Source organism: Antechinus flavipes, chromosome 3, assembly GCF_016432865.1.
Source record: "Antechinus flavipes isolate AdamAnt ecotype Samford, QLD, Australia chromosome 3, AdamAnt_v2, whole genome shotgun sequence".
Classification (NCBI taxonomy): domain Eukaryota; kingdom Metazoa; phylum Chordata; class Mammalia; order Dasyuromorphia; family Dasyuridae; genus Antechinus; species Antechinus flavipes.
Genome location: NC_067400.1, coordinates 300,702,679 through 300,774,767, shown reverse-complemented (window position 1 = coordinate 300,774,767; position 72,089 = coordinate 300,702,679). Strand labels below are relative to the sequence as shown.

The window sequence follows — 72,089 nt, the reverse complement described above, 5'->3', positions numbered from 1 at the left end:
AATTTGTATGTATCCTATTTTTAAGATATGTATGTATGTTTGTAGGCATAAAAGTGTGGTGTTCTAGTTTTTAAAGAATTCTGCAATTCTCTTAATGAATATGAATTAGTTTAGTCCATTAACATTCAAATAACTGTTAGACTTGAGTTCACTCCATCAAATCCTCTTATAGATTTATGAATTAAAATCCTTCATAAAAATCAAGAAAATGGATGCCAAAAAAAATCATGACATATAATTGGGGAAAATTAAATACCATAAAAATAAAAATCAATAAAAAATATTAGATGTTATTTTTCGTGAAACTATCAGGTTCTAATCCTCACATTCATAAACATTTATTAGATCTGCTCCTGCCTAGCCCAAACCCAGATTTCTACATTCTAGTTTTACTGACATGATTGTTTTCATATTTCCCTTTTATACTCCAGATAAAAATATACATTAGGAATCACTTTTCTATTACCTTATTTCTTTTATTTAAATGTGTAATGTTCTCTTGTTTGGCTTTCTTGGGGTCTCTGAGAGCAGCCTTCATTTCAGTTCAGTAATCACCACACAAATAGTCAAAGGTTAAAGTCCAAAATCCAAATCCTTTATTATTGTTTTATATATTTGTTATATATATATATATGTATAATGTATTTCTTGTTGGATTAAATCAATCATACTGAACCATGCTAAATTAGATAACCATTGTCTCTATCAATTCCACTGACTTAGTACCTTGTAAGAATCATTTGTTTCAAGTTCAGAGTTCTAGCCCATAACATAAATGTAATTTTGATTTTAGGAAATAACAACTATTTTTTTCTTTCATTTCCCTTCTTTTATTCTCCAGATAATTGATTTCTGCCTAATCTTCAGGGAGGCAAAAGGATGGTACATATATAGGTATATCTTGAAGGGGATATTTTTTGAGGAAACCACAAATATCAGTCATTCATTTTATGTGAGTATTTTACTGAAAATTCTCTCTTAAACTTTTTCCCCTGAAGTTAATAGGAAGCCCAACTTGGAAAAAAGAAAGGAAAAGATTTTACATCTTAAAAACTTCATCACTAAGGATCCTGAGAATTATGGAGTTTTTTTATTCTTAAAATCATCTGCCAATTTTATTGACATCCTCAAAATTTCAAGGTTAAGCTCTAACTACATATGTTTTTTTTTCTTTTTGAGTAAATTTCATTGACATTATTTCTATTAGTTTCTCTTATTTCATTTCCGTTAAAAAGGCCTTATAATTTATACTTGCTAGTTATAAAAATGATATATAAGTTAATCTCCTTCATGTTTGAAATTTTCATTAATTTTAACTTTTATATATCAAGATGCCTCCTTTAGAAGCTTGAGAATAAAAAAAAAAGTTTTCTAAGACCAAATGAAATTAACTTCCTTTCAGATATACCTATTTTATAAGTGAGTATGATATCTTTATTTGTCACTCAACAATATTCCAGCTATAGATATGATGTATCTGAAAGGAAAACATATCTGCTGAATTATTTTATCCCAAATACCATATAACTTGATTACATTCTGTTTTAGAATTACTGTACATACCCTTTGATTCAACAGTTTCTCTATTGGGTCTGTATCTCAAAGAGATCATAAAACAAGGAAAAGAACCCATGTGTGAAAAAATGTCTATGGCAGCCCTTTTTGTTATGACAAGGAACTGGAAACTGAGTGGATGCCCATCATTTGGAAAAGAAATTATGGTATATGAATGTTATGGAATATTATTGTTGTATAAGAAACCATCAATAGGATGATTTCAGAAAGACTTGGAGAGACCTGACCTGATAATGAGTGAGGTGAGTAGAACCAAGAGAACATTGTACACAGCAACAACAAAATTATGTAATGATCAGTTTTGATGGATTTGGCTCTTTTCAACAATGAGGTGATTCTGGCTAATTCCAATAGACTTATGATGAGGAGAGCCATCTGCACCCAGAAATAGCATTGTAGGAACTGAATGTAAATCACAAGATAGCATTTTCACCTTTTTTGTTGTTTTTTGCTTGCTTTTTTCCCTTCTCATATTTTTTTTTCCTTTTTGATCTAACTTTTTTGTGCTGCATGATAAATATGGAAAAATGTGTAGAATAATTGCACATGTTTGGCATATGTTTAATAACTTGCTGTCTGGAGGAGAGGAGTAGAGGGAAGGGAGGGAGAAAGATTTGGAACACAAGGTTTTGCAGGGGTGAATGTTGAAAATTATCTTTGCATGTATTTTAAAAATAAAAAGCTATTATTTAAAAAATATGCAAAATTTTTAAAAAGAAGTTTTAGAATTAATGTATCATGACAGAGAGAATTTTAAAGCAATGATGTTTTAATTCAAGAGTTTTATGTAGTTAGTCATGTGTACTGCCCTATTTGTTGTTGATAAGTTGTTTTCAATTGTGTCTGACTTTCTGTGATCCCATTTTGGTTTCTTGGCAAAGATACTGAATGGTTTGCCATTTCCTTCTCCAGGTCATTTTAAAGATGAGGAAACTGAAACAAACAGAGCTAAATGACTTATCCAGGGTCACACAGCTAGTAAATGTCTGAGGACAGATTTGAAGTCAGGAAGATGAGTCTTCCTGATTCCAGGCCCAGCACTCTCAGCCACCTAGTTGCCTCATTAATTAAGTAAATCATCTTAAATGTTCTCCATATAAAAAAGGATCACCAGTGTCTTACCAAAAGCAGTATTATCCAGTAACAAATCCTTATTCATCATTGAGCAATGATATATATACTCATATATACATGTCTTAGGCATTCAATTAATGGTGAGAAAAAAAAAAAAGACTTTTAAGCCACCTAAGAAAATTTGCTCAGTAAGGCAAAAAGAAAAAAGAAAAGTAGGGGGGAGTATACAAAGAGATTTCTGCTAGAATCAAAAGAATGATAGAAACATCAAGCCTCCCTATTACAACTTATGGTAAGCAAGGGAAAATGCTACATTTGGAAAACAAAATAATGATCATTCTTTAAAATATTATGAACTAAACAAGAAATAACAGATAGATAGATAGACAGACAGACAGACAAACAGATAGCTAATCAAGCAGATAAATAGATAAGACAGACAAAAATAGATAAATAGCTATTACATGCATTTTAATTGTTCACACAAGACTGTATACTAAAATTCTATCAGTCTTTTAAACTATGTAGTAGGAATATCAAAACGGTCCTTGGGAAGCTGAACATTCTGATGTCACAATTATCCAAGACTTTGGTGTATTCTAGAGCTAATTTTTGAACCATGTAAGATAATAATCTCATTATTGTATGGCCAAACTTTAATTTTCACCAACTTATCTCTCCTGTTCCCCAATATTAATTTGGTTGTCAGTGCTGCATAGGATATTGAGAACTGATCCTAAAGTCACAGAGATCTAGATTCCAGTCCTATCTGTGACATATATTGACTATGTTCCCTGAGCTAATCATAAATGACCTCTAACTGTTCTAGGGAACAGTTGCTGACTTGCATTCTTTAAGGAAGTTTACTCATCTGCTATACTGATAAAACTCTGGCATTATCTCTATTGTCAGCCTTGAATGACTTTTGCCTATAAAAAAAAAAATCAAGTTAAACCTCTGAGGATAGAAGTTTAATTCTGGAAAAGTTTGAGGATATTATAAAGAAAATGATTAGGAGAAAAGAATCCTTGCCTCAGTTTCTGCATTATAATAAATGTTTGATGTCTTCTTCAGTTTCAGATTTACCTCTTTAAGATTATAAATTTAAAATAAGTCATTGAAATGTATATAAGTAGCAACTGAAAGAAAACTTAGTCTGATTCTTGTTCATAGAATCAACAATTAATGATATAGAATATGGAGGATCTTTTCCCAAGTGGGAAGGATTTGTGGCTTCTTATAAGTAATTACTCAGTGTAGTTCTAAATACATGTTACATAATAATGATAACAGCTGACTTTATATAGATTTATGTAGGTTTATATAAATTTACAAAGTATATTACATTATCTCATTTGATTCTCACAACAATCCTAAGACATCCTTATTCTTTGTTTTTAAGTCGTGTATTTTTTCTGACCCTGTCTGACTCTTTATGACCCCATTTAGGATTTTCTTATCAAAAGTGCTGGAATGGTTTGCCATTTCCTTCTCCAGGTCATTTTATAGATGAGGAAACAAAGGCAAACAAGGTTAAGTGATTTGCCCAGTCACACAGCTAGCAAGTGACTGAGGCTAGATTTAAATTCAGGAAGATGTCTTCTTGACCCCCAAACTGATGCTCTAACCCTTTTGCTATCTAGCTGTCCACAAAAAAAGATAAAAACAATAAAAAGAAGTTTTAATTTTTTTTCTTCTTTTTAAAAAATGCTTTAAAGGCAAGGACAAAGAAGAAATAGGCCTGCTGCTTGAGGTAGATAAAGCAATGTTAAGATATGACAGACAAAGAGAAATTATTCACTTCTTGTGGGGTGTTCTTTATTTTCATTTTGAAAAGAATAAAAACTCTGACTTAGAAGGTAAGAATTCTTATCTCAAATCTACCACTAATTATGTAACCTTAAACTAGTCATTTTACCTTTTCAATACTGATTTTAATTATCTTCATGTTGAAGTTTTTTGACTTAGATGCTATGTTATGTATTTTCTGTCTCTGAATACAAAAATTTACCTTTTGAATCATATAATATGAAACAAATTTAATTATTATGCAAATATTCATGCAGAATTTCAGGTTTATATGACTAAGATTTTATATAGCTTGTACTATTAAAATGATTCCTTTCTAATTTAATTATTTCTGATTAAATATTGTAAGAAAAAAGAAAATGGTTGAGATAAAAGAAAACCAAAATAAATATGAAGATAATAAAACATATTATTACTCTAAATACTCTAAAACTTGACCAGATGACTTACATCCCAAAGTATTCCTTCTATGTCGACATATTAATCTAATACTCCTATTAACTAAAGAAATGAAGTTATATTGTCATGTCTTTTCATTAGTAAATAAACATTGGCTCCTAGAGATCGCAGATCACCTCTATTTCTAATGCTCACATCCATTATTAATCAATATGTTTTGGAAGTTTACCAAGGATGAATTTCAAACTCACTCATTTATATTATAAAAAAATTCATTTTCTTTCTCTTGTGAAAACTGAGACCACTGTCAAACTCTTGTTATTCAATATCTCTCTATTTCTCTATAATTCTTTAAAAATTGATGATTATATTTCAATAACCATTGCCAATTCATTTGTAATCTAAAAATTCTTTTGGGAAATTGTAGAAGTACTGCTAACTCAGTATCTGACCTTTAATAGAAACAATAAATTTTAATAAATATAAAATATATTTATACATGCATTTAGATATATAAAATAATGTTAGAATATAAATACATAATTTAAATGTTTCTTAACTAACTTATTAACTATATAATTATGGATAAGATGATGAGAATTTGACTGAATGGTTGACTGAATGATAGTATAGTTAGGTAAATTATGAATTCATTGAATGACCCAAACCAAGAATCAGGAAGTAGTTAAAGAGGTTAAATACTTCATCCAGACTGGAATTGAAAGAAATAGTGATAGGCACCAGGATTTGTTATTTCATACATTTAGGAAGTTCATAGGCAAGGAAAGTCCTTCTATCAACTCAAATAGCAACCTCCTCTACAACTTACAACCTGAGAGAATTGCATAGAACACTGAGAGGTTTGGTAACTGTCCTATAATTAGTATGTGCCAGAAATGAGTTTTAAGAGATAGAGCCAAAATGAACCTCTGTGCCAACAGAATTAGGATGGGACATATATTTTTATTTTCTCACTCTTTTCTAGATTATAACTTTTATCCATTTCCTTCACTCCTTTTCTTTCTCCTTCGCTCTTAATCTTTTCCTTCATTCTCTCTTCTCTGTATATCCTCCCTCTGTACCCTTAAAAAAGCTATCTGCTATGATAAGAATTTAGTATCTATTTTTTTGGCCCTGGAAAAAATAAATGAACTCTAGTGACATTGAATCCATGAAACTAGACCATACCACTTCAAAGTAAATCTCTGAAAAGGAAGTTTTTTTCTTGATGGGGAAGTTGAACCAGGTCAATAGAATTTAGAGGGGAAAGGTACAATTTTGACTCCCAAGCCCACTCCACTCATTTGATTGAAAACGGAAATCCAAAGATCAAATAACTTTTCCAAATCTATACAAGAAGACATAGCAAAAAAAGGCTGTAAAACTAACTCCTGTAGCAATGAATTTATTGTCCGTCAGTCCCATGTCAATAAATGTAAAAGGAGCAAGCCTTCTGTCTATGGGCTCGGTAAACTACACATAGGAAATTATTAGTAATCAGTACAGCGGCAACATTATAAGGTATCTTGTGCTTGTGTCATGCTCCTATCTTTATGAATTACTTACCTGGGAACCCAGGGTGATGATAATATGAAGACAGGACTGGAAGAACATAAATGATATTTTGTCTTCCAGCACTTCCTCAGCTTCCCCCACTCGAGTTTCAGGAGACAATAATAAGCAGGACAATAATTATTATTAATATAGAACAATAAGCATAGAATACAAGAAACTATACAAAAAGTGTAAAGGAACAATATCTTGATGCTATTGTATAGAATTGGGTACCTCATCCATCCTTTCTCCTTTGCCATTAAAAGAAATCTCCTATTTAACTCCCAGGGTTCAGACGGCTGCTACAGCCAAACTGAGGTTCTGGGCCCACTATATAGGAATCAGAATCCTGAGATATTGTTTATCACAGACCTAACTTCTGATTTCCAGTGTTTGGAATCAGAAACTGGGTAGGTTAAAATGAGATAGTAGGCAATCCCAAGCACTATGACCCAAGCTTGTGGTTCTGACAACCGGAACTAGTGCTGTGAAAATAAGTATACTGGGAGGAGAATTGGAATAAGTAGAGCAAGGAAAGTCCTCTGAATGTCAGCTATTATGAAACATATGGAAGGGATACTGACTTATCTCCCCATTCTTTCATTTCTTTCTTTGTCCTTCAGAGTCCTGATATAGAATCCTGGACACATACATAGATTTCCATCTTTATTCCTTTTCAGTGGATAAATATTGTCCTGGAAATCTCAAATGCTGTGTGTAGAGAGGATAATCTAGAGTTTATGAAGGTAGTTGCTCAGAGAGTGCCATATAGAGAATGCTTAACAAGCTGGTTTTACATTCCCATTATTTCTAATAAATTCTGTGATCATGGTATTTGATTACTAATATTCTGTGATAGAAGGAATTGTTGTGAAAGGAATTTTAGCTGCAAGATGATGTATGGCCATGGCTTTCCTCTTTTTAAAATAATTTTCACCAACATTTCAGCTTCTATTAATCTAAATTCAAAATCTAACTAGAACAGGTCTTAGTCACTTGAAGCTTGAAGCTGTGGAACCTTGTCATGAATGCATGTGATGGACGTGCTGGAGATACCACTTGGCTGGTGACTTGAGTGTACCACCACCTGGTGGACAGCTCAGATATTATAGTCAATCACTGAATAGCTAACAGACTGACTCGTTACCTTTCTATAGGAGAAGGCAGAACATAATTCTAGTTGGAACTGTGTACTCCATTGCCATGGCCCATGTATGATGAGGGGACCTACAAATTTCATATCTATTCTACATGAGAGCACTAATAGAATTTCCTATTGGATTAGTGTTGCCATAAACAGAGCTCTCAGAGCCCCAGGGCTCTGTACTTAGTTTTATTCCATTCAGTATATTTATCAGTCAAACAGTGTGATGAATTAACTATATATAGTTAATATATATAATATATATGGCTAATCTATACCTAGAGAGATAGATATAAATTAACTATATCAAAAAACTAACTAGCCTATAACTAGTATAGGCTAAGAAGTAGAAAAGAGATCAATGGAATAGAGTAGATGTACATTATACAGCAGCAAATAAAACAGTAATTTTGTATTCAACAAGAGTAAAGACTTAAGTTTTGAGGATAAGAATTCATTATTTGTTGGGAATTCATTATATGTTGGGAAAACTGGAAAGTAGTCTGGCAGAAAATGAGCATAAACCAATATCTTATGCAGTTTACCAAGATAAGGTCAAACTGGATACATGACCTAGATATAAAAAGGGATATTACAAGAAAATTTGAAGAACATGGAATATATTACCTATTAGAATTTGGATACATGAAGTTTATGAATAAACAAGACATAAAGAGCATTATGAAGTATAAATGTATAATTTTGATTATATTAAATTAAAAAGGTTTCATATAAATAAAACAAATATAGCCAAGATTGGAAGAAAAGCAGAAAACTGGGGAGAAGGAGAGAAATTTATAGACAATTTCTCAGATAAAGACCTCGGATGTTTATTTAATTGCATTTCTTGGGAAAGATATTCCTTCTTTCTGTACATGCCACCTTATCTGTAATTTAGATGATTTATAAAGTTCAATAAGTCAATGATATCAAACTCTAAATGAAAGGATCCCTTTGGGCTGCAAAATGACTTTTAAAAATACAAATTAACATCTATATTGAGTTATATTTTTGTTTATTTTGTTAAACCTTTCCCAATTACATTTTAATCTAGTTAGGACCTTAAAGCTCTCTATTAAGAGAGTTTTGTGGTTTACATCAAATTTGATACTTCTGCTATAAAAGACCAATAAGAAGTAGCAAAAGGCAGCAATTTGGAACCCATTGTATAATAATGAAAAATAGTTTATCAGATGGAAAACAAAAAGGCTGAGAGGCTCAATAAAATGAAAGCTATCATTAAGGAATGATAGAATATAAAGGAGAAATAATTTTAACAGTAGCAAAGACGATGGAAGGTGAAAGAAAGGCATCCTACCAATTGGAAGTAATCATTTCTCTTGACAGGAGCACAATGAAAACAGCAATATGTGACAGCATTTGGATGTATATAGAGAGGTATACTAGAAAGCAGGCTGACAGATCCAACAGTGGATAGCCAAAATCTAGGAGCAACTCTTTGTAATTACTCCCCAGAATTACACATTAGACTCAGAATTCAATTGGAAAAAAGAAGGTGACTAGATTCCATTTGGAAAATTGTGCACTTTCCATGATATTCAAGTTTTTTCTCCAATATAAAAATTATCTTTTTAATGGCGATATTTTCTTGGTGATGCAATGTAACTGTAAAGCATGTGATACAACAGTCTCCAAGGAATCAAAACGGCATTTGGCTCATAGGGAAGACACATGAATATAAGATTAAATGTATTTCAAGGTGAAGTGAAGGTGGTAGAGAAAAGGCAGTCACTTGCCTGAGCTCTCTGCCAAATCCCTCTTAACATCTTTAAATAATGGTATAAAACAGTTCTTGGAGTAGTAGAACCCACAAAGAGACAGGGTGAAATAAATTTCCAAAGACAATTTTAAAGGTCAGTAAAAAACGTATTATCATACCTGTGTGAGAGTAGAGCACAATCCAGGGCAGACCCCAGTAAACCAGAAGCAGGCCTTGGGAGCTCTCAGACATCAGGAAGTAAGAGGATCAAACCATCAATCAGAAGGGGATTACAGGAGTCTTCTTGATGGCACTGGTAGCAGGACTCTGTAGCTTTGCCCATACTCAGATCTGGTTTGCAGTCCCAGGGCAAGGAAGACCACCAGCACAACAGAGCTTGAAGGCCCCAGTGGATCAGGGACCTTCCTTATAATTCCATACTAGAAAAGAGTGCTTATGGGCACTCACAGACCACAGAACAGATCAAGAGAATAGCTAGTATACCTTAGATCTCCTTAGATCCTCAGACCAAAAACTGAAAACTCATAGGTGCCTAGAAGTATCTCTGAAAACAAGTGCAGAAAATTCCTGAAGCTTGGGATAGTAAACTCTTTCTATTTTAACAAAGAGCTAAAAGTCAAAAAATAAGCTGTAGAAATAAGCAAAGAAAAAAATCTGAACATAAAAAATTACTATGGTAACAAGGAAGATCAAATGCATGTTCAGAAAAAGAAAACAAAGTCAAATCTCCTACATTCAGATCCTGTACGAAAAATATGAATTAGTCTCAGGCCAAGAAAGAGCTCAAAAAGGATTTTGAAAATCAACGAGGGGAGGTAGAGGAAAAGTTGGGGAAAGAAATGAAATCGATGCAAGAAAATCATGAAAAATGATTTTAGTAAAGAAGACAAAAAATACTGAAGAAAATAACACCTTAAAAAACAGTCTAGACCAAATGGTAAAAGAAGTACCAAAAAACCCAATGAAAGTAAAAAATGCTTTAAAAATAGTATTGGCCAAATGGAGAGAAAGGCACAGAAATTCATTAAAGAAAAAAACTTAAAAAATAGAATTGGCCAAATGGGAAAAGCTCATTAATAAAAATCACTCTTTATAAAGTATAATTGAGCAAATGAAAACCAAAAATGTATAAGAAATCAAGGAAATATAAAACAAATCTAAAAGACTTTAAATTTAGAAGACAATGTGAAATTAATCATAGAAAAAATAGTTGAATTACAAAATACATCTGGGGAAATAATTTTAAATTGGTCATAATCAATAAGAGATTCAGTGTATTTCTAATGGCAACTTTGTATGTAAAATGGCATAAAATATAAGTATGTTTATAAAAAATAAACATATATAAATACAAAGGGAAGTGGACCAGTCAAGAAATGAAGCTGAGGAATAATGGATGGCCATCCATTCAAGATACAAATAGAGTCATAGAAAATAGTCAAAGGCCTAAAATAAAGTATTCTTCTTGGTCCAGCCTATATCAGCTCAGTTCAATGTGTCAGGCAATATTTTGGAATAACATACAAAATCTAATTTAAAAATTTTTTCTTAAGCTAAAGCAAAAAAGGATGCAATTCCAATGTAGTAAAATAGAATTCCATTGCCTTTCGTATTCACATTCATCATATCCCTCTTTCAACTGTTGTGAGCAAGTAGATGTGATCTCAATTATGATTAAAGGACTTGAATTTGCGAGACTTGTGTTCAAATTCTGCTTAAGATTCTTACACATTATGTGACCCTGAGCAAGTTATCATCCCTCTGGGATTCAATTTAATCATTTGTAAAATGAAATTACCCTGGCATAGGTTCTGTCAATAAAAAGTTATTAAAAAATAAAAAAAATAAAAAATCATTTGTAAAATGAAAAGACGGGTTTAACATTCCTTTTAACTCTAGATTTGTGATCAATTCCTTGGACCAGAAGAGTGTTGTGTAGAATGATCACTTAACACGAAACCAGGGGATTTGGATTCAAATTGAGATTCTTCCATCTGCTAATTGGTAAACCTCCCAAGAGAGGCTCAAATGAGATAATCTTTGTAAAAAGTGCTTAATTCAGTGCTTAGCACATGGTAGGCACTCTCCCATTTCCTTCCCATTTAATTATGCACAAATCACACCAGTTCATCCATGCCTTTGTTTCTTCATCTGTAAAATAGTTAATAATATTTGCCCTACCAAATGAGGTTATTATAAATTAAAGTATGGTATGTATAATTGACATTACATTTCCTGTCTTCTTAATGAGGAGGGTGTAGAAAGAGAAGATAGTAACATATATAGGACTGTTTGCTATCTAGGAGACGGGGTGAAGGGAGGGAGGGGAAAAATCGAAACAGAAGCGAGTGCAAGGGATAATGTAAAAAATTACCCTGGCATGGATTCTGTCAATATAAAGTTATTATTAAATAAAATAAAATTAAAAAAAAAGAAAGAGAAGATAGAATTTAGAACTCATTTTTTTAAATGAATGTTAAGAAAGAAGAAAATTAATTGAGCTTCTGCTTGGCAAAAAAATATATAAGAAAGTGCTATAGATATGTAATTTTTGCTCAAAACCATTTTAAATTCTGAAATATGGAAGGAAACCCAAAATTCAATCATTTTTAATTGCTAGATCTACATGACAATTTTTCACAACTGGAAGTGGTGATAAAGCATTAAAGGGTGGAATCTCAATGGTCCAATTAGTTCCACTGATTGCTGTGTAATTGAGTCACTAATTTAGTTAATAGAGGAAAAGGATAATCTAACAAAAGTAGTGAATCTATCATGCAAGAAAAAAAAAATACAGGTAAAACAAGTAAAGAAGATTGAGTTGATACTCTCCTCAAATGTCATCAGTTGAAAGAGAAACAGTGACCAGAGTAGATAATAAGATATTTTATTTATTTTTCCACCTCAGTCAGTTAAATAAATGAGCCTTTATTGACTACTATATGCCAGGCACTGTGCTCCACAATGGACTTTCAAAGAAAAATAAAGACAGTCCCTAACCCCATTTATATTTTAATGAAGAAATAACAAACAAATATAAGCAAACTCTATACAGGATAAATAAGAGATAATTAACAGAGGTAAGGTAATGTTATAAAAAAAATATCATCACCCTGAGTTCATGTGGTAGGTTAATTGTTGCTAAAAGTCTATTTATTTCAATGCAGAAATGATAGATATTTTATTTTCTATTATTTTTATGTTCAAGCATAGGGTTCAGGTCTCAGAAAGAACCTGAGGATTCTGACAAGACTGCTCATAGGCAAAATTACATCTGAAAAAAAACCAACTCTTCTACATATTGCAACCTTGTTCATTCCTCTTAGATCATGAAAGCTAAAGAGAAGATAACTCCATAATCCTATATTTCTTTCAGTGCCATGAAAGTTGAACAGTTAAAGAGAATGATAATTTAATATATCCCCTAAGGAAAGAAATTTTGTCAAACAAATTCTATAGGTAAACTAAGGTTACAGATTAAGCTACATTTGGAGATTTATAAATAACCTAATTCAGGAGGATTTATGTGTGGCCAAAGAATTAGAGACAGTTGAGATTCTTCCTCTGACTTCTTATCTAAGGAATATTTAATGCTCTTAAATAAATTTTTATATCCTTTGCAATACATTTTGATCAATTAAGGTTAATATTCATCAAAAGATGCAAGAGAAGGAAAAAGAAATAAAAAATTCCTGAAACCTTACCAGGATTAAGAGGGATCAGAAAAGGTTTCCAGTAAAAGGTAAGATTTTAGTTAAGATTTGGAGGGGAGAAGAGAATTGGGGGACAGTCTGTGAAAATGTCCAGAGTTGAAAAATAAAGCATACTATAAGAAGGTGAGAAAGGAGGCCAGTGTAACTGGATGGAGCATATGTGGTAGAGAGGATACAGTATAAGGTATAAGACTAGAAAGGGAAGGGGGAAGTATCAGAGTTAGGTTATGAAGGCTCTGTATGTTAAACAGAGGATTTATATTTAACCCTCGAGTTGCTAGGGAGTCATCGGATTTCATTGAGTATAGAGAATGATATCATTCGATCTCTAGCAAAAAAAAAGTTCCCATATTCTGTTTTCTACTGCAATGTTATCAAGGGGTCGTAGATATTCCATAGTATTTATTTATTAGAAGAAGGTTTTTATTGGTTTCCTATCCTTATGTAAGGAACTTCTCTTTTATATGGAGTATTTTAGTGTTGAATGAGGCAGAAAAATTGCTCTTGTATAATTAAATTAAAAAAAATAAATCAACTGAAATAAAGATATAAGATCTTAATAGGTGAACAGTTTGATACCTGAAAATAGTCTGAAAAAACCTTTGGTTTAAAAATCCATATGTGATGAAATTATCTACAGATGTATATAATCAGTTTAGGACAGAATATAAATTGCAGCATAAAGTCTTACATGATTTTGCAAAGGATGTAGATTGATGACTTTTTTATATGTGAACAATTTGACTGGCTAATGACGCAGAGAAAGAACTTTTCTTACAAAATTTTAGAAAATGTTAGTTTTCAAAGAGAGACTCTGGAAAAGTCACTACTGATAAATAATTGGAGCTGCAGGATATTATAATCCCTCAAATCATTTGAATATAACTCTTTTCAGAGTTAGGAAGATAAAGCTTACATAATAAAAAAAAATACCATATAAGTGTTTGAAAACTAAGTGAATATTAAACAAGGAATGTTCATCTCATGGAGGTATGTGAGTTTGCTGTTTTTTTCTTTTTGTTTTACTATATAAAATTAAATTTGAGTCAACAAATTTTGGAAAGTTCTGATGACTGACATGAAGAGTCACAGGAAATTGAAGAAACCTGATAGGAGTAGTATATAATCATCAGGAGAGGGAAAGCTCATCATCATCAAGGCTGTTTTGTTACAGCAGTATGAAAAAAGCAGGAGCAATTAATTAGCTGACAAGAAGGTTTCAGTGACTATTTCCTGAAGGACTGGATAAAACTAGAGTTCATTGGAAGAGAGTTTCACTTATGGTTATTGCCATTCTGAAGTTCCTCAGCATGACTTTTTGTTCTTTGTTGCTTTATTTAGCTTAAGATAGATAAGCAGAAAGGGGAAGAACAGGTGAGACAGCTCTACTTGAGAACAATGAGTTCTTTTTGCCACAAATTTGTATAATCCTTTAGTATTTTGGAGAGTGAACACTTCAGTGGGTTTATCTGCCTTTTCTAGAAAGAAGAAATCTTATGATGGACTTTGCTGTTTGGTGTAAAGGATATTGTTAGCCAAATCAATATTATACCTTTTTCCTAACCCCCTTTTCAGTGACTAACTAAAAAATTTGCAAATGCTTTGCTAATTCAAGAGTGGGAAAAAGAAGAATTTGATCAACTAGAGAGCAATGGGGATCAGAAAGGGAGCACATAGCAAAAAAAGATTTTGTGTGATATTGATATTCCTGGCTAGATTAATTATATCAAAGTCTTTAGTCTAGAATTCTTCAATACCCTGAGCATATGGTTTTTTCTCACTTGTATTCCCTTACTAGATTTTTGTATGTATGACCAGTCTTCCCCCACAGGTATTGAGTGGATTACTGAGAGAGTAGGATTCACTCAGATGTCTTGAGTCTAGTGCTGTTTCTTCCATGTCATGCTGTTTTCTGAAATACTGATTCATTAAAGCACAAGAAAAGAGGGCATTTTTCCACTCCATAGTCAAACTGTATCTAAAGTATTTCATTCAGTTCTGTCTGCCACAGTTTACGAATATATATTTTTATTATTCCTGCATTTACTTTACTGTATGAATGTGGTATATTTATTATGTAGTGGTGTGATGTGTTCATTATTCCTGCATTTGTTTTATTATATGAGTACCTCTTATGATTTCTTTTTTATTACTAAGTAATAACTCTATTGGGGTCCTAGAGATATTATTTTTTGGTGGGCATGAAGGTGGGGAATATATTCCCCCTACTTACTATTTTAACTATTCATCCCTAATAGATGCACTTTTACTTACACATATAATCACATACAAAGATGATATTTTTAGAACTTAAAAGTAGTTATTAAGGAGAGTGTTTCTCACACCCTCCTATCTACCCACCAAAATGGATTACTTCCAGGATATTGACAGAATTCAAATGTAATCACATGATGTTGACATTTCTGGGAACCTAGACCTGCCAGTATGAGATTTGGGATGAATGAGCCGGCCCAGAATGTCCATGACTTTTCTCAGAGGTGTGAGACACTTCAATGTCGATAGTCACTTCACATACTCATTATACTTAAAAAGACTAATTTAATGCAAATTTAATACAATTCCTTATCAAAGATCTAAACTATTGAATATGGATGGTTATGGAACATAATAAGCCAAGGCTAAATAAGAGCTAAGAAACTGAAAGAAAGGATTGGAATTCTTTCCAGGTATAAAATATCTTCTCATGGAATCTTAAAGTTGGGAAGTTCTTTAAAGCTCATCCAACTTAAATCTATTATTTAGTGAAGGAACATATCCTATAATACTTATAAGAGATGGCCATCTAGGTTTTATTAGAAAAAGGAAGTCTGTTTCCTGTTTGGGTGGCTTCCAAAGTTAGAAAATTCTTATTTATTTGAACTGAAATCTGTCTCTGCATCTTCCATCCACTGATCCTAGTTCTGCCCTCTGGAGTAATCAAACAGAAGTCAACTTCTTTTTTCTATTTGCCAGGTACATTTTATTTTTGTTTTTTCTGATCTTAAAGGCTAGCTCCTTCAATTTTTTTCTCATGTGCTTTAGTTTCTCTAAAATGATGAAGATATAAAACTATAATTATAATTGTTATTCACACAAATGAAATAAATCCTGAAGACAACATGTTCTTAAATCATAGCTATAAGACCAAAAGAGACCTCAGTGACCTCTATATTCAAACCATTCCTTCAAATCTATTCATTTGTTGTTTAGTCATTTTTCAGTTATGTCCAACTGTGTGTGAGCCCATTTTAGGGTTTTCTTAGCAAAGATACTAGAATAGTCTTTCATTTCTTTTTTTTTAATAGATGAGGAAACTAGGCAAACAAGGTTAATTGATTTGCCTAGGATCACACAGCTACTAAGTATTTGAGGCACCCTTTGAATTCAGGAAGATGAGTCTTCTTTATTCAGACCCAGAACTCTATCCAATCTTTCTCCCAGCTACTCTTAAAGTTGCATACCTCCCTTAAAAAATCTTCCAAGACACTATCCTATACACCTTCCCTTATATTTCTCATGTCTCCAAACTAAACCAGTGGGACATTTGAGGGATATAGGGAGAAAAGCACCAGAGAAATGAAATGACCTGTCCAAAGTACAATGATATGGTAGAACAGTTGTTTAAGTGTCCAGTGTATAATTCTATTATGCCATGTTCCCTGAAATCTGGTTTTATAAAGATAGAAGAAAAGAAGGCAATTCCCCACTGTGTACTCTAACTTTATCAGAGTATTTTGTTTAGCTCTGTCTGCCACAATTTAAGAAGGATGCTGACTGATAAGTTGAATAGCATCTAGAGGAGTGCAACCAAGATGGCAAAGGGCTTTATGCCTATGTCATGTTAAGATCATTTAAAGAAACTGGTGATATTTATCCTAGTGAAGAAAAAAACTAGAGGAATGAGAGAAGTGAGAAATGGTAACTGTGTTTAAGTATATGAAGAACTCTTGCATAGAAGAGGCATTGGACATGTCCTATTTGGCCCCAGAGAAGGGAACGAGCTGGGAGCTCTTAGATGGAAATTGCAAAGTCATATTTAGACTATATGTAAGGAAAAACAATCTCCTAACAATTACAGTTATCCACAATTGGAAGGGGCTACCTTGAGAGATGGTAGTCTTTGTCTATCTTTATATAAAAGCTGAATGACTATTTATTGGGTCTATTATAATAGGTATTCCTTTAGGAGAAGGATTGAACTAGATGGCCACTGAAGTTCTTTCAATTCTAAAGTTGTGTAATTCTGTGATTTTATTAAAAAAAAAACCCTAAGTACTGAGTAAAGGTAGGTGAATCATCCCTATAGGAATGGAGTTGTGATTATTTTTCTTCAATATTTTTAAAATCTGCTCATGAAGTTTGAAGAGTTGATTTTTTTTGTTTTGTTTTTGAAGATGAAGATTAATTATGAGTAGTTTGATTAGGACAGAAAGAATGGGTCACCCATTCATTCTGATAATTATGTTTTTATTTAATGTACATTTTCATTATTTCATTATTGTAAGCAATATCTATGTCATGTGTTAACACAGATTTTTTTTTTACTAATATCAGCCAGAATGCCAAATTGGTGTCTGAACCAGAGAGAAATTGAACTTCTAGTAAACACCTCATCAACAACAGCTGATCTCTTAAGTTATTCCCTTGCTTTAAAGTTGTATCATGACATGATATAAGTATTTTGGTTGGTTTTTACAAAAATCATCCATTCCCTAAGCTGGATCATTGTCTTGCATACTTATTTGCTCTCTCTTTGCATGAATCAAACCAAATAGTCTAATGGGATCATCGTGAATGTTTTCTTCTGACACATCTATTTCTTCTCTGAAATTCTGGATCGAATTGTTTTTAGGTAGTTCAGTATCCACTGCATGTAATTTCTCATTTTCATCCTTGTCTGAAAAGTAGACTTCTGGCTTTCTGCATTTCACCTTGAAGCTGTGATCCAATATCGCATAGCACATCTGTGTGTCAGCTTCTGCCTGAAGGGAGGGGAAAAGCAGGTTAATTTTTTCATTGTTTAGCATATGCTTTTACTTCAATGGCTCCCACTAGTATTTCTTTACACTTGGCCCCTATCAGATTATTTTCTAATGCTAAGCTTTTCAAATCAGGGTATTAAGGGATAAAGAATAAGCCAAGTCCTTTGAGACAGGATACATATATTTTGCCTTTTAGCAAGGATGGAAACTAGATTGAACTCAGATCAACTCATTGTATGTTAATATATATATAATATATGTTAAATCCAATATATGTATACATATCCATATTGGATTTAACATATATTTTAACATGTTTTGGAATATAGTTTAACATGTTTCCTGTCATTTAGGGGAGGGAGTGGGGGGGAAGGAGAGAAAAATTTGTAATAGAAGGCTTTGCAAGGGTCAGTGCTGAAAAATTACCCATGCATATGTTTTGTAAGCCAAAAGCTATAATAATAAAAATAAAATAAAATAAATAAAAGTTTTCTTTATAATATAGTAGAATTGAGATGTAACTAGTATGGCTCAACCATAGGTTTGTCTCAAACCAACAAGATGGAATGTCTTCTTCTAGTCCTTCACTTTCTATCTCTGGACCATTACCCCTAGGTATTTTTGCTCTGCTGCTCTTCTCCCATTTGCTATTGCTGCTACCTCTTCCCCAGAGTGGCTAGAACTTTATAAATCATGGAACAGAGGGGCCTCCTTGAACTTTTAGAGGGGATTGTATCTCTTCTCCTTCTGTCCTTTTGTCATCTTCAACTCTCCCTTTATTATTTGCAGCTCAATTTTCTTTGAATGCAACAATTCTTAGCTAGAGCTCCAAAGTAAGTCCCATATTAATAATATAACTAATATAATATTAATAACTAACAGTTAATAGATGTCACATTTTAGGAAACTCCCTCTATCTACATGGATTGGAAATTATTCTGCCTGGGACATTAAGATGATAAATAACTTACTTAGGGTCCTACAGCCAGTATGGGTCACAAGTAGGATCAAAATCCTGGTTTTCCTGCTTATGTAGTTGCTAACAACCCACTCCATTATCTATCAATAAGCAGATTACATGGTAACAGATATGACAACTTTAAATGTTGCGACCATTTTAATCAAATAGAACTGAGAGACTCTAAAACAATTATTTTAAATCAGTATTGCTACATTTATGGGAAGAGTACAATGCGAAGACTAAAAATACTAATACCATTTCTGAAAAGCTATTATGTAAAGTGATACTTTTTTTCCCTTTAATGCCTCGAGGTTTTATGCAAGCTTCACTTGAGTAAAAATGAGATGCTATCTGAAATACACTGGCCTTTTATGTTTACATATGTTGTGTACCAAAGACTTCATTAACTGCCATTCAAAACCCCCAGCTTATGCACCACTCAAGCATTACTGATCTGTAGTTCTAGTTCATTTGTTGCGGTCCTTCTTGTATATTGTCAGAAAGGTGCTTTGGAGGAAAAAAAAGGCTATTTGACCTCCCAGGATGAAACAATTGATAGGAAACAACTGTGCAGCTGAAAAGCATGTACTTTTTTTTTTCAAGCCCAAATATACATGCTGAATGGACATGAGATCAAATAATACATCTATTAGTCATAAGGCAATTTCACACTTTGCATAGGTTTAACCACATATTTATGATTTGAGCTGCAGTTTGGTGGATAACATTATGAGAAACTAATGTCTTTAGATCACTGCTAATGTATCTGGGATTCTTAATAAAAATTCCAGGAAAGCCTATCAATTTCTGAAGAATATGAGAAACTCGTGAGGAGAGGAGAATCCTACATCTTGGGAAATTCCTAGGTTGTAATTAATGTTTTTAGGATGGCTAAATTGCAAACCATTGAATTATTCATACTTTGAGTTTTCATCAAAATCTTTCCTGTCTAATTCCAGAAAGTAGAAGAAATTAAAAACAGAATGATCTTAGTCACTTCTCTAATTGGGTTTTATTGTTTTGCCAAAGTTGCTGTTTCTCTCTAGCCAAGTCTGTCCTATCCAAGTGCATGTCATAGGTATTTTTTTCCCCAAGAAAAAAAATGCAGAAAATGGAACCTCATTTACCTTAATATAAAGTAGGGGCATGGAAGTGTTATCCACTGTCTTTTTTCTTAATGTATTCTTGACATTAATGTAAACACTTGTATATATATTGTTCCGATAATAAAAGAAAAAAGTCAAACTGACTATTCAGAGATGGAATATTTTTTGTTCTCTAGATTATTCTTTTTTTCTCATTCTGAGACTAAAAGTTGAAATCATTTTGTCTGGATAGTGAATCTGTACATAGAAGACATTGAGATGCATGTAATACAAGAAATGCCTAATAAAAAGCATGGATTAAATGGGTAGGCATTTTGTATGTGACCAGAATCTCCTATTTATTTGGTTATTAATACTTAGCAATGACGTAGAATATTCAAAGCATTTTACAAATATTACCTCATTTGATTCTCACTTACACTCCAGGAGTGGTGTTATTATTATCCCCATTTTATAGATGAGGAAACTGAATCAAATAGAAGGTAAATGATTTTTCCAGAGCAGACATTTACCAAGTACCAAAGTAAGATCTTCCTGACTCCATGACCAGCACTCTATCTATCTGCTGTATCATCTAATTGCCTTATTAGGCCTCGCTTTCCCCTTAAATTTGTCTATGAGCCCCAAAGGAAAAATCACCTGCATAGGACAGAGTTCCTGCTTTTCATTTACAACTCTCTCTGGCCGGGCTTTCATTTGTTCATAGCAGCTTTCTTCCGCTGGTCCTTGTGAGTTAAAAAGAATATGGTTAGAATGGAGACAAATGGAAAATTTGTAGCTCAAATTAAAATGTGGGCTGAAAACAGCATTTACAAGTAAGTCTGAAGCTGTGAATAACACATGGCTTTTTGAGTCACTCTCTCTCTCTACTGGAAAAAAGAAGTGGTTCAATTTATGTAGTTCCTTCTGTAGTAAGTATCTACAATGTCTGCCTCATCACAAACTTAATGGTGAGCAGAAAATTAATCAGCTAGAGGACAGAATCATATTAATCCATTTTCCACCCTCAATGGAAACTCCAGTGGGAAAGTAATTATAATATAGAAACCCAAAGCATGTTATGGACATGCAAGGAGAATAATGTTTAAATATTATGGTTTCTAGAAAACTCATAGGATCAAAGGATAATAGATTTAGAACAGCAAGAGACCTTGGGAGTCATTAAGTCCAACTTCCTCATTTATGGGTGAAGAAAATGAGGTCCAGAGAAAATAAATCACTCATCCAGGATCTTATAACAGATAAATGTGTGAGTCAGGCTTAGGGCCTCAGTCTTTTTGCCTTGTAAGGCTTATCCATTACTAAAGATTAGGAAGGTATAACAATTTAGTTGAAATGCAAATTAGTATTTGGTTGAGTGGGTATGAATAAGAAATAAAATGAAATTTGCTGGGCTAAAAGATAAACAATGCCTTTAAGTAGTGGAAATCTATAAGCTTGAGAAAGTGAGTTTACTTTAAGGAATATATCCAGAAAACACTGATAAAAAGTCCCTGTTTTTCTTGAGTTTTGTTCTAAATAACCTCTCTGTATAGCTTTGATAAGCCAGCAAAATTTCATTATTTCTTATTAAGGAGACAAAGATATGAGAGCCTTTGCTTTACCCCTTTTTCCTCTTCATGCCTCAGCTTTCAGACAATATGTACCTGACTGCAGGCCTGCCACTCTATCCAATGTGCCACCTGACTGCCCTAGACAATATATACACTTAGTTTTTTAGGTTTTCCTAACTCATAAGAGAAAAAAGCATAGAAAGGAAAATGCAGGAGGTGGGGAAGAAGCCTTTAAAAATAATCTAGGCATATTCTAGAAATCTTTGGAAACACAGTTATATAAAGGAGACGACCACATGTTAAAAATTAGCATGGTGTCTGAAATCAAAGATGCTAGGATGGAGAGATTAAAAAAAGAAATGAAGTCTCCTGTAATTTAGCAAGTTAAAAAAAAAATCTAGAACTCCGTAGGTGACAAGGAAAATTCCATGCATGTGTTACCAACTCTTTTCCTCCCAATTTTGGTTAATGGTAAAGAGATATTGGTGCATTCTACTTAAGTAGTTGGGATATGTCAATTAGGAAAGGATGATGGTAATTGTATCAAGATTGCCGTTCCATACCAGCTTAAAAGAATTATAAAGAGCTCTGCTGCAGTTAAGTTCTTCTTACCTCTTTCCTAAAATTAAACAGCACAAATCCTTTAATTAGAATAACCAGGAACCAAAAGAAAACTTTTACTGTTCTGGGTTATACTTTTTAGAAAATTTGTTGTAACCAGGGCAACAGAGCATGATTTCTATTTCTGTACTAGAAATAGCTTTGCTATAAAGAAAACTTTTCTTTGTATCAGTATTCACTATAACAGAATTTTTGCCTGCATTGTTATCATTATTAAAGTCAAATGTAAGCAACCTTGAAGTAGCTGGAGACTTAGCTAAAATGTTACAATAGTGGTATTATAGGTAATATAGAAATAAATAATCCACACAATAAGATAATATTAAAATCTCCCATTCCTATAACATTTACGGCAAAACCATTTTAACATAATTAAAATAAAATACAACTTACCAGAAAGCACATTATCAAGGTTACCATAAATTGGTGCTTCTTCAATGTAATACTCATCATCCCTGTAATAATGAAAATGAAATTACTACATGGAATTACTATATAGAATGAATACATTTTTTAGGCTGTTTATGACAAAGAGAAAAAAAATCTCATTCATACAAATATGGTTTTGTCACAAATTTTATTACTTGCCATTCAGGCTTTTAAAAAAATGAAGTAAGGGAAAGAAGATCAAGAAAAATGAAACATTTCTACTATTAACCACTTGGTATTTTATGATAGTAAAAGTACTTGAGAAATAGAAATGAGTTGTCTTCCCAAATCTCTATAGAGGTTGATTACTATCACTTAATATTTTATGGTTATGAAAACTGAGGCTGAGGAGAATTATTTATAGTAATATCTTATAGCAAATTGCAGTGACCTGAGAGTCTGAGTTTCTAATCCATTGTCTAACTCAAGTTTCATTAAGGATTATTAGCCTATTCAAAGACAAAGTAGAGATACTTAATTTCAGTGTTTCAAACAGTTATGCATTTATTAATGAGGGTCTATTCTCTCCAAAAAAGGTTCTAATTTCTTATTACTATGTAGCCTTTTCTTCTTTATCCCTACCTTGTACTGAGCATTTGCTATTGTTCAGTCAATTTTAGTCATTATTTTAGTTAGAATTTAGTCCAATTCTTTGTGACACCATTTGTTTTTGTTGTTGTTGTTTGTTTGTTTCTTGGTTTGGTTTTTGCTTTTTGGCAAAGACACTGGAGTGAATTGTCATTCCATTGTCCAGCTCATTTTACAAATTTACAAACTGAGACAGAGTTAATGAGGATGATCTATTCTCTCCCAAAAAAAGGTTCTGATTTCTTATTACTATGTAGCCTTTTCTTCTTTATCCCTACCTTGTACTGAACTATTTGCTAAGTCATTTTTAGTTATGTCCAATTCTTTGTGACTCCATTTTGTTGTTGTTGTTGTTGTTTGTTTGTTTGTTTCTTGGTTTGTTTTTTGTTTTTTGGCAAAGACACTGGAGTGGATTGTTATTCCATTGTCCAGCTCATTTTGCAGATTTACAAACTGAGACGGAGTTAAGCAACTTTCTAAGGGTCACACATCTAGTACATATCTCGGGCCACATTTGAACTCAGAAAGATGAGTCTTCCTGACTCTAGGACCACCCCGCTTATCTGCCACACCACCCAGTTGCCCAAGGATGCATACTTTAATTATCCTAAGCAGGCATCCTTTAATTCTACCTTTTACTTTCCATTCACAAATCATGCCCAATACATGGGTTGTCATTATTTCTCTTGTTTATCATCCATTTGACAAACATTTATTTAGCACTTACTTCCTTAAATGCACCATGATAGGGAAGCAATGTAGTATATTAGAAAGATCACTATATCTGGAATTAGAAGACCTGGGTTCAATTGCTCACTGACATTTAACCTGTCTGAGTCTCAGATTGTTCATCTATAAAATAAGTGTGTTGGACCAGATGACTTGTAGATGATCAAATAGCTCTGAATCTGTGATCTTACTTTCTATTTCTTGTACTCTTTAACTCAAACACCTGGGCTCCTATCCCATGAGGAATGGAAAGGGAATAAGCATTTATATAGTGCCTGTTAGTGCAGCTAGAAGGCACAATAGAGAAAGCTCTGGGCCTGGAATCAGGATATTCTTTTTAAATTCAAATCTGGCTTCAGACCTTGTGTGGACAAGTCAATCCTGTTTGCCTCAGTTTCTTCATCTGTAAAATGAGGTGGAGAAAGAAATGGCAAGCCATACCAATATCTTTGCTAAGAAAACTCCAAATGGGGTTACAACTCAACATCAACAAAAATAGCAACTATTATAGTGCCAGGCACTATAGGAAGCACTTTTTACAAATATTATCTCATTTCTTAGAGGAGCATACAATGTTGGAGCTAGAATGGACTTAGATACTATCTAATTCAATGCCATTATTTTACTTTTGAGAACCCTTACATGGAGAAGAGGTGAGGATTCACACATCATTACACAGATAATTAGTGAAATACTTCTAAGAGAAAAATCTGTATCTCCTATTTTAAGTCTGATATTCTTTTATCTATATCATAGCCTATACCTTATTGCAAAATAACTAATCAATTTATCACTCTTTCCAAGAGCAAAGAGAAGACTTTTGAAAACTGAAATGGCTTTAGGTTCAAATAAAAATTTCAGCCTCTGATAGGAAGGTAAAGAACATATTTTGGAAAAAGGATCTGTGTGAGCTTCCTGACAACTCTTTATTTATACCATGTGAAACCAATTACTTAGGGTTCTCAGGAGCTATGGACTAAACTATGATGTATAATGCTTGTCTGGTATTGGCAATTTGGGCTAATACAACCAAGTGTATTGATTCTAGGTAGAGGTAATCAAAAAAGATAAAACAGATCACTTCAATTTCATAAAACTGAATTGTTTTTATACTAACAATTAGTATAACTAGGATAAGAAAGTGAGCTATCATTTGGAAAGCAACTATATATCATATATTGTCATGCAAGTCATGTCTTAATTTTCTAATAGGTAAGTAGCCAACTGATTTAAACAATTTTTAAAAGAATAAAAAATTTGAAACAAGATGAACAATTTGCATTAAGGGTGAGATTTTACTACAATAATACAGACACACTCATAAAATGTCAGAACTATGAACTGTCCAACCATAAGAGAAAACAATTACTTGCAAAGCACTGAAACAAAGCAAATTCCAATGGTGAGTGAATATATAAATTGTGATACATGAATGTAATGGAATATTTCATTGTTATAAGAAATTGAAAGTGAAATAAATTCAGATAAACATGAAAAGACATATAAACTGACCCAAAATGAAAAACTAAGAAATGAAATCAATATGTACTATTTCAATAATATAAACAGAGAAAAATAACAATGACAATAGAAATGCACACTATTATTATAATGACCAGGTTTATTATCATTAGAAAGAAAATGAACCTTTTCCCATCTCTGCAGAGATTGTGTGTGAAATATTCCATATATTATCAGATTTAGTTGGTATATTCATTACTTTTGCTGAAGTGATTTTTTTCTATTTTTAAAAAATTATTTATTTTAAAGATGATCTGTTGATAGTGAAAAGGAAAAGAATACTCAAAAATGAAATATGTAAAAATAAAAATTATCAATAAAATATTTTAAGAAAATCATTCTTTTTAAGTCAGACATTTATTTATATATCATATTTTTAGACTTCAATTGTCATTGAAAATAAATGCTTAAATATTACTCGATGAAATATTACTGAGTGAAATATTACTTTATTAAGAGGAGTATTTTTTTGGTAGGAGCTTAAGAAGAACAGTAGAATAAGCAAAAGCATAAAACAGATAAGGCCTTGAGTATAAGAATAAACTGACCTCAAAATATTCATGAAGTACAAACCATCTAACTCTAAGGACAGATCTCTTAGGATCTGAGGAACAGTCAGTCGCTACCTCCTTTTTGGAATTAATAAACTAATTACTTTAGTATTTGTTTACAATCTCATCTCTCCTTTATAGGGAAAACATAGCACTAGAAATTCCCATTCTCTTAAAGCAGGGATGGAGAAACATTTTTTCTGCCAAGGGCCATTTGGATATTTATAATATCATTCTCTATACATACAAAATTATCAACTTATAGAACTCAAACGATGGAAGATTGTTGCATCTGGCTTTCAGCTTATTATAACATGAGATTGATTACATCAATGATTTTGAGAACTTGTCTGAGAGTTCCCCACCCCAGCCTTAGAGGAATGAATGGAGGTGATAAAATGAATGACTGGCCATCACTCATGACCAATTTAACAAAAGAAAATTTCAGATTGATTATAATATTGTGTGATAAATAGCAGCAAATGGTGCTGCTATTTAGAAGAAGAAAAAACTTATGTGATAAAGGAAAGGAAAATGCCAAAAAAAAATAGAAGGAAGTATAAGAATATTGATATGATTTTGCCAGATCTATAAAGTTAAAGTAGATGTGCAAATATTTTTGAACCTTAAAAGAATTGGTATTTCTATAAGATGTCACCTATGGAATAATGCTTGAGTTTTTCAACTCTGATTTAGGAAATATAACGAATCTAATAAGTTTGTCATGAGAATAAAGTGAAATTATATGAGTAAACATGTTTTGTAAACTGTAATGTTTACAAAAGTAGTGTTTAAATATAAAATGTTTTAATTAATGTGGAATTATTACATATAATATACAATTTTCATATATTTTGGTCTGTTTGTGAAATAGATGAATCAGAATAATGGATTCAGATCTGATGATACATCTATAGTCATCTATTTCAATCCATTCATTTTACATTAAAGGAAATTGAGGCACAATGTGGTTAGGCAACATGATCAAAATTATTTATGTTGGCAAAGAAAGGTTTTTAATTTAGGTCCTCTGACTCTAAAAATAAGGATTTTTCTATTGTGCTATATTGAACAACCTAAGTGATTTGGTGATATCCTTGAGATCCTAAAAGAAAAACAAGAAAGTGCTATTCATTGGTCAGATCTTTTAGGGAGGATTTTATAGGAAAATATGAATAAAAGTCACAGGAGATAAAAAGATGTGGAATTATTTCAATCTATATACCCGGTAGGAATGTCTATGCTGGCAAATTCATAGTACTTATTATACATAGATTATAAGAATAATATAATGAAGGAATAATTGAGCTTAATAGAACCTCTCCAACATGGGTTTAGATCCACAAACACTCATTCGCGAACAGCTCTTTTTAGTTTGTTTGGTTTTTTAAATTAATTTTTTTCAATTAACAAAAAATCTGGTTTCTTTTTCTTCTACCTCTCCCCTAGAGAAAAAGAAAACTCTTATAGCCAATATGCAAAATCAAGGAACAATTTTTCACACAGAATCATTTCTCATTCTGTATGAATGAATAAAGTATTTATTAAGCATTTACTATATGCAAAACATTGTGCACTGGAGATACTGCTTGAATCTCCCATAACTGTAGGAGGTAGGGAAATCATTATCAGTCCTTTCAAATCTTGGCTGTTTGTTTGCATTGATCAGAGAGGTCTTAAGACTTTCAAAATTATTTGTTTATTTTATTTAATTTATAATTCCCCAGATTTGTCAATTTTGCCAATCTGATGGCTCAGAGGCAAAACTCCTGATTTGCTTTAAATTTCATTTATCTTAATATTAGTAATTTGGACCATGTTTTTTTTTTTTTTTTCATAAAGTAAGTCAAAAATAAGATAAAAATGGCTTGCATTTCCTCTTTTTAAAACTCCCTTTTCATATCCTTTGGTCATTTATCAGTTTGGGAATGGCTCTTAGTCCTATGAATTTGATTAAATATATTATATTTTGGAAATGATATTTTTGTCAAAGAAACTTACTTCAAGGGTTGTTTTTATAGTTACCTATTTCAACTTTAATTTTAACTGCATTTAGTTTTGCACAGAAACTTATTAATTTTATGCAATTAAAAGAGTTCATTTTATCTTCTCTGACTGAGTGACTTGGTGGTACAGTGGATACAGTATCTGACTTGGAATAAAAAAACACTTATCTTAGGGCAGCTAGGTGGCACAGTGGATAGAGCACCAGCCCTTAAATCAAGAGTTCAAATGAGTTCAGATCTGATCTCAGACACTTAACACTTCCTAGCTGTATGACTCTGGGCAAGTCACTTAATCCCAATTGCCTCAGCACACACACACAAAAAATACTTATCTTCTTGAGTCTAAATCTGACCTCGGACACTTAGTCGCTGTGTTACTCTGGGCAAGCCATTTGACTCTATTTACCTCAATTTTCTCATCTATAAATTAAGCTGGAGAAAGAAATGGCAAACCACTTCAATATCTTTGCCAAAATCCCAAATGAGATCATAAAGATTCATACATGACTAAATTGACTGAACAACAAGAAATTTTGTTCCTCTTTTCCCTTTGGTGGTCATGAAATGGTCTTCTATAAATATATATGAAAGGTGATTCATTTTTCAGTCATTTGTTTATGGTTTCATCCTTCATGTCTACATGATGCCCCTATTTGGAATTTATTTTGGTGTCTAATGTGAGATGTTAATTTATACCTGGTTTTTCCTAGACCACTTTCTAATTTTCTTAGCAGTTTTTATTGAAGAGTAAGTTCTTGCCACAGTAGCTGGCATCTTTGAGTTTACCAAACACTAAACTATTTTGTTAATATATTTCTGTATGTTGTATATTTGAATTGTTTCACTGATTGACTTTGTCATATAGTTTGAGATATAGTGCTGCTAAGTCCCTTTTCTTCCTATTTTTAATAATTATTTCCCATGAAACTCTTGGTCTTTTGTTCCTCCAGAATAATTTCATAGTTATTTTTCCTAATTTTATAAGATAATTGTTGGTAGACTGAGTAGTATGCCACTAAATAAGTAAACTAATTTATATAATATTGTCATTTTATTATTATTATTATTATTATTATTATTATTATTATTATTATAGCATGGCTTATCCACGAGCAATTAATGTTTCTCCAATTACTTAGGTCTGCTTTTATTTTTGTAAATAATATTTTGTAGTTGCAGTCACATATTTCCTTATTATATCTTATGTCCAAAGCATTTGGGATACAGATCTTGTATCTTTTTTGTATCACAAATATTTTCTACAATTTGTAGTTATTTTAAATAAATTTATAATTCTCTTTCTGATTGATTTTGTTGGTATTCCAGAAAAGGTCATTTATATCTATTTTTTTTAATATTCATCAACTTTGCTAAATTGCTTCCATTAATTTTTAGTTGACTTTCTATTGTTCTTTAAATAAACTATCTTACTACCAACAAAAGGTAACAATTCTGTTTTCTCTTTGCATATAAATGTTCTATCAATTTTTTTGTTCTTATCTCATTACTATGGCTAGCATTTCTAGCTCTATCATTGATAATAAATATCTCTGCTTTACTCTTAAGCTTAGTAGAATGGTCTTTAATTTATTCTCATTACATATAATACTGGCTCATTTTTAGATCGATACTATGTATTTGTCCTATTAAGGAAAGTTCTATTTGTTCATGTTTTTAGCAGGAACAGATGTTGTATTCTGTCAAAGGTTTTTTCTGCTATGAATGTAGTCATCTGACTTTTATTGTTCCTATTATTTTGGTCTACCAACCATATGTTCCTGGTATAAATCCTACATGGTCTTCATATAAAGTCTGTAATATGTTGCTATAGTTTCTCTGTTAATATTTTATTTTAAATGTTTGTGCCAATATTCACTAGCGATATTAGTCTATAGTTTTTTACTAGGGGTTTAACAGGATTTCTTTTCTTATTCTTCCAACAGTTTATATCATATTCTAATTAATTATTCTTTAAATGTTTGATGGAATTAACTTGTAAATCCATTTTAAATTTTGGTTTTATATTTCTTTTGAAATTTATTTATGGTTTGTTTCATTTCTTTTTTTAGTACTAGTGTTATTTCGCTTCTTTATTCCTTATTCTGTTATTTAAGCTATTTTATCGTTTTTGTAAATACTCTTTTGTAAATACTCATACATTTCATTTGAGTTGTCATATTTACAATGAATTCTTTTATTTCTTTTTTTTAAATTGTGAATTCTGTTGTTGTTGTTGTTTTTGGTATTAGAAGTTTGTTTTTTTTCTTCTTTAAATAAAATTTGCTAATGGTTTTCATTTTTATAATTAGTTCCTGGTTTTATATATCAATTCAATGGCTTTTCTTTCACTATTTTGAAATTTCTTAATTGATTTTCAAAATTTTTTATTTGTATTTAATTGGACTTTTAAAATTTGTTAGTTTTCTATGTTTGTTTGTTTTTTCAGTTACATGTCCAATTTAATGATCTGTTCTTCCTCTTTGATTAATTTAAATGTTTAGAGACATTCATTTTCTTTTAAGACTCTGGCTGTGTCCCAACTATTTTCATCATCATTGTCAGTTATCACTAATGAAGTTAATTATTGTTCCTTCAATTTATTCTTTGATCTACCAATTCTTTAGGATTAAATTATTTTTTCTCTATTTTTAATCTTTTATTTGATCATCCTTTCTGGAATAAAATTTTCATTGCCATATGATCAGCAAAATATGTGTTTCACATTTCTGTTTTTCTGATTTTTTTTTTAGATTTTTATACCTCTATATATTACATAATCAATTTCTATATATGTCCCATGCACATCTCAGAAATATCTATATTGTTTAAATTTTCCATTCAATAAGACTTTTGTATTTAACTTTTATAAAATTTTAATAATATCGTTGATTTCTTTCTTTTTTGGTTGGATTTTACAATCTTAATCATGTATCATAAGGTCCCAACTATTATTCTTACCATCTATTTCTCCTAATAACTTATTTTAGTTTTTCCATTAAGCATTTAGATCATATGCAATTTGATACAAATGTGTGAAGTATTAATATTAACTCATTACTATGTTACATTTCATCATAGCTTCCCTATTTATCTCTTTGAATCAAATCTATTTTTGCTATTGCTTTGTCTGAGGTCTTGTTTTTTCTTCTTACTTTAAAAAATTTCGGTTAAAACATAGTATATTTTGTGTTAGCTTCTTATTTTAACTGTTTTAATCTTTGTTTCAAATGTTTTCCTCATAAACAACATATCAGAATTTCTCTTCTTTGGAGAAAGCTCTAAGTTGTTGGATTCCTATGAAGCCTTGGTTCAGTGATCATGTCTATGGTGCATACTTCCTAGAAAGCATCCTTGGGGAAGAAGCAAAGGAAGAAAGAGATTGGACCATGAACTAATGACATATGAATGGTGGTGGCTGATGATAGTACATAAGGAGAACCTGTTTGTCATATTTCAAATAATGAAAAATTACAATACCCAGTGAACAGATAAGGACACTGCCCCAGACTGAGAGAGAGACCTCTGCCTGAATTGAAACAGTAGAAGAGAAACCAGAGCCAGTCGCTTGCCTAATAATCTAGTTGTGGTTGCTGGAAAGGAACAGAGGTCACTAGCATCCACTGATCCTGACAATGTTCAGATACAAAGCTAGCTATTGAAGGGCTTATGATCGAGACTACTGGTGAATGGATTCAAAGATATTAAGGTTATAATACCCAGAGATATGTAGGTAGTATAGTTCACAGAATCCTGGATGTAGAAATCAGGAAAACCTGTGTTCAAATTCTACCTCAGTCACTCAGTGACTGGGCAAGTCACTTAAACCTCTGCCTGTTTCAATTTCCTCATCCGAAAAGAGTGATGATAATAATAATACGTTTTCCAGCATTTTTGTAAGGATCAAATGAAATAATGACCATAAAGTATTACATAAATGGTAGCTATTATAACACTGAAAACAGATTACCACAGAAATGCTAGAATTATCCATCAAGGCAATTGCTCCATGGTTAATAAGAGATGAGATTGTGTATACTTATAATTATTGGCATAATAACAATAAGAATAAGATTTTTAAAATCAAGCCTAAAGCAAGCACATTGTTCAGGCTGATGTAAATAACTGTTTCCTGTCAGCACAGGGTTAACAGTAGGATGCAAAGTACTCCCTGGTGGCAATTTTTCTTCGGCCAAGAAGTTCAAGTAGCAAACAGTGAATGATTTTTAATAAGGCACAATCTATCCTATAGATAGCAGATGCAACCTGCAAATGATAAATCATACCCAAATATGAACATCATTTCATTCCCTACAAATGAAAATAAGATGTGATTTATACTGCAGTGCCCTGAGTGTACATGCACGTCTCTGATGATTAATCATCCCAAATAAGCTATTATTCAGGAGCATTTATCCAACCAACAAGTTAAAAAATGCTTTTGCTTCCCAGTGCCAAAAAAGGCTCATGGGCTATTGCAAGCATTACTATTATTTCTGCTTTTGTAAATGTGGTTGATGTTCCTACATGGAGGATGGATTGATTCTCAAAATAAACACATCAATGAGCTTATGTTGGAAAGATAAAAATACTATTGACATTTGGCCTAGATCCAAAATTGAATTCCTGCCTGATTTGACTAAGTTTCCCCTGAAAGATCATATTTCTTTGGTTACATTGGGGTACCCTAGAAAATATATACTTTGTGACCCTATTCAATCAATAAATCAAGAAATATTTCTTAAGTTTCTTCTATGTGATATACATTATGCTAGGTATGCAAAAACAATAAAGAAATTATCACTGCCCTAGAAGAACTTAACACTTTATTGAGAGAGACAACATATATTACTGCTTAGGAAGAATTACATAAATATAAGATATCTTTTGGAGGATGTAAAAAGTAGCATTTGACCTAAGCTTTTTAAAGGAGGTAAAGATTCTGAGATTCTGTGAATATGGAGCACAGTCTATGATAGGAAAAAAAAGTCTGTGTAAAGTCAGTCAAACAGTAGTCAACAGATATTTATTAGGTAGCTACTATATACAAGACACTGAGAATACAAAAAGAAAGGTTAAAAGGCTACCAATGTTTTTAAAGAGCTAAGTCTAATGGGGAAGATGAAAGGAAACAATTATATATAAACAAAATATATAAAGTATAAATTAAAGATAACCAACAGACAGGAGGTAGCTATCCTAAGAGAGCTACGGAAAGACTATTTTTAGACAAATTTTTAGATCTTTAGTCTTTTTAATCTTTTTTTTAGAGATGGGAAATCTAAGTACAAAGAATAGCAAGGAGACCAGTATTACTGGATCTTAAATAACATGGGAGATAACAAGTTTAAAAAAAATCACAAATATAAGCAGTGGCCAGGAGATAAAGGACTTTAAAAGCCCAACAGAGGATTTGATATTTGATACTGAAGGTAATAGGGAGCCACTGTACTTTAATGAATGGGAATCCATTTAATAATTGAGTGCAAGATGGACTAGGATGGGGAGAAATTTGAGTGGAGACAAACCAGCAGATTATTTTGAGGGAGTTTTCTTGGCAAAGATACTGGAATAGTTTGCCATTTCCTTCTCCTTTTACAGATCAGGAACTGAGACATACAAGATTAATGTCTAAGGCTGGATTTGAACTCATGAAAATGTCTTCTTTATCCAACATTCAGTACTCTATCCAATATAATAAATGGATTTTTAAATGCTTTATCTAATTTATCTTTAGATATCAAACATGGTCATGAAACACAACAATAAGCAAAAGAAAAACAGATATAGCACATGCTCCTACTTCTTTTCCACCAACCAGCACAATAAAGAAAATATATATACACATGTCCACTTCAAGGAAATTTTTTAAAACATTGAGATAATGCCACCATGTCCTTCTTATATTCTGAAAGCTGACCTATAGCTAACTCGGACTCTACACTTGACTCTGCCTAAAGTAAACAAATTTGTGTTTATACTAATTATTTACTGAAAACTGTTAACCACCCTTTCTCTTTAAATATTCCATCTACTACTACCTCTATTATTGTTGCTGTTATTGTTGAGTTGTTTCAGTTCTGCCTGCCTCTTCCTGGGGTTTTCTTGGCAAAGATACTGGGGTACTTTGCCATGTCCTTCTCCAGCTCATGAGGAAATAGATGCAAACAGGGTGAAGTGAATTGATCAGGGTCACACAGCTAGTGAGTGTCTGAGTTCACATTTGAACTCAGGAAAACTCATCTTCCTGACTCCAGGCCCAGTGCTCTATGCATGGTGTCCCTACTGATGCTTCCCCAAGCTGATAAAATGAAGCAAAATTATTTACAATATATTTTATCTGATCCATTCATCCTCACAAACCCCAACTCCTGGGCTGGTCTCCTCTAATTATAGTCCTAATAATAGCATTGCCTGATTCTCCATGTTTGGAATCCACTTTCTCCTCATTGCTTCTACAAAATATTTTCTTCAACATTTTTTTTCAACTTTTAACATGAAACATTCACTAAACAAGAAATAAAAATAATAATTATAGTATTGGCTCTATTGAAATAAAAGCAAGAATTTTGAAAATATGACAATACACAATATAAACCTTGGTTACTCTCTCAATTTTGTACATATTGTTCATGGAAAAGAGTGGGTACACACTTACAGAAATCTAGTAGTTAAACCCATGAGTAGGAAACTCACATTCTATGGGCATTTCAAGATCATGGACTGTGGGCCTGGATGTTAATGGTCTCTTTTAGAGAACAGGCTAAACTGCACTTTCTACATGAAGCCTTTCATAAATCCTCCAACTGCCATTGCTCTCTATTACAAACTACTTTGTAATTTTTCTTTTTATATTTAAATGTATTTATATACATATAATACATATATATGTACATATATATATATTTTTATATATGGACTTCTTGTTTTCTAAACTGGAATATGAACTCTTTGCAAATAATCATTCCATTTTTATATTTAAATACCCAGCATCTAACATAGTTTCTGAAGCATGGTAGGTACTTAATAAATACTTGTTGATTGATTTTTGGACAAGTAACTGAATCTTTCTGGACCTCAGTTTTGTTTTATAAAAGTTTTTATGAGCTTGTCCAGCTCGAAGATTTTGTGATAAATCTTCAGCATTTTATTTTGAAAAATAAATGTTGAATTGATTCATGTCAAAAGAATCCAAGAACACATCAAAGGTTCTGAGGACATATTCATATGAATATATGATCAGGGACTTCTGATGATAAGCAATCAGAAGAGGAAGATTAACCTCTAGATTGAATAGTGGACAAGCAGCAGCTGTTGAGTAGGCCATGAAGAGTTCTTGGAGTAAGTTGAGAGCTCCAGGAAGTAGGGTCATGCTGAGAGACTATGGTACTGTAGTAAACAAGATATTGTATAAATGCAGCAGATGTCACAGTGAGGGAAAGATGATGATAGGGTACTTCACAAAAGATAAGAGAAAAAGCCACAGATGCCAAAGTAGGAGATACAATTAACTTTAGAAATGAGAATGGCAAATTAAACTGAGCTGTGTGTTAGAAACTCACAGTAATATTACATAAGACCATATATTTGGTGGGGATTGTAATTGGGAATAAACAAATGAACTACTATGCAAAGCATCCTGTGATGATAATTTCTTTGCTAACTGGATATATCCTTTTTCTTTTCTTTTTCTTACTCTCTGGTATGTTTAAATGCTTATTGTTAGTCTAATTCATGCAACAGAATTGAAAGTTTCTACTGGAAAGCTAAAAACGACTAAATTCAGATATTTTTAAGGTCATCCTGGGGATTGATAAAATGACATACTGTAAAGATTATCATTACAGAAAAGATAAAACTGGTTCACATGAGGTTAGAATTCTGGATCTGAGTCACATGTGATATAAATCTTGAACTCAGTTTAAAATCAGAAAATCTTTTTTCCAAATGCAAAAGGAAAAAAAATAAAGATTTTTTCATTTTCTAAAGAGCTATCAGTATTCGGATGGACTACAAGATGTGCGTATTATCTATGTGACATTGGACAAGTCATCCCTATATTTGTTTTCTAATTTGTAAAATGAAGATATTGGAGTAAATTCTGGCGTCTGTTTGAATTTTAAATCTGTGATCTTATACTTTATCACCCTATGATAATAAGCCAACATCAGCAATGATATAGTTCAGACCCCAGATATAGAGCATTCTCACTTCCAGCATCTTGTACAGCCTATAAAGGAAAAAGTAAGGCGGGAATCCTAGACCAAAGGAGAGTCCACCATCTTGCCTCTTTGAGTAAACAAAGCCCTCCAGATTGCCTATAGAAACTGAATCTAGCAGCAGGCTATTCTAATATAGAATCAAACCCAGACCAAGAATTTACAGAGTTCTAACCAGCAGCAGCAAGCAGACCACTTTTGGAGCACTGAAGAATTGCAAATCTTTGGCCTGTCCTTGAGATCCTGGAACAACATAACAAAAAAGCAGCAAACTAACCCAGACCTTCCAGAAATGCACAGAACCCAGTCCTAAAATCAAATATGAAGAACAGGAAAAAAGCTGGAAGAACAAGCAAATCAAAGAAAAATTCCATCATAAAAAGCCATCATAATGACAGAGAAACACAAGAGACAAACTCAGAAGTAGATATTGACTTCTAAACATTTACAAAGTTCCAATGAGAATCATTTCCTGGACAACAATACAACTGGGATTTTAAAAGAGCTAAAGCCAGAGGGTCTTTAAAAAATTCTAAAAATATCCTTCCTGATTAAATGAGAGCCCCTGAAGGAAAAAAATGAAAAAGAAATGAAATCTATAGAAGGAAGAATTGGAAAGAGAATTAATAGTTTGTTGCAAGAAGGGCAAAAGCTTACTGTAACAACAAACATTATTCTTTTTATCTTTATATCATAAGAGATAGAATAGATCAAAAACAAATGAATGACTTCAAGAAGCAGCAAATATTAAAACAAAATCAGAAGATTAAAATAATTAGAAAAGATGTAAGATATCTCATAGAAAAAAACCTGACCTCGAAAAAAGAGAGAAGAGAAAAATGTTGAAAATCATTGGACTAAGTGAATAGCTATTTTATATTTCATATTTTAATAAATCTTAAAATAAAAGTCCCTAGATCTCTTAGAATCAAGAGTACAAAGTGGAAATAGAATCCACTGGTCACCTTCTGAAAGAAATACCCAAAAGAAAACTCTAAGTAACATCACAATCAAAATCCATTTTCCAGGTCAAAGGAAAAAAAATTGTAAGAAGCCAGAAAGAAAGAATTCAAGAACTAAGGATCCAGCAGTCAGTATCTCATATAACTTAGTAGCCATTACTATCAAGGAGGAAAGAATTTGAAATATGATATTCAAAAATGTGAAAGATATGGACTAATAGCCAAGAATAGCCAGAAAAAATAAATTTAATGTTATAAATTAAATAAAGGACTTACAAATATTCCTGATAAAAAGACCAGAGATATGAAGGAACTTTAAAGTTCAAACACAAGAGTGAAGAGAAATATAAAAAAGATAAACACAAATGAACAATGCTAAAGTATGAAACAAAGATAAACTTTAACATTCAAATATGTGTCCTCTCTGAACTCTATCATCATCAGAAATCATAAGGGAAAGTAGTTCTGTTGTCTTGATCTCAAAAAAAAAAAAAAGAATAGAAAGATAAAGAAAATTAAATACAATGGAGAAAAGGAAAGAAAGATTAAAGAAAATTTTCTTAACCTAATCAGGATGCACAAGTAGACATCTATACAAACAAGGAAAAGGGAAATAATAGATATTTGAACCTCACTCTCATCTGAACTGGTCCAAAAAGGGGGGGGGGTATAGTTGAGTACACATATGTTGGGGTTTTTATGTTGTCTTCTTAAAAATAATAATAGCTTTTTATTTTTCAAAATACAGGCAAAGATAATTTTCAACCTTCACTCTTGCAAATCCTTGCAAAGTCCAAGATCCTAGCCTCAGTTTCTTCATCTGTGAAATGAGGGGGTTGGATCTCTATCTGTTTCTGTCTCTTATGTGTGTGCCTCCTTCTGTGTCTCTCTCTGTCTCTCTGTTTCTACCTCCTGTCCTCTGTCTCATGTCCTACTCAAGGTTATGTCTTCCAAATTTTTCTTTCTCATTTCCCTCTCCTCCCTTCCCTAAATAGCAAGTAATCCAACATAGATTAAATAGTGAAGTTCTTCCAGACATATTTCCACATTTATCATTCTGCAAAAGAAAAATCAGATCAAAAGGGAAAAATGAGAAAGGAAAAAACCAATAAGCAAACAACAACAAAAAGGTGATATGTTATGATCCACATTCAATCCCCATAGACCTCTGGATGCAAATGGCTCTCTCTTATCACAAGCCTATTGGAAATGAGCAACAATGAAATAGGAAGGAAAAAAGAAGCAGGGGAAGGAGAATTAGAAGGAAGGTAGATTAAAGGAAGGATTAGCTATACTCAAACTCCAAACAGACTCCAAAGATGTACAAGAACGTGTCTAGATTTTTTTTTTTGTGATAGCTAACAAAGAGAATATGAGGGGTACCATGAATTGGGGGATGGTTGCACAAGTTGTATTTAAATATGATGGAATGTTATCATGCCATACTAATAAGTAAATGATGAACCACGATTCCAGAGGACTAAGGAAGCAACATTCCATCCACATTCCTGATGGAGGAGTCCATAATGAAGGACTCACAATGCAGAATGAAACAGAAATAATTTTTTTTGGACCTGGCTAATGTGGAAATTTGATTGACTATACATTTCTAGAATGGGTTTTACTCTTCTTATTTTCTCAGTTGTCAGAGTAGGGGTGGGAGGTAAGACGATGGATTTTAGCTGATTAAGAAAATAAAATAATTTTAAAATAAAAAAAAACTAATGTTCATTAGATTGAGTCTTATTCTTTTATTAGTCATGCATTAAATTACATTTTAATTATTTGCTACAGGTAAAATTTATAGAATTAATATTCAATGATCATAGGATTTGGGTCTGAAAGAAATTTTAGAAATGACCTCGCCTGATCTATTTATGTTATAGCTAAGAGAAATGTCCAGATAAGAAAAATGTCCTACCCAAGGTCATGCAACTAGTGTCAGAGTGAGGATTCAGGTGGAAGTCTATTAAATCAGAGAAGAAATAGCAAGTCTGTATGATTTATGCCTCACTTAATATAGTTAAGAAGAGCATTTGGAAAAAAAGTATATTTATGACCAAAGTTATCAAGACTTTTGGGGCAATAAGAGAACAAGTAGGAGTAGAACTAACTTTAAAGTTAGATGACCTGGCTTCAAATCCCTTTAAGTCCAAGATCCTAGCCTCAGTTTCTTCATCTGCAAAATGAGGGGGTTGGACCCAATTATCTCTAATATCCCTTTAAACTCTCCATCTGTATTCTGGGGGCTCCATCTTTTGCTGTTCTCTAGTAAGAAGAAAAATTAAATGATTTGCCTATAGTTAGGAATGAAAGGAATAAGCTTGATCTTGTTTGGGGTATTTTTCTTCTCCATCATAAGTATAATTCTAAAACTAGATCATTCACAAAGGTTAGAATAAACTAGATAACTCTTCATGATCTCTTTGATACACACTCTCTCTTTCTGTCTCTGCCTCTGTGTGTGTGTGTCTCTTTCTGTGTCTCTCTCTATCTCTGTGCGTCTCAATTCTCTGTCTCTCTGTGTCTCTGTCTCTTTCTCTCTCTTTCTTTCTCTGTCTCTTTTTGCCTCTGTATTTTTCTATCCTTCCCCCCTCTCTTTCTTTTCTTTCCCTTCCCCAGGCTTTAATTTAAGTCATGTGTAGAACTGTTTAAAGATATGACTCTCCTGCTTGATGATTTGGAGAATGAATATAAAAACTTGAATGACAACAAAGAAATCATTAATTGACATTATTATTGAAATATACACACTGAACAGAGAACAATCAACTCTAGAAAAAAAATGTAGACTCGACTGGCTTTGGGTTAAACATGGATGTTGTTTTTTAAACCAATCCTATGATATCATCAGTTAAGGTGACACTCATAGTAAAACTCCCTTCATTGATTCAGATTGAAAAGGATTCTATGTAACTTGTCATCTTCAAGCCTGTCAAAACAACTACCTATTAAGTGACTTGTCTGTGGTCATGTTCACATAACTAGTATGTGTCAGAGGCAGAGTGAACCCACATCCTTCTGACTACAATCCAATCTCAGTATTGTGTGCAATGCTCTCTTACTTTTAACTTATTGTGTTTCTGATAAACCAATACAGAAATATGATAGAGGTTTAATAGAGAAATAGTGATATAGTGATTCTCTTTTTAATTTTAAAATTTTAATTTCATTTTTAAGTCTAAATTCTGTCTCTTCCATGTCTTCTTACCCTGTCATTGAGATTTTTTAAAATTACAAACATATATAGTTAGACAAAAGAAATTCTTGCATTAACCATGGCCAAAAAAGAAAATATCACAAGTCTCACAAATATAACACTCTCTTCACCATAGTTTATATAACTGAGCCTATCAGTTATAGACATAGCGAGATACACCCAAACACCAATGCTTTGGCTGACAGCACATCCACAACTTCCATAAATGTATAACAAGGGAAAAGGAAATGATCTCAGTGAAGCAGATAAAATAGTTAAAAATAGGCACAGAATCATTTTTGGTTACTTCCTGATGGGACATTTCCACAGGTAACAGGAACACAAGGAACATTTGTCACTGGGAGTATCTTTTGAAAATCCAGGATTTATATATTCATTATAATGCCAGTATACACAGAGAGAGATTTGGTCTTTTGTTCACTCCTTGCTTAGACCTATCTCATTTTCTCCTTCTCACTTTGCTTATTTTATCACACTCTCTAACTTAGAATTTCAATTAAAAACATTCATTGATGACATTCCCAGTCCTTTCTCCCTACCCCTCTCCTCTTAACTAATGTAATAATTTATGAAACTTCCCAAATTTTAAGACTATCATATTTTATTTAGATACAGGTAACAACAACTTAAAATAATTTTTGTAAAATAATGTTTTTATAAAGAGATTGACATGGATAAACTATTATGCTTTCATTTACAAGCCTTCTGTTTTTCTAAATTGAATAGTAAATCCCTGGATCACTTGCTATGACATAGAAATAACCTCATGATATAGAATCCTGTGTAGTAAGTTGAGTTCTACGCATCTTTGTGTTCCTTAGCTTAACTGCAGAAGCCTGCAATCATTTTTTTCCCATTAGAAGCAATGGATTTTATTTAAAAGAAAAGGACCGCCACAATAAAGAGGACTGTCTCAGGGAAGGGGAGTGGAGGAGGAAAGGCGAGAGAGAAAAAGAGACATGTTAAGGACCATGCCTAAGTGAAAGGGCAAGTAAATTCTCCAAGAGCCTCCCCAGCTATGGATCATAACATCTGAAGGAGTTGCAGGGCAGCTTTTACTGATACAGGTGTTGCTTGTGCACTGGGAATGAAATAAATTGGAGGTAGAGGGAAGAGGAGAGAGGTCAGAGAATGCAACTGCCTCTCAGTCTCCTTGTACCATCATCATCCTCTCACATGAAGAGGTCCACTTTAAAGGTCTGAGTTAAACCTCCAGCAGCCACTAGTAAGTGGCTCCCATATCACAATAGAGAAGAGGAAAAGGGGAGAGAGAGAGAGAGAGAGATCCAGAGACAGAAAGAGAGAATCAGAGACGGAAAGAGAGAACCAGAGACAGAGAGAAAGGGAGAGACAGAGACAGAGAGAAAGGGAGAGACAGAGACAGGGAGAAAGGGAGAGACAGAGACAGGGAGAAAAGGAGAGACAGGGAGAGACAGGAAGACAGAGGGAGACAGAGGGAGACAGAGGGAGACAGAGGGAGACAGGGAGTGACAGAGACAGGGAGACAAGGAGAGACAGAGACAGGGAAGAATCTAGTGATTCTCTCATCCCTGATAAGAAGCTCCTTGTCTTTCTTTTCATGAAAGCCTAAATCATCACAGTTCTAAGTACTTCTCCATGTTAAAACAAGTAATTATGTCATGATATGAAAAGAATCAGTTTAATGCTACACCATAATTCAGAGTAGAATACACTATTTGGGAAAAGTAATACTGTTTTTACCTTGTACTTAGTCCTTGCTTAGTGTATCTTAGCCATTCCATGATACTATAAAGTCATCAAACTCTTTATATTTGGCTCCTATGAACACCTCTGTCTAAAAGACAGTTATCAAGGGAGATAGTGTGCTTTGGCTGAGAATGAGGCAGACCTAAATTCAAATCTGACCTCAATCATTTGCCAACTGTGTGATCTTAGGCAAGTCACTTGATCTGTTTGCCTCAGTAAATAAAATCTATAAAATGGAGGTAATAATAGCATCTACCTCCCAGGATTGTTGTGAGGATGAACTGAGATAATAATTATAAAGCACTTAGTGCAGTGACTGGTATATAGTATGTGCTTCATAATTTCTTTTTTCCCCCTTTCCTATACAAGAAATTTCTCACATTATTGTAATGGGAAGGGTGAAGGACTAGGAATCAAGGAGATTAGGATTGGAGTCCCAGAAATACCAAGATATCAATTTGGATACTGTATCCTCCCTTTGGATCTCACTTTTCTATTCTGTAATATGGGGGGGAAAAGGGAAAGTGGGACTAAATAATCTAGGTACCTTTCACATCAAACATCTGTGAATTTCTGAAGCTCTACAAAGTCTGTAGATAACCAAATTAACTTCTAATTTCTGTTTTTAACCCTGTACTCTTACTAACATGAAAATACTCTGCTCAGAATGAACGCTTCTATGTCCAAATGTAAATAAGAATCCTGAGGGTTTACAACTTCATTAGGAGAGGTGGTAGTATTAACAAAGCTAAACCTCATGTTTCCTTCTTAAAGAAGCCAGCCCTTTGTTTCCCTCCTTAACCCAGCCAGAACCCACCCTGATTCTATTTTATTATTAAAATATCTGAGCACTTACTCTGGAATGTAGTCATCCTGGTAGTCATAGATTTTATCTGTAAAATAATTGTAAAATGAATGTTAAAAACATTTGGAATCATGACAATGTTGACACTACACAGAAAACATTCTAAACGCAAGCATTTTTAACTTGGAGTCCATTAATTTGCTTTATGTGAACATTCTGAAAACTGTATTTCAATACAGTTGGTTAGCCTATGTATTTTATTTTTGTATTTTATTATTCCAAGCAGTTTCCACCAAAGGAGTCCATGTTCTTGAGTGTCATTTTTGATGTTTATGTCATCACTGAATCTGACCATTTAGATGCCAATAGGAGCGGTATTCAGAATTCTTCTGGCTGCCATTCCATTTTATCTTTGTGGGGGGGCAGAAAGAGAATCAGATTTAGAGTTCAAAGACATATTTTCACATCTAAACGCCTTCCCTATTTAACCTTAAGCATTCACTTTTTCTGTGTTTCCATTTTCATAACTAAACATGAAGTTTTCTTCTTATTCTAATATTCTGAAATTCCTTGAATAAATATGGTAAGGAAGCTAAAGACAGAAGAATAACTCCTACTTCTGTAGTGAATACTTCATGAGAAGCAAATTTGTCCAAAAATGTCATGTTTATTTGATTTACCTCCTGACCGATTTTTTACTTTGATTTACCTAATGTTTACGATATCTAACCTAATTCTTTGCTGTAAAGATGCAAGGAAAAGAGCAGAATTCTTCAGCATATTAGTATTACTTTATATTCATTCAACTTTATTAATAGCTATTCCTTTTTGCACCAATTGAAACTGAGCCATTTCAGTTATTAAGGATTCTCTTACAATAAAAATCTTGCAACATATTTTTTTTTTTTAAAAATCAGTGTCCTGGACAAAAGTAGCATATTCCAAGAGTCAGCTTGGGGAAAATGAGCCTGAGATAGTGTTGAGTTGGACAAAACATAATAAACCTAGAGAAGATCTAAGCATGGACAACTAAAATGATGATATTAATTGGCATTTATATCATCTTTTATACCTAAGTGTTTTATATACATTAACTCCATCACCAGAGTGATGAATTGGCCTCAATTAAACAAAGATTAAAAAAGCTAGGACTAGCTTTTGTTTGAAGGACAATAAAAATACTCTTTGTGTCTTTGTTTACTCATTTTAAAATGAGGATGTTAGATCAGATGATCTCCAAATTTCCTCCCAACCTTAGATCTAAAAGTCTATGATCAAGAAAAGTAGAAAAAGGTAAAAAATAATTGTTTATCCAATCATGTGAGACTTAAAGGTGATATGAAAAAAGGATAGAAAGCATTCATTTTCCTAGAGAGAAACTGAGAATATGGGTAGTGCACTTTGAAAAATATAACTTCAAAAAGAATTTAAATAAATGAAAACATGGTAAATGTGAGCTTTTTGTTGAATTAGGATTGTTTCATTTGATGTGTTTGTATTAATATATTGCACAGAGTAGGAACTTAATAGATACTTGTTGATTGATTAATTGGTAACAAATCATTAAGACAAAAGTAGGAAATGCTGAAGTTATTGCCCCTGATTTTTAGGCTGGCATCACAGAAAATAGGTATGAGGGAAGTCCTTTGATAGCCTGACATTTTGTTGTACTACAAGGAACAGAATTCTGGAATAACAAGACCATTGTTATGGTTTTTTTTCTTAATCTTTTCATGCTTACTGTATGCCTAAAAGTTTATGAATTTGTTGTTTTGTTTTGTTTTGTTTTTGATAAGGAAGCAACTGAGAGGTAGTATGCTATCAGATAACAAGATAGAAGGCTGAACTTAGGCTCAGAAAGAATAAGTTCAAGCTTGTCCCTTAAAGATACCATTTGGATGAACCTCAGAAGACCACTATACTTCTTATCGCTAAGTCATTTCAGTCATGTCCAATTCATTGCGACTTCATTTAGGTTTTTCTTGCCAAAATATTGGAGTGTTTTGCCATTTCCAGATCATCAAAAGGCCTAAGTGACTTGCCCAGGATCACATAGTAAAGTATCAGAGGTCACATTTGAACTCAGGGAGATGAATCTTTCTGACTCTGGGTCTGGCACTCTATCTGCTACGCCAACAAACTGCCTATACTACAGATAAAAAAAGCCATTCTTTGCCTCATTTTTACTTAGCCTTAATCACTGAATGAGTCTTAAGACCTGGAGAGCTTAAAAAGGCCAAGATCCCCTATGCATTCAGTCCTCCTGATATATGTCTTGCCACTGGACTCAAATGATTCTGATGATAGAATGAATATGGTGACTTTACACAGCCCTTCCCTCACTTAAATTCAATTCATTTCCAAATCATAAGATTTCCATTCTGACATCATAGTCTTCTTCCAGACAAACAACAGCCCCTCACATCAGAGGAATTGCAGATATGTAATAGAATTGCAAGAAGTTTCTTATAGAAATTAAATAATCCATCTAGACCTGAAAACTAACTGAATAAATAAATCAAAGTCAATAATAAACATGCCTAAACTTATGACAATGATAGAAGCACTCTGTACATGATTAGATACTTAACAAAATTGAGACCAAAAAAATCAAATAATAAAAGGATAATTTGGAGACAATAAAAATCAAATAATGAAGAAGCAAGTAATGAAGAACATTTGTTTTAAACGATATTACAAATAACAATTTCATGTTTTTTACTCTATACAAACCTCAAGCAGAATACACACACACACACACACACACACACACACACACACACACATATACACATACATTTTTAAACCAGTGAGAACTTCACAAACAAAGATTACTTTCTTCTGTGGAAATTATAGACTATGAATTTAAATGTGTCTCCAAGGAGATCATTAATTGTTGAAGATCCATTATCTGGAGTAAGACTGTAACTTGGAGGCAGAAGTGGATATTTCACATGCAAATGCATTTTTTTTAATGTCGATGGCAGAGACAATGTGGGAGGTTTGCTATAGAACCTACACATCAAGGCACTGTGCTAGAAGAAGTGATGAATGCAACTGTTGGAATGTGTCAAAAAGAAAATGTCATTATCCTAGAGAGAATGGAGTCCTAAACTGACTGATGTGTAACTTCTAAGGTAAACTTTCCTAACTCAACTAAACTTGTGGTTCCAAGCACAAGAGATCAGATATGTGCAGGGACACTTTGAAAGTCATTAAGCTCAGGTAAAAATGCTCAAGATTGGAAAGGAGCTTCTCTTATCAATCTGGCTCTAAATTCTTTCTAACTTTCCTGACTCTGTTGATGATACTATTATCCTTTCTGTCATCCAGATTCACCTCTGACCCTCTCTAAAGCTTCCCACCCACACACAATATGCTATATTTTACTGATTTTGCTCTGAAATCTCTCCTTTTATTCCCGTTTCCATCTCACTAATTCAGATCCTTAAGAAGTCACATTCAAACTGCTTTAATAGCCTGCCTCCAGTCTGTTGACTCTCTCTCAATCTCAGAAATAGTACGCCAAGAATCAAAAGGAGAACCAAAATGCTACATTATTTTCCTGGTCTATTTAAGTATGTCACTAACCTTGGAGCTGTTAAGAGACTGTGAAAGAAATGAGAGAGATATTGTTGGAAGTAACTTGGGAAAAAAAAAGTGAGAGAAAGTTCAAAGGCTGATTCAATGTATGTATGGGATAAACAGCAAACAGGATAGTGAGTCATGGTAAGAGTTTTTTGAATGTAGCAGAAAAGTAAGAGTGGATGAGTTGGTACTTGTCATGACAAGTAAAACAGACTGTGAAATAAGTTCTGCTCTGAAATTGTACCTGCAGGAATCTCTCTGCCCCACAATACAGGTACAAAAAGATAATACTTTAACAAATGTGTATCCAAATGATCACTGAATTATCTTTCCTTAGTTTCTATTTAATCTTTTTAGAATAAAGATTTTCTGGAGGTTTCATAGGAACCCAAGGCATGAAGTATAAAGGATAAAATGACCTCTTTCCAATCTATCCTTTATACTTCTACTAAATATCCAACTGAACTGCTTTTATTAGACTATTTTATCTCAAAACCCTTCCATTTGTAGGCCTTAAAATACAATTATACTATGATAATAATTCACATATATATGATAAAATGTTAACATAATGTAATGATAAAATACAATTATAATTAGCATATATTTATACCATTTTAACATTTTCAAAGCACTTTACAAACATCTCATTTGACCTTTACAACAATACTAGGAGGTAGATATCATTATATTACTTAACTCTACCTTGCCTTTCCAACCATTTTTCATAGTACTCCTCTTCATGAATTTAATATATTAATCAAAGTGAAATCCCCCAGTTTGTGCTCCATCCTGCATCCTTTGAACAGATTCTAATCTCATCTGCCCCCAGCTACTTCTTTCAGATCTTTATGCCCTTTCTAATATCCATCATCCCTATAGTCTTCCCTAAACTCCCAATTAGACATGATCCCTCTCTACTCAAACCTTTCAGTCCTCTCTATTTGATCTTTTCTACATGCAATAACTTTCTAATTTGTTTTAGCTACTTATATTTAAGTCTCACCCCCTGCTAGTTTGTAAACTTATTGAAGACAGCAACTGTTCCATTTTTCATCCTTTTTTTTTCCTGTCTATACCTAACATGATATAAGCACTGAGCTAATACTTGAGAAATATGTTTAGTTTAATTTAATATCAATATATTATGATGTTAGGTATTAATATCATTAATATAATGTGTTGAAATGACAAATGTGATAGTTATAATTTAGTCCAACTTGGCAAGGATTATAGTGTATATTCTAAATTTGTAACATAATTAAGATATAATAGAAATTGAGACTGATCTGAGCTTTCACTGGCATGAGGAACTTATAAGTAAAGTATTTTTCTCTTTACCAGCAAAGATAAACTCCATCTCTACAACTTACAGTCACAGGCAGTTTCCTAGACTGCTGACAGATGAATTAGTCACACAGAAATTATGTGTCAGAGGCAGGACTTGAATCCAAGTCTTTTTGGTTTCTAGGCCAGTTCCCTATACCATGCTTCCTCTCTAATTAAATAACTTTAGAAATTAAGAAATAAAAACTTTAAGAAATTATGAAATACAATATATTACAAATATATATGTATATACAAATACAAAAATACAAAATACAAAAATAATAAATAATAACTTTAATAAATTACAAAATGCAAAAAAAAATTCCAGTTGAGTATATCACTTTTACCCTAGATTTTTATTTAATAGGAAATGGTGTTGAATTAATCAAGGACCACTGGCAAGTAAAAACCTCACAATACAATTTGATTTGGTATCTAACTACAGAATTGTACTGATATCAATGGGATTATCACCAGCTGAGTTATTATTTGGGAAATCAAAAATAGAGTCTCAAAAAACTTTAAGTGAGAAATGTTTTAATTGGCAATATATCAAGCAAGAAATAAAAAGAGAGGGTGGAGTGTGAAAAGCATTCTGAGAATTTGGCCAAAATTTTTTTAAAAGATAATAATATAAAACTGTTCTGGGAGAATAAATGTTGTTATGTGGGAAGTTGCACCAATAATACCCTCTGGAGAAGAATTTAAAATGTTTCTATCAACCATCACCAGAAAGGAATAAACAACAGGCTTAGTTGAAAGTAGATCGTCAGAGAAGGAAAAGTTGTAAGAAAGCTGAAATATTCAAAATATGTTGGAATCTAGGTGAAAGGATATGATGATGATTATGAAAGACAACATACATGAAGATGAATTCAGAGGGAAAGATAATGAAAAGTTAATTTACATGCAAATTCCATGCAAATGTTTGAACCCTTTATGTAACTGGAAGATGGATTATCAATACCATTGTAATTTTAGTTTTGGAATACTTACAAATAATCAACACAGCTTCATCCCCACCCCAATCTACTGGAGTTAATAGAATGTGATAGTTTTGAAACTATGGAAATATTATTTTATTTTAGTAGACAAAGGTGTGTATGGATGGGAGAATTAATGGATGTATTATTTTATGATTTAAAATGTTAATTATGGAATACAGGATAAAATATGAAACCAAGCTTTAAGTGTTCAAATGTGAACTAAGCTTTAAACAATTATATCACTGAATTTGGAGTCTTTATTGATTTGTGTAGGGATATATTAGGTAGCACATTGGATAGAATTCTAGGGCCTGGAGATGGGAAGACTTGTCTTCCTGAATTCAAATCTGGCCTTGGACACTTACTAGTTATATGGCTTTTGGAAAGTCACTTAATCCAGGTTGCCTCAGTTTCCTCAATTATAAAATGAGCTGGAGATAATGGCAAATCACTCCAGGGTCTCTGCCAATATAACTCCAAATGGAGTCATAAGCAAAACAACAAACTAATTTGTGCCAGCTGAATGAATGTTTTTTTTTAATTAGGTTTTTTAAAAATTGGGTTAAATAGGCTAACCTATCTAAGTAGAAGAATACAAATATCAAAGATAGTTCCTGTCTTTAAGAGGCTTAAATTCTATAAGGAGGCAATGAATGATGGAAAAGGGGGCACTAGGGAAAGATGCTTTTGTCAGAAGAGTCATAGGGATGATATGTAAAATCATAGGACCATCAAAGGGCATACTCCTTCAGAAACAATGGTATTGATGCTGTGATTATTTGTCCAAGAAGAAGAAATGGGAGGTAGGAAGAGCAAACAAATGCATATCAAGAGAATGACCAGAGGTATATTCCTTGCTAGCTATTGTAGGCTCTAAATACAGGTGTGCAGGAGCCAGCTCAAACTGGCTCTCAAGAGTGGATTGTTCAATTTTCAGAGTCTATATTTGCACCTTGGAAATTGCAAACACAAACTAGGACTTAATCAATTGCCTTGCTGATTGTCTAGACTTAAGAAGGTAAAGAAGAAAGTGGGGGGGAGGGGGTGAAAGAGAAAATATTAATATTTTCATTAAAATGTGTCTTGAAAACAGCTGTCTCCAGGGCCAGAATTCCACAATAGAATGACTCACCTCCTCCAAAGTATGGACTCTAGACTTTTATTTAGTAATATATGACAACAAGGCATGGTAGGAAGATGGTTGATGGGAAACATGGTCAAGGGTCTGGGAATGGATACATCCAGAGAGCTCTCAGTGAGCAGGAGGTGTCTTAGAAAGCAGTTTCACAATCATCTTCCCCATCCCTTCCTAAAAATGAATAGGTAGAAAAAGGAAACAATATTTTTTTTCTAACTATAAATAAATCAACATGTTTCCTTCAGAAAATTCCTCCTGAAAATCCTTTAAGAAAAAAATTTCACACAAAAATAAGGAATTGAAGGGAAGGGAAAGTAGAAAGTGATACTTTGAAGCTTTTACATATTGCTACAGAGATCACAGAGGGTCCACTTACCTTACTCTCTATCTGATTAGATCTATAACAATATCCTATTGCTGTGGTGATGGGCTTTTTCTTTTGTTGCCTTATTAAATTTACTAGCAAAATTTATTCCCTGCCTTTATGGCTGAGCTTGCATTGCCCTTTACATAGGGCAATGCCATCTCCAATAACAGAACTACAAACTGAAATGGAACATGGCATTAAATGTATCCAGAAGAAGAAAATGTAACCACTGTGATGGAATAATCTCTCCTTTATATGTATCAGATGAAATCTTGTAAGAAACAAGATTCCACACCTCCCTTCCCGAACCTCCCCTAAAAATGAAAATCCTGGAAGGTGAACCAAACTTCTCTCAAAAGTTCTCAAGCATCTACATAAATGAAGAAAATACTGTTAGCTGTTAATACAAGAAAAAAACGAAGGACAAAAGTGGAAGAAAAAGTTACGTGAGGCTGGAGGAGAGCTGGAAAGGAAAAATGAGACTTTATAGTACATCCTTGCAATAGATTTAGCTTTTTAATTCATTTTTTAAAAATTATGAGGTATTCATTTTCTCAATAAGCATGTTAGCTATCCCTCTATCCAACTTATTGATAAAAAGAAAAGTCAAACAGCACAGGACTTACTACAGACAGGGAGAACTCAAACTGAGACCTTCTAAATTGAATTAAAGCATTAATGACTACTGTTTGTGACTGAACATTCAACCAGATCAGAACTATCCAATTGTAACTTCATCTAGCCCATCTTTTTCCAGCAGAACAGTGGGAGAGACTTTGTCAAATGGCTTGTTAAAATATAAGTAAACTACTATGTACAGTTCCTCAATGACTACTTAATTGTATGATCCTTAATTGGATGGATCTCCTCTAGTTGATTGACACCAACTGATTGTCTCATTTTTGTTTTGTTTGGTATCATTTATATCTATTTTATAAGCACCTAAGGAAAACCAGGTTCAAGTATAATAGTTCCACTAACTTTGATGAAATAATCAGTTTGTTAAAATGACTTCTGAAAATCTTTTTCATTTTTTTTCTTCTGCTTGTAAACTTTTTTATCCTTGAATCTACCATTTTCATCCTTGAATGCCCTTGGGATGATTTTGCTTAGTTGGATATCTTGCCAGATATTTTTTTCAAACAGACTCTATCTTCCACCATTTCTCTTTGTTTTTTGAAGTGATACTGCTCATAATCAACTATCAAGGAAAAGGCAAAGAAGGATTTGCTCTCAAAAGACTAGGTTATTTCTCCAGAGTTGTGAGAAGCACATAATCTGAAATTATAAACACAGAAGCATGAGGATCGATAAATACTAATTTGGTGTGATAGTGTGCTAAAAATATGGTCACTCATATAACATATTTTAATTATAATTATAACTATATTATTTTATAAGTCCTATCATAAAATAAATTAGATAATAAATTTAAGCATCAACAAATCACCAAGAAAAAAGTTATGTAATTTAAAGGGGGAAAAAGGGTTTGCAGATAAAGTTATAGTCTAATAGTGTTGCCTTTGGCATGCATCTATCTTCCTTTGGCAAATAAGTCAGATTACTACTGACTAAGAAATTTTCTGGGCTATTTTAATCTTAATAATTTCCTTACATTGATTAAAATTCTTGAAAAAATTATGCTAATTTGTTTTAAATTCATTTCTGTTGTTCATTTAATATTCAAATTTTCAATTGATTTAAATCATTCAGGGTTCTATCATTTTAATGTACTCCATACTTTCTTCATTATTATTCTTTCTCTTCTTCCTCCTTTCCTCTTCTTCCCCTTCTTCTTTCCTTTTCTATTCTTGTCCTTCTTTCTCTTCCCTATTCTCTTCTTCTTCTTTCTTCTTGAAGAACAAAAGAGTTCATGACATAGAGCTGTATGTAGATATGATTTAAATCTTCAAAAATGTTTAACACATTGGATGACAGAATCAGGATTAAGAGAGGTTTTAATTGGATAGAACACTGGGAAAAATCTAAATTAAGAAATTTTAAAGGGAATTGTTTCACTAAATCAAATAGTGACTAAAATCACATATTGGCAGCTCATATAAATCAAAGAAATTTAGAAGACCTAAAATGTCTAGGGACTTCTCTACCTATCTAAATAGTGGCTTAATCAAAAATAAAACTCAAAATTGACATGAAACAATAAAGAGCTGTAATTATCCATACCCACACCTTCATCCATTCTTTCTCTTCCTCTCTCTGTTTGACTCTGCATCTATCTGTCTATCTTTATCCTTCCTTCTCTCTCTCTCCCTCTCTCTTTCTCCTCTCACAGACTACACACACACACACACACACACACACACACACACACACACACACACACACACGATGGAAGCATTGCAGCTGAAGCCTAGGTGAAAACAGCATCAGCTTCTGAAGAAGCCACATCAGATAAAGAGGAGCAGCAGCAGATCAATGAAGAAGCCACATCACACCCAATGATCAGCAGGTGGGGGCTGCTGCAGGAGAAGATGCTGACATCTCAGTGCAGGCAACCAGCAGAGAGCAGCTGCCTGGCAGTGGTGCCAGAGAACAGTAGCAGCTCTGCAGAATTAGGGGCATGGGTTATCTTGGCTTTGTGCCTTCTCTAGTTATTGAGGTTCCCTGCAATGGTGTCAAACTCAAACAAAAACAGGTACCAAGGGGAAGTATATCAATTTAGAAAACCAAAATTGAACATTATTAATATTAAGTTGTATTTTTATTTATTAAACATTTCCTAATTAAATTTTAATTTGATTTGAGCTGCACTTAGCAATGAATTTGACACATTCCTCCCCAGACATCCCATGATTCCTATGCACATGTCCTTCTATAAATAACCACTGGAACTATACGCTAAATAGTTGGAAGGCCCCCACTCACCACTCATCCATGCAGAAGGGTTTGCCTTCATGTTTATTTACTAGTCACATGTTATCTACAATACTCTTGTGATAAATTATGAAAAGTATGACTGTATGTGTGAGAAGAATCTTTGCTATCCATTTTTTTCTATGTGCCTTGTCTTTGTTAAAGACAATTAAAGCATTTTGTATATGTTTATTAAGTAATTGATTTTGAATTACAATATCCTCTGGTTACTATAATAAAGGAAACTCATTGATAAAAGTTCACGAACTATGATTTAGAAAAGATGCAGATTCACCATGTATTTTGTATCTGGTTTCTTTAGAGGCTTACATATAAGGGAGTCCAGAGGAATGAACATATATATGTGTCTGACACATACACATGTATATGGGGACATATGTATAGATAGATATAGATATAGATAAAATAGAATCATTAATTATTAGAAATTAATTATGCATTAAAAATAGAAGTGTTGATCACATAGGCAAGTCATAGAAGCAAACATGCACAAAAAGCCAACATTTCATATCTGCAAAAAACACAAGCTATTGGGGAATGGACTCTTTAATCAATGCAAATGACTGGAAAAGTAAGAAATATAAAAAAGATAACAAAACTGAAGTTAACTAGAATGGGAAAAGTTGGTACCATACTAGCATAGTTTAAAACATATGCTTTCTGTATGTGATAATTTATAACTACAACAATAGGACATGGTATTTTCTATTAGCCATAATTCCATTATTTGGTAATTTAGCTTTAACTGTTGTCAGATTATACAGTTTCAAAGGAGGGATATTATTTGGGTATTAGTCGGGAATCAAGCAAGCAAGCAATTATTACACACTAAGTGCTAGGGACATAAAGAAAAAGTCTTCAAATTCTGCTGGTTGTATTTTGTCAAATTCCGTTTTGTCAAAAAAAATGTATAAAATAGTTAAATGACTTCAAATAAGCATTTAGACATCTTTAAGGAGACATAACCAGAAAGGGAAGGATATAGGTCATATATTAACAGTAAGGAGAAAATACATGGGTTGAATATTGTTCTGGTACTAATTTTTTATATAATTAAATTAAGCTTGTCATTCCATTAAAAAAAAAAAAACTTCCTTTACCAATATAGTTCAACACCTGCTCTACAATTGTCTCAGAAAGTTGTCTGAGACACCACAATGCTAAGTGACTTTCCCAGAAAGTATGTGCTAAAGGCAAGATTTGAACCTGGCCTTCCAGATTCTGTATTCACTTCCAGTTCTGAATTCACTAGGTCATAGTTTAACGAAAACATTAGAACTCTTGAAAATAAAACAATAGACCAGAAGCACACTGGCTAGATGTTTTATGGGCTCCATAGAAGGACAAAAAATGAGGTTTGTGATACAGTAGGAAGGCAACACACAAATTGATAATAAAACCATTGCCAGAGCTAGCTCATTGTTTGGGAGGCTCTGAAACAAAGTATGGGAGAGGAAAGATGATAGACTGGCTACAGAACTGAAGGTCTACAGAGCCATTGTATGGACCTCATCATTGTAGACCTGTGAAACATGGACATTATAGCAGTACCACACCAGGAAACTAAATCACTTTCATTTGAATTGGCTTAGGAAGATTTTGAAAATCATCTGGCTGGATGAGATATCAGTCACTGAGGTCCTTTCTTGTACTAAACAGCCAAACATTCCAACTCTACTGCAAAGAATATAACTCCATTGGAATGGCCACATTGTTTGAATGCCAAATGTATGCTTGACAAAAAGATTATTTTATAGAGAACTCACACAGGGCTCACACAGTGATGAGAAAAATCTATACAAGGACATTCTCAAGATCTTTCTTAAGAACTTTAGAATTAATTGTATGGCATGAGAGACAATGGCACAGAACTATCCAGAATGGTGTGCCCTCGTCAGATATAAAGAAATATAATATCTAATTACTGATCTTGCATCTAAATTTTTTTATCTGTAAAATGGGAGCAATATTCCTTATAGAGTTATTTTAAGGCTTAAGAGAGCTAATGTATAATTTTGTAAACTAGAGAGACTAAGAGCATATGAATTGTTGTTGTTGTTAAAAGTTCAGCACAAAATCCTTATCCTTCCCAGGACAAGGTTGAGAATTTTAAGTTAAAATCAGAAAAGAACGTTTGTATCTCTATAGTAAGAAAAAAAAATGAGGGCTAAGGTCACATGATTATTCCATGGTGAAGTCAAATTTTTATTCCTAGCTTTTCTGAAACTAAATCCCAAATAGTTTTGATTTTTAGAAGGCCATGCCACCTTTTAAAGTTATTCCTTGTCGCTGTTTTTCAATTGTTTCAGTCATGTCTAAATATCTGACCTCGTTTTGAGATTTTCTTGGCAGAGATATTGGAGTAGTTTGCCATTTCCTTCTCCAGATCAGAGAAAACTGAGACAAATAGGATTAAATGACTTACCCACTGTCATATGGTTAATAAGTAGCTGAAGCCAGATTTGAATTCAAGAAGATGAATCTTAATTGACTTTAGGACCAGTATTCTATCCACTACACCACCTAGCTGCCCACAGAATTGTCCCTTACAAATCTCAGACTGAGAGTAAATTCAGCTAGATATTTGTAAAAGAAACAATATTATCTAATAACTCCTAAATTCACCTTTCCTATTAACAATGATTTCAATTAATTATTTAAACAAAACATCTTTTTTTTAATGTCTAAATGCACCAAAGAAAATAAATGGGACCAGAGCTACAATCCATAAAATTACCATCTAGTATCTTTTATATAGTACTAAGAATCACTTTGACTAAAATAAACAAACTACTAAAAGCAAGTCTTTTTTAAAGAACATTTCAAACCTAATTTAAGTATAACTTCAAGCACCAATAAAATATTTTATTTTTTAATTTTTTAATAGCAAAAGGCATAAACTATCTGAAGATTAGTTGTGATCCATATAAAGATATAAAACAGCATTGACAGAAATAGCATATATAATTAGAGGGCAATTCAGTGTGCATGCATAGGTTTGATCAATATAGAAAAAAATGACAATGTAGCAAACATTAACTTAGGATAATAAAACTGATGGATTTTTTAATAAAACTAGGAAAAAACACAATGGAGTTGATCCAAAAACACATATGAAAGAATATCAAGACTTTAATTGATGGGAGTAGAGAAATAAATGAAGTTGGACTTGCCCTATAACAATTTTAAAATACTTCTAGTTTAAATTGTTTATTACTGAGTTAACAGAACAGAATGGAAATTCTGAAAATAGAATCAAATACAAAACATGAAACAAAATAAGGAAATTATTTTGTTTTAATTTAGTAAACATCCTATAAACTTCTGGTCTATGCTCTCCTAAAAGGAATACATAGAGTAGGGATTCTTAATCTTTTTTGTGTCTTAACCCTTTGATAAGTTTAGTAAAATTTTTCAACTGCTTCTCAATATAATGTTTTCAAATGAATAAAGTAAAATATATAAAAGCCTAAAAATAAACTATAATAACAAAGAAAACCAGTTATATTGAAGTACACATTTAAAGATATTTTCAAAAAAAAGTTTATGAATCCCAGGTTAAAAACTCTACTCTGGAGGAACATGGGCATCAGAGGTAAACATACATGTGTGATCTGTATTAACCCTAGGGCCATTTTATATGCCCTTTATATTTGCAAGTAAATACTTTTCCACTTGGAGTATGTTTTCCCCCTTCTCTCTTCTATTCTTTCCCAACTAATTACAGCTCCTGTCAATGGCTATCAGGTTTTAGAATATGATGCTCTAGGATCCAAAGGCAGGTCAAGATTTTTATAACAGCATATTCTACTGAGTGATACGCTCACTATTATATGTATCACACAGACAGCGAATGGTCATTAATAACTCTTTTTTGTAGATCGTGGGTGAGTTACCAAGTAGTGATATGTGATCTAGAGCAATCCAGATGATTTAATACAGTTTTAAATGTGGTTCTACTCTAGAAAACTACAGAAATTGAGTTGGTCCTTGAGAAAACCACCAAAAGTTGAGTCCTACATTATGCTCTATTCTTGAACAAGATTAACTGGACACTGAAAGTGTCATGTGGTTTCTTGATTTTCTCTATATGCATTCTCTATATCAGAATATCCATAGCCATTCTAGAATTAATAAATCTTCCAGGGAAGCCTTTAGACTAGGGCTTTTCTGATACTGAATTTCCCAGGACCATTTTTTTCTGCCTGTTACCCAGGTATAAAACCAAAACCTACCCCTATTGGGGGGGGCAGCTAATCAGGCAAGGTTTAGAGTTAAGAGATGTTTTTCATTCTAAATCTGTAATAAAATAATGTAAGTCATTAATATGTAATAAAATATGTAATAACATAACAAAAATGTAATAACATTTCTTTGAATACTGATAGGGTTTCTAGAGATGAGTGACCCAGGTTCAAACCCTTTTATTACCCCATCCCAGATCCAAACAGGTGCCAATTCTTTTCTCTGCTACTTTTCCACCTCCTTTTAATATCTCACTCACACTGCCATCCTAGTTCAACCTTTTACCTGTCTAGACTGTTGTAATAGTTGCCTAATTTATTTCTTTCCCATCAATCTATTTCTCTTCCTTCTCCAATCCATACTTCACAAAGTTACTAAAAACAATCCTTCTAAGGCATGAGTCTGAGCCCACTTCTCAAAAACCTTGATGGCTTCCATATTGCCTTTGGAGTGAAATACAGATTTATTCATTTGATAAATTAAGGGCTGCCACAATCTGACTCCAGCTTGCTTTTTCTAGCCTAACCTTATTTCATGTGACTCCTGTTCATGAGCTCTATAATCTAGTTGAATTAGACTATTATCTGTTCTCCAAATTTGAGATATTGCCCACCTCCATGCATTTGCACAGGCTTGTAAATGTGCTCTCTCCTCATCTTTGGCTTCTAGAACTATTATCTTCCTTCTAGGTTCACTTCTAATAATATCAGTCTTAAAATTTCCAAAATTATCACCCCTGTTGCTATTTAACTTTCCTTCCTCAAATTATTTTGTATTGGGCTTATCTTTATAATGAAGTATTCCCTCAGCCAGTCTCTTAAGAACAAGGGCTATTTCATTTTCATCACTCTAACCTAAGTATCTCACATAGGATCTTGACATATCATGTATGGTTGAATTAAATTGAAATGCTTAATAGTTATAGTCATTTAAAAATTCTTTAGATTCCATTATGTCTGTCTTACCTCGTCGTTGCTTTTCCATCCAGTAGGAAACATTGAAAATTAGGGATATGATCAGAGACAAACCCACCATGGCTAAAAGTCCCCAGACAAAAGGGGGACATTGATCATTTCCTGAAATAAAAAGCATATATACTTAGCATAAGATAATTACTATATGTTTTAATTATTAATTTGGTTAATCACATAGTTAATTTTGTTATTTATTGCTGTTGAGAAATCAAAGCCTACTACTTTGCATTTGTTCTAAGTATGTTATGGAATTGACTAAGTAGCACTGGATTTAAAATTACTAAGACTTGACTTTAAATTCAATCCCATATACTTTGGGCAAGTCATTTAATTTCTCTTAACCTCAATTTACTCATCTCCAAAAAGGGGGTATTAATAAAATCTAACTCACAGGATTGCTATGAAGATCAGAGAGTATGTTTGTAAAGCACTTTAAAAACCTTAAAAAACTTTAAAATGCCATAAATAAATTCAAACTGCAGTTGTTATTGTATTTATGTAATTAATCATATACAATTCCTTTATGTTAGTCTGACTACCTAAGGACAAATTATGTGATGAAGGTGGTTAGGTTGTTGATTGAATGGTTGATTTGGGTATAAGTGATACTTGCAAAAAATAAATTTCCTGTAACTTTTTCAATATCTTAAACCATTTTCCCTGTCCCACCATATCTTCTCAATCTATAGGCCAGATGCCTAAAAACCTTCCTTTTTTCCCCACACAAATCACAGAATCTCCAACTCCAACTCCAATAATTCATTATATGAATAAAGAATTCATATACTTTAACAAATGGTCATCTAGCCTTTGCTTGAAGAGGTGCACTGATGGGGAACTACCTCCCAAGGCATCTCATACCACCTTTTGGAGGAAGTTTTTGCCTACCCTAAACCCAAATTTGCTTCTTTGTAATTTCCACCAAATTCTCTTTGTTCTGTGGACTGTTTTTTTTTTTTTTCTGTGACAGACCTTTAGCTACAGAAAGACAGCTGTGTCCTCCTTTCTAAATCTTTTCTCTGACACATTACTATCAAAATGAAAGCTAGCTAGATGCAAGTAAACAAAGCAGTAAATAACCTATTATTTCCTTCCATTGATCTGAGTAAAACATAGAATTGTTGGAAATTAAGGAAAAATAACCTTTGGGAATATAGCAGCTTCAGAGATCATAGTGGTGGAGCTGGGGAGCATCTCATAGACCAAACATGGATACTTTATGTATTTACAATGGACAACTAATTTTGCTGTCCTTTCTCTTTACTATGATAGTCATAAGCAGTTTTAGTCCCTGTGCAACCAGAGACAGTATTAAGAATAAATGTTACAGATGATGTTGACTGGTAGTCAATGGCTCTGTGAGTATATATATTTATGTCTTCTTTGTCCTTCATATTTAAAAAGGACCAATGTATATATATACAGATTGACATACATATATAACATACATATACATATATATATGTACATACACATAGACACACATATATTTTTTGCTAAAGCATCCTAATATCTCTTCTCTCTGAAATTGTTCATTATTTCTCCCTCCCTAATTTATCTTGAAGTATGTTTAAATACAGTTTTATTCCCTCAATAGAATGTAAACTCTTTAAAGGCAGGCCCTATTTCTTTTTTTTTTTTTTTCTGTCACAAACAGTGTAGAAGGAGAGGAAAACTGTGCATGGTGGAACAATGAAAGTATGGAGACCCATTTTCTAGTTCCAGTACTATAAGTTCCTAGCTGAGTGATACAGAGATCACTTTACCTTTCTTATCCCCACTTTCCTCATTTATAAACTGAAGAGTTGTATTAAGGATTCTCTAAAAGTTCTGGTTCTGCAATTTATGGTATTATCTATGATAAGTGATTATCAGTTAATGAAATGTTTTTTCCTTGTCAAACATACTAGAAGTTATCTGAAGGAATATTATCATATAAATCAGGCACCTCAAGTAATGCCCCCCGCCTCCATCTTGACATTTGTCTCAATAGATGTCTTAATTGTTTAAACTGTTTGAAATGCTCGCTTGTAACTTTTTTCAATTTTAGTCTTTAATCCTCATAAGAAAAGTGATCTCAGCCCTAAAAGATTTATGAATATTTTCAAAAATCAAATTCTCCATAAAAAAGTTGAAGATTTGCTACCATTGAAGACATTCAAAGGGACTGTCAGAAATGATCTTCCTTGTTTGATTCTATCCTTTATGAAAATTAGAGAGTAGAAGTCAGGTTGACCCTTTTCAGGTAGGTTCTAGAATAGCCTGTCCTGGAGCTAGTTCTCATCATAGGCTGTGCATAAGCAAGTATGACTAACACATTCCTGACCAGAAAACCCTACTCTGATAAACAGAAAGAATAACCAACCACGCAGATTCAGTAGCCTGTAAGAGGAAACTCCAAGGAATTAAGCCAATTCACAATACAGATTATTGGTATTAAATGCTCTCTGTTCATCCTCTATTAATTGCTCTTGCTTCCATCTTTTAAAAACCTCAAGTTCTCCATGCATCCCCATCAGTCATTTTTGACTTATCCTTCTCTTCTGATAAAAACTGTTTTTCTTTGTGTCTCCAGAAATTTATTCTTACAATTATCCCCTTCCTCTTAGGTTGACTTCTCCTTTAGAAATTTAGCCCATAGGAGTCTCTCTTCTTTTTCTGAACTTTTTTGTAATTTATTCCCCCCCCATAATTTAGAGTTTATGCCAGAATATATATGGACTTCCTTTGTACTTTATCATAAATTATAAAATTATGAGATTTTCATAATTGTTATCCTGGCATCTAATTCTTCCTTGTTAATGAGCAGATCTAGACAACATGTTTTGCTGACTGGTTTTCATGTATTTTTAAAGATAAAACTTTACTGAGGTAAACCCAAAAATTATTGGCTTCTCTAATGTGAACTAGATCTTTATTTTAGGTTCAATAAATTGAAGTCCCCCATCACCACTAAATCATGTCTCTATTCCTGGCTTATAATCTAGTTCACAAAGTTCTCTTTTTCTTATTTTTGCCTATATGATCTGTAATAAAATCTAATGATAATTATTTGTTTCTCAAATAGTCATTATTGACTTTCGTGACACAAATATATCTTCTTAATATATAATACTACTCTCTCCATCTTAACTCCTTTGGAAACTCTGACACTATACTATGATCATATTTCTTACTCCATCAGGGCTCAGTGATAATTATGAATTTGAATGCTGCATTACATTAAAATTTCTAATTCACCTTAGTATATAGATTGTATGCTAATGTTCTTTAAGTGGTAACTAATAATAATAGCTTTAATACAGTACTTCAAGGTTTGCAAAGCATGTTACAGATGTTATCTAATTTGATTCTTATAACAACCGTGGAAGGTAGGTGTGATTTATATTCCCATTTTGCAAATGAAGAAATTAAAACTAATAGGGAACTTGTCCAAAGTCACAAATACAAAATACCTGAGGCTGGATTTGAACATAGGTTTTCCTTCTCTCCATTATTCCACTTAGATATAATACTAACATTCTGTAAATGTCACTTTTTTAATGTAATTTGAAATAAAGGGAAAAAAAGATAATGGACATATGTGGAGAATATGAGGAAATACAGTGGGAAACAGTAGGTTTGGAAAGAAGCAGCTAGATGCAGAGTGGTTAGAGTGCTGGTCCTGGGGTCAGGAAAAGACTCATCATAATGAGTTCAAATTCTGCCTCAAACACTTACTAGTTGTGTGATCCTGGGCTAGGTACTAGCTCTATTTGCCTCAGTTTCCTTATTTATAAAGAGATCTGGAGAAGAAAATGGCAAAACCACTCTATTATCTTTGTCAAGAAAATCCTAAATGATATCACAGAGAATAGGAAACAATTGAACCAAAGATGGGAAAGGGAAAAATTGTAAAGTTGTCTTCAGCCATTTTTGAAAGAGAAAAATAAGCTTCACTGACTGACACAAGTATTCCAGTCAGCCTAGGAAATATATCCTACAGTGGATAAAGTTTGTCCATTTATTAGCTCACATTTATATAACAATTTGTAGTTACAACACACTTCCACGTAATCTCATTTGATGCTTACAACAATTCTTCAAGGTAGAAGTATGATATCCTCGATTTGCACATAAGCAAACTTATTTTGAGAGATTATAATTTGTCTAGATTTCCATAACTGGAAAACTCCAATCCAAGTTTTTTGACTCTAACTCTCATATTCTTTTCTCTTTCATCAAACTTGGTTTTCAAGTTATTTTCTTCAAAAAATTTTCTTCACTGAATTCAATTAAATTCTTCAATGGATTACATTATTTCTTTGATGTGGGCCCTCTGTATCTACCTACATCACATATCACTCTTCCCTAACTTAGTATGTGTTCTCTTGCAACTTAGCAGAGTTACCAAAGTTCAATAAATTCACCAGATCACAGCTTGCTTAGAGAATAGACAAAGGGATACAGATGAAATAGAATGAGCAAAGCACATACACAAAATAAACAATAAAAAATGTTTTGAGAGACTCTTGTCCAAAGAATATGGAGAGAAGAAGAAAGGAAGATGTGTGTGGAGGGAGGGTTGTGTGTGTGTGTGTGTGTGTGTGTGTGTGTGTGTGTGTGTGTGTGTGTAGTGATTGATGAATATATAGAAATGGAAAGTGGTATAAAAAAGAACACTACTAGAATGGTAGTATTCTAAGGAAATCATGTTAGAAGTCTTGGAATTAATATAGGTAATAAAACAACAAGTTGAAATGTAATGTATCTTCTTTCCCTGTTTTTATTCTTAAGAATTTATTCTTTTTTATTGATAAAATCAGTCATTAAGAAAAAAACATTTTGTAAGAGTTTTTTTTTTTTAATATCACCAACCTGAAACGCATTTGGAGGTGAACCTCTATGAAATTCACTAGATTAGAACTCAGGTAACATATAGATATAGATATAGATATAGATATAGATATAGATATATGCATAGATATGTAATTATGACTATATTCAAAGCCTTTCTAGCTTGGCATTGTGTGACAGAGTATATATTTCTCTTTCCTAACCTCTAAGAGCCCTGGGTGAAGACTTGAATGGAGCTAAGCAATTATAGTCATTAATGAAAGCTTACTAAATAAGGGAAAGGACCCAATCATATATAAGGGTGAAGTGAAAAGACCCTAGCCTCCGCACCCCTTAATCTCCCTAGGTTAAACTGATAAAATCAGGTTCCTCAAAACTGAGAACCAAACAGCAAAGCACCGAAACAATAGCAGCACTTGTGAGCTATCCTTTAAAAAAAAAAAAAAAAGACCCATCAGCCTCCTGACCTACATGACTATACTTTGCTGTAATTCCCATATTTTTTCAATTAAGTAAGCTGAAAATCCTAATTTTTACAGACATTACAACCAACACTGGTGATGATATGATCCTCACTATTATGCTGTCAAACAGAAGTGTTCATTCCCCCCTTTGAAATGAAATGGAACTTTAAAATGATTGTATTAGTCCATTAACTCCCTCTAAAAGATAATTTTGCTCTTAGTCACAAAGAAACAACTAGCTCAAAATTATAAAGCTACATTTACATGGAAAGCTTCAGAGAAAATCCTAATAGTTATTGTAAAACATACCATCAACACTACAGTAGAACGTGGGTTATTCTGTATATTCCTTTGAGAGTAGGAAACCTGTGTACTGTAACATGATAAATATTCCTCACATACTGTTTAAATGCCTTTTCAAGGGGCCTTTAAAAAATAACATGGATTCTTACATGAGTGGGATTATTTAGGTGTCATATAATCTAAGGGCTGAGGGATATTCTAAAGGAGAGGATTAATGTAATCAATGTAGAATAACTAAAGAACTTGAAGACTATCACTTTATAAATGTTTATTGAAATGAAGTGAAAGTCATTTGTTACCATAGATAACAATATATAAATAGAATTCCGATTTTATCTTTTCATCTTTACGTTCATTGGAATTTAGATAAAAACTCTTGCTAGGACAATTTGTTATCCTATTATTATTTACTATTATTGTTTATGTTTTTCAAAACACTTTGCAAATCTGAAACAATCATATAAAAGTTATTATTATCATTGTTTTGTTTAGCAACTATCATGAGGATGGCTAAAATAATTTTTTAATTGAATAAAAAACTTTGGTTTGAAAGAATGGAAGAGAAGTAATGAGGAGAAACAAACAAAGGAACACTTCTTTTTTAAAAAGGGTAAAATATAATAAAGTTATTAAATATGTTGGAGAGGAAAAATAAAACAAAGAATTCTTACTATTTGCTTATCTATATGGAGAAAAGGAATGAAACTGAGGGAAAATACCAAATTTTAAAAAAAAGGAAAATTAAGAATTTAAATAGAAAGAATATTACTACTGCTACTAGCACCACCATTACTACTACCTTTTAAGTTTCTTTCTGGATATAGTTTTTAGTGATTCTTCTTTGCCCCTTCTATTTCTCAGGATTTTCTACTCAAACATTACTAAGCTAGGAAAAGAGTTGGAGTTTTGTGCATAAATACACTATACAACAGGAATCCTTGATTAATGTTTCCCAATAACATTGAAAATATATTCCAACCAAACCATACCTCGAGGTTGCAAAATCCTGTGATGATATCACTTACCCAGTGACCCTTTATAATATTTACAAAATAATTCCTAGAGAGTCAATTGACTAGTGTATTGCTACATCACCTATATTTATCTTTACACAGAACCTATTAATACACACACACACACACACACACACACATACACACACACAATTGGATGTGGAAATACATTTTACTCAACAGGGAATTAAGAGGGAAAGGGGAAAAAGGAAGAGGATTTAGAAAGTGAGTAGAATAAGGGAGAGAGAATTCCTAAGCAAAACAAACTTTACCATTGTACAAAAATATTTGTAGTTCTTCTTAAGGTGGAAAAGAATTGTATTCTGTGGAGGTACCCACCAATTGGGAAAAAATTGCACTTAAATATTATGGAATATTATGCTATAAGAAACTGTGAACAAGATAGTTTCAGAGAAATCTTAAGGAGATTTGAATTAAATGATGCACAATGAAGAGAACAGAATCAGAAGAACAATTCATATGATGACAACAATAATAGAAAGACAAAAAAACCTTAAGAACTCAGATCGGTATAATAACTAACTACAATTAGAAAGGATTAATGATGAAATATGTTGCCTTTTTCCTGATAAAATTAAAAGACTTAGAGTATAGAATGAGATTTTAATTTTCTTTTAGACATGGTCATTGTGGAAATTTCTTGTCCCTGATTGGATATGTTTATAATAGTGGGTTTTTTCCCATTCTTAATTAGTGGACGGTGTAAAGGAAGGGATAAAGAGAAGATTTTGCCTATTGAAAAAAGCAAAAATTGATTGTTAAAAAGGATCAGAAATTGTTATGATTAAGTTAGATAATATTTGTAAAGTACTTAGTACAAAGTCTGAAAATATGTCTTAGTATAGTCCCCATGATCATCTCACCAATATAATGAACAAATATGTAAGTGACTAGTATATGGCAGTAATAATAGGAAACAGGAGCTAAAAACTATTAAATAGGAACATGGGAATCATTTGCTAAAACTATATCCTAAGTTAATTAAGACCACATTTATATCTTCATAGATTCTATACTAAACTAGAGAAAGCCAATTAGGTCCTAGTAAATGACATCTGGTCCACAGGTACAAGATAAGTACCAGCATATGCAGTAAAATCAGAAAATTATATACTAATAAGACAACCCTGAGGGGACATCAGCGTACTTATGAGGCAAAACTAAGATGGTATAAATACCATTAATTCTTCCTCCAACTAGAACCTCTAAAAATGAAGCCCTCAACCCCTGCTTCTTGAGCACTCCTCAGATCATGCTACGTGAGTGCTCCCAACTCTGACCTGCTGTTACTAAGTAACCCTTATCTATATCTTTCTCCCCTATTCCCTTCCCTACATCATCTACCTCTGTACCTTATTAAAATATAATAGATTAATTATCTCCTAGCTACTTCCAGCATCACCTTTCTCATCCAAAGAATTATACTATTCTCTCTAACCCAACAGGGAACAATATGTGGTTCCTTCATTAGGTGTGAACCAGTATAGAATAGGACTAAATATCAGCAGCCACATCTACTGTAGGGGAGCATGGGGCTAAGAATACAGTAGTGAAAACCAAGGTCTGATGGCTGGGCCTCTCTAGGTAAGGACTTCCCTTCCCCAACAACACCTGGCACATAACAAGTACTACATAAATGCCTATTCCCTTCCCTCCCTCCTAATATACTAAAGTTAAAGATGGGGAGGGCGAGAGAAAAATTTGGAACACAAAGTTTTGCAAAGGTGAATGTTGAAAACTATCTTTGCATATATTTTGAAAAATAAAAAGGTATTATTATATTTTTTTCTAATTTCTTCATAGGAATTCTTTAAAGTCGGGCCTCTCTAACCTGGACTGACTTCTTATACATGTTATTCCTCCTTACATCCTACAATCTAGCCATGCTGATCTACTTCCTGTTCCCTATAAATGATATTCCAGATCTAGTTGCCAAATTTTTGTAGTAGCTGTACCTTATGCCTGGAATGCACTCCCTCCTCTACCTCCTGGAACCTCTGGTTTCTTTCAAAACTCAGCTCAAATACTAGCAGCTAAATGAAGTCTTTCAAATCCTTCCACAAACTACCTTGTATTCTTTTGTATATTATATACTTACATACACACAAATTATATATATACATATAAATAGATGCATATATACATATACAAAGTATATATATATATATACATATATATACATATATATATATATATATATATATATATATATATACATATACACTGATAAATTTTCATGTTGTCTTCTCCGTTAGAACATGAGCTCCTTGCAGGTAGAAACTTTCTCATTTTTATTTTAGCATTGAGCCTAGCAGATTCTAAGATTTGCTTTATTGGATCTTGGAATCCATTAAATTCCTATTTTAATTTTAATGGAAACTTGTTGATCAATGACACATAACTGAGTCCCAGAGGAGTTATATGAGTACCAATTGTATGTGCAGAACAATGTACTATACATTAAAGTGGGAAGGTATAAAAATAATAGACTATGCCCAGAGAAACTCTACACATCTTTAATTGTGGTCAGTTATTCATTAACTAGATTGTAATACATCTTGCTTGCATCATATGCTCAATGACTAAACTCTTCTTTCACTAAGGAATTTGTTGAAGATTCATAAGGCATCAGAGAGATATCTATACACTATTGCTTAGTCACTTCAATAAAATTCTCCAGATTATATCTGTCTCCTTTCTTAGATTAAAGCAATCTCATAATTTAGATTGGTGAGTTTAAAAACCTATGAAACTACTCAAAGTGTGAATGTTCATCGTGCCAGCCCATTATTTGCAGTTCTTGGCCAACTTCTCCGCCAACTTCTCCCATAAGTTCATCAGTGAACATCCTCCCAAAACAATAGGTGTCTTTCTTGTTTTCTCCTGACATTGTAAAGATACTAATCAAGTCTTCCCTCAGCTATCCTTGCTCTTACCATGAGACACTCTTTTTTTCTTTATATTTTTATTATAAGTTCATTATCCTTTAAATTCTTTATTCATAATGTGTTGCAGTCTAGGCCTTATGACTGATGTTAATTTTCAATTTTTCAGAAAATGTAATGTTCCATTCCTCATGGTCTCCCAACACCACTATGCTATCAGCATTTTTTTAAATGGATCTTTGTTTAGGGGGAAAGTTTGGGGTCATGAAAGAACTTTACAATTAGGATATGGATGGAGGGAGGGGTACAACACTAATTACAGTTTTTTCATAGATGTTTAAACTATGTAAATTAGTTTCCGTAATGAGGAGAATAAAATCAATTAAAAACTATGTTACTCAGCCAAAACTTGACTTCCTTGCCAAGAGATATGACAACTGGGATCAACAGCAATTTAGGATATAAACTTGCATGTAAAACTTACAGAGAAAGGTAGTAGACAATTGTGAGTAATATTACCTCATAACAGAGAAAGGAACAGTGAAAGCTAAACACCAGTAGGAACAAAGTCCTTTCAACATCAAGGATATTAAAATCTAATATCATAGTACTAGTTGCGTTTATACAGGAAGGAGAAATTTTCCCTCGGAGAACAGAGATAGGTAAAGAAATTAGATCAAAAAATATATATACTCAGATAATATCTGTGCTGGAGGTGATAGAACTGTGAGGACATTGAGAGAACTATTTTCAATATACCCGAAAGAGGAGAAGGTGCTAAAATAAGAGAAATGTCTTGGACTACTACGGGGAAAAGGGGGCCAAAACAACATCAAAACCCACATTTCAAAATGCTTTCAAAATTCATAGTTGTTTCTGAAATTTTTAGACAAAAGTTCTTTCTCCTTGAATTTTAGCTGGTCTATATTTTAGTTCCCTTTCTTCTTTCAGTAAATGGGTGATTGATATAATCTTCATTAATAATATAATAACAATAATATCACTTACATAGTGCTTTAAGGTTTGCAAAAGTCACCATTCTGATGACTGAATTCTAGATCTCTTTCCTTAATTAATTGTTCTAGTCTGAACTGCAAAATGAATTTCTATGCCCTCCTCTATAAATTAGAAATTATATATTCTTTCCCTGTCATCACAACCCAATGCTTTGCAGGGATGCTTAATTAACAAATACCTGAAATGATACTGAGAAAATTAAAATGAAACTGCCAAAGAGTTAAAAAAAATAGAAAAAGGATCCACATATACAAAAATGTTTATAGAATAGTTATTGCTTCCATATTGCATTTTAGTATATCATAGGTCACATAAAAAATTAAATGAAAATGGGGAGAAGAGTTTTGCAAGAGCCACAGATGACATGCCAAAGTCAGCAAATGATATAGAGCCTATGACCAAATACTTAACCCAAATTTTACAATAAGGTACTATAAAAGACAGACATTCCTCTGTCAGTCCAATTTTAATGCAAAAAAAAATCTTGTCCACAATGAAACAATAATCAAATTAGTGTCCATTAAATGACAACATTCCTTTTGGAAATACTTTTCCTGCCTGCTGATCCAGAAGTGTGAAAATTATCTGCCAGTTTATATTTACACTGTGAGTTAGAATTTTAAAATAACCGATTTAGAATTCTGTCCTTTCAAATTAAAAAAAGAGAGAGAGAGAAATATGCCTTTATTGTTAAATGGTCATAAAACGAACTCAATAGACACAATCTCAAAATAATTCATTGTTGGCAAGTGAACTTGAGCTACTGCTAGCAAAACTTTCATAGAGATTGAATTGACCCCTTCTGAAAATCTCTTTGCTCAAACTATTATGAATTAGAGCAAGGTTCATTGATCACAACTTACAATCACTCTTTCAAAAGGAAAAAAAAATCATAGTCAATCAGGAGTTTCTCCAAATAGGAATCATATTTTTAATCCAAAAGTAATGTTACGGCATCATCCATGAACCTAGAAGAAACTTGATGCTATAGTATAACAAGGTCTTCTGTATCATCGCTTTACCCACAACTATTCATTACAGTAGAATCTTCAATACCTTTCCTAATTCCACCAGTTTTTCCTCAATTTCTCATCATTTGCAGCAAAAAAAATTTAGATACAAAGTCATGAGTTTCTTGCTTTAAGAGTATGGATTCACCCTGGTCTGTGAAATGCATTTATTTTTAGCTTTCACTGAGTAAGGGAATAGATTTTAAAGACTCACTTACCTGACATCCTTGTTTTCTCAGACAGATTTGTTTACCCCCATAAGTAAAATGTAAGTACTTAAAAGAAATAAATGACTGCAAATAGCTTTCTGCTAAATGATACAACTCCCCAGCACTACAAATAACATGGCAATGTGCCTGATCTCCATCTGCAACTCAATTTTTCATGCCTGTTTCTTAAAATCCTTTGTGTGCGCTTGGTTCAGTTGCAAACAGGAAATGTGGTGATAAAGGCTTCTTTCGTTGAGATATATAACAAGAAGGCCTTCTCTTGTTTTGTAACAGGAGAAGGAAACTTCACAGGTTTCTCTCTATGTTGGTGTTTGAACTTCATTAATAATATGGATCCAACAAGAAAAGAAATTATTCACCCAAGATTTAGGCTGTTACACTAGAAGGAACTTAATAGGCTTACACATTAAAATTTCTTCAGGTCCCTCTATGGGTAGTTGAATTCCTCCCTGAGTTTCTTTTCTCTGTTCAGAATGGCAGTGGCTCTATGGGTAGTTGGAGTATTCTTCTCTGTTTCTACGCAGAGTGAGCAATGAAACATTTCAACATTGTCTCTTGGCAAATAGGAGTCCTTAAAAAAAGAAAGAAAAAACAAAAATGCTAAACAATTTAATTAGAAATATCAAGGAGAAACCTAAGTAATAATTATGTACCCTTGATAATAATAGGGCACCATTTATGTAGGCTTTAAACCAAGGGTTTTCCTCACAAGGTCCCTGGAATTATTACAAGTATTGTTATCTTTTGTACCCTGACCCAGGATGAGCTAAGATGTGCCTCTAAGTGGGGTGGGGAGAAGATAATTGCCAACCAGGGTAAAGTAGGGAGGGTTCAAACTGCAAAGAGAGTATATGGATACTTGGTACCAGAATACCAAAATCAAAGGAGCTAAGATGTACAAGGTGACTGATTGTTCGATCAGAGATTCAGGACAGGGAGGGTCAAACGAGACTAAATAGAACATAAAACATAGGAGGAAAATGCCAGCTGAAAGCAGGTTTTGGGATGCAATACTTCAATGATGTTGAAAGGTTTATTGTTTTTCCACTCATTTCTGGGAATATCTGCTGGTACAGAGGTTTGAGGAAGAGAAGTTGACTTTATTCTTTGCATTCAAGGGCCCAGACCACCCAACAGAGAAAATGGTACCCAGGGATCTTGATATAATTCTAGTCAGTGGAATGCTCATTTCATATAGAGAGCAGCTGCCCTTGCTGTCATTATGTTGAGATGCAGAAAAACAACCCTTTTTTATGTCTGAAAATACATCCTGCATCTGAAGAAAGCATCCAACAAGGTCACTAGCCAAAAGGTTCATATTCTTCTGCCAAATGTGATAACCTGTGTCATCATCTCTTATGACTCCGTGGATAATTAGAAGGTTGTCAGCAAATGAGTAATTCATGTCCAGAGCTCCAAGATGGTCTCCTAAAAGCAGACAGAGAATAGAGAATAGCTACACATGTTGAAAAATGATGAGGGTAAGAAGAGGAATTACATTAGCAAGACATGTTCTATGTAAGTGAACAAAGGGAGTTAAGACAAAATTCTACAGTGGGAAGCAAGGTACTCCAAGTCATTCTAATGACAAAAGGTATGGAACTGGAGATAAAATTTCAGAATTCAGCTTGTGCATTTCAGGGATCACTGGGTGAAATCACTTGTGGATGTCCAAGAAAAAAAAAATTACTCTTTAGTTAAATAAACATAAATAGAACAGTTCAGAAATGCAAAACAGAATTAATGAGGTTTTTTGATAAAATCACCAAAGGTTAGTTATCTGACTACTGTGGGTGACTCA

At 32.8% G+C, this 72,089-nt stretch overlaps 1 protein-coding gene across 1 annotated transcript; it reads right to left on the bottom strand.

The window, feature by feature from the left end:
• Nucleotides 1-12,167: 12,167 nt before the first annotated feature.
• LOC127554039 (T-cell receptor-associated transmembrane adapter 1) lies at nt 12,168-70,476 on the bottom strand. Its single transcript, XM_051985257.1, has 6 exons — nt 70,277-70,476; nt 58,501-58,611; nt 43,039-43,075; nt 22,626-22,687; nt 20,698-20,783; nt 12,168-17,991 (listed from the first exon to the last, which is right to left on the bottom strand). Exons 1-6 carry the CDS (start codon nt 70,281-70,283, stop codon nt 17,722-17,724), a joined length of 573 nt encoding a protein of 190 aa, XP_051841217.1. The 5' UTR covers nt 70,284-70,476; the 3' UTR covers nt 12,168-17,721.
• Nucleotides 70,477-72,089: the final 1,613 nt, after the last annotated feature.

Coding starts and splice junctions, on each gene's coding strand:
- LOC127554039 (XM_051985257.1), bottom strand. Junction 43,076..58,500: donor GATGGAAAAGCAACGACGAG/GTAAGACAGACA, acceptor ATTATTTTACAG/ATAAAATCTATGACTACCAG. Junction 17,992..20,697: donor AGGAACTCTGTCCTATGCAG/GTGATTTTTCCT, acceptor CCCTCCCTTCAG/GCAGAAGCTGACACACAGAT.